Source organism: Schistocerca nitens, chromosome 4, assembly GCF_023898315.1.
Source record: "Schistocerca nitens isolate TAMUIC-IGC-003100 chromosome 4, iqSchNite1.1, whole genome shotgun sequence".
Classification (NCBI taxonomy): Eukaryota; Metazoa; Arthropoda; class Insecta; order Orthoptera; family Acrididae; genus Schistocerca; species Schistocerca nitens.
The window spans coordinates 672,333,013-672,405,101 of record NC_064617.1 but is presented as its reverse complement, the minus strand read 5'-3'; the positions used below and the strand labels follow the sequence as shown (position 1 = coordinate 672,405,101).

General features: G+C 42.2%; 1 protein-coding gene across 1 annotated transcript; it reads left to right on the top strand.

Moving 5' to 3' along the window:
• Window positions 1–30,922: 30,922 nt before the first annotated feature.
• LOC126252798 (uncharacterized) lies at window positions 30,923–61,133 on the top strand. Its single transcript, XM_049953734.1, has 4 exons — window positions 30,923–30,933; window positions 58,096–58,213; window positions 59,578–59,734; window positions 60,385–61,133. The coding sequence occupies exons 3-4, from the start codon at window positions 59,700–59,702 to the stop codon at window positions 60,725–60,727; spliced, it is 378 nt and encodes a 125-aa protein (XP_049809691.1). The 5' UTR covers window positions 30,923–30,933; window positions 58,096–58,213; window positions 59,578–59,699; the 3' UTR covers window positions 60,728–61,133.
• The last annotated feature ends 10,956 nt before the right edge of the window (window positions 61,134–72,089 follow it).

Here is a 72,089-nt window from a genome sequence, read left to right as displayed (position 1 = left end):
ATCGACCGAGCCCTTTTACAAAGGAACCATCCAGGCATTTTCCAGAAGCAATTTAGGGAAATCATGGAAAATCTAAATTAGGATAGCCGGACGCGGGTTCAAACCGTCGTCCTCCCGAATGCCAGTCCAGTGTGCTAACCACTGCACCACGTCACTCAGCGGGAGAACTAAAGGAGGAAACAGTCCACACAGCAGTCAGCCAAATAAAACATGAAGATATTAAATGGAAGATAGTGTGATCTAACTTTTAGAATGCGACTTCAACGCTGGGCTCGCCGGCTTACGGTTTCTTACCGCTTCTATGTTCTTAAGCAACCTGTTTCCGACAGCATCGCGGCGACACCGCCTGTGATTCACGGGAAACCCTTACTGCGAACACTGAGGCTTGACTGACACAGTGCTGCACCGAACAGTCGGCAGTTCATGAACCGTAGGCCTATGGAAGTGGATTACATTTACATGTGCAATTCTATTAACGACAACAACGGCTGAAATTAACACCAAGAAGATAATGTAAACGGATTTAAAAACGGCCGGCCGGGGTAGCCGAGAGGTTCTAGGCGCTACAGTCTGGAACCGTGGTGCTGCTACGGTCGCAGGTTCGAATCCTGCCTCAGGCATGGATGTGTGTGATGTCCTTAGGTTAGTTAGGTTTAAGTAGTTCTAAGTTCTAGGGGACTGATGACGTCAGAAGTTAAGTCCCATAGTGTTCAGAGCCATTTGAACCATTTTTTTTAAACGTTTCCGGCTTCAAAGATGAGAACAATCACGTGGCCTATAGATTACCACATACACTGCGTCATCAACAAAGGAGGTGAATCTGTGAAAGTATTCAAACTATAGTTGCACCAAGAAATGCACAAAATTCTCAGAAGCAACTGAAAAAGGAAAAGTATGGCCCATTCATACACTTATTATAAAAACAAGAATGTTTAAAAGAAAGCACCAAACAATTACTTTTCAAACGAAGTTTCGAATTTATGTAGAATTATAGGTACGTTCTCGTACTTCAGACACAGCAGAACATAATTTAAGTTCTTAAAAAAGTCACGAATTTAATAATAACGTATCTTTAAGAAGAATAAGTTTTGTTTTAAAAGGGAAATTGAAGTATTTAGTTAACTTTACAGGCGAAAAAAATTACGGCTGATATTACTTCGTGCTAAAATGTATCTGAATTACATCGAAAACTTTGACCATCGTTTTCTCCTAAACGGTCGAGTATCTACGGATAAGCCGTGGCACGTGTTCGCTAATTTTGACTCCTCTGCCACCGAGCGAAGTTTCTGGGAAATCGGATTATGGCACTCACCGTGTTTCCCTCGTCAGAGCAAGCCAGGTAATACTGTATCGAGCGGCAACTGTTCGGCACTATCAAACTTGCACGGGACCAGGCCTTCCGCTCTACTGGTCAACTGGGCACGTGTTACGCCAGTTTCCGAAGGTTTCACTAATCCGTTTGTATCGTGGCGAACATACGAGGTGGGGGATGCACGATACATTATTTTTAAGGACGCGACGAACTGCACAGTTTAATGCCACATTTATATTTGTACCAAAGAAATTAATTAAAATTCGCTAGGAAAGATAAAACACCAACAGACAAATCTTGTAAAATTAATAACTGTTAACAAATGACGATTCAGTAATTATCTAGTGTCTTTAAAGATCTTGACGAGACGAATCGATTGGCGTACCGATTTCTGTCAGCAACATCACATTTCGCTAATAAAACGAACTTTTACATAAATTAGATCAAATACTTGTTTAATTCATCAATACATAGTAGCAATAGGGTATTTTATGGGATATGTTTTTTACAGTTTATTACGTTACTTGCAGTTGATTAATGTTTCCGTAATTGTAAACACCTATCATTTAAATCCTATTTTAGCTATGAGAATACTGATTGCACCAACAAAAAGGAGCTGTAAATTCCCTTAAGAAAGACATGTCACTTGGTTTGTTAATAATAAATTTTAACCGCAATTAATAATTTTGTAAAATTCAGTGATTAAATTTTCCATTACATAAGTTGCTGTAACATCTGAAATGAATCAGCACAAAAACATGTATTTTACAATGTAATTAGATTTTAGCTAGCATGAAGAAGATATAAATTGTAAATTTGTGCTGGTGCAGGATTCTGCATTTATATCTGCGCCTACATACATACTCTGCAAACCGTTGTGAAGTGAATGACAGAGTGTACTTTGCAAGGTGCCACATGTTAAGGTTCCTTCCCGTTTCAGTTGAGAATAGAATGCGGAAAGAATGGTGCTTAAATGACTCTGTGCGTGATGTAAATTAGTGCTTGATTTCGGCCGGAACGCTTCGGAATGGCGATCCAGCATCTCCCAGGGAATTTTTTTTCTAACTCACTGGAACAAATCGGCACCTAAGATTGAAAATAGTACACATGTATTAAATCGTAAATTAATTACAGGGTGAGGCGAAAGTCTGGATACATTCCTATAATAGTCAATTGCGTGAAGAATCATAATGGTGTCTGGTATGAGGTGTCTGTAGGACAGGGCGCAACTTATAGGCGATAAGGAGACAGCGGCAGATATCTTGAAATCCGCCATCTTGGATTTGGGCTACGCGTTTCAGACGGGAAGGTAGTCATGGCACATCATTCTGAACTGCCTCTCTCTCAGGAGTACACATGTGAAATGTGTTTTAAGTTATCTTTATTTGTGTAGGAGTTAAGACCTATTGAAGTTCAGGACACTTGCCAGAGTCGGCATTACAACATATGCTCAATATGACCTCCATTGCGCCGGACACACTCAGAGTCGTTTTTGTCTGTCCTGCTGCACACGTCACAGGATATGGGCCAATAGAGGCACACGGCTCCTCAATACGCTGGCAAAGATGGGCTACATTGTTGATTTTTACTTCATACACAATTGATTTCAGATGTCCCCACAGATAAAAGCCAGGACGTGTAAGATTAAGGGATCGTGGTGGTTATTAGATAGGATGCCTCCAACCTATCCAGTGACTGCCGGACTGTTTATTCAGAAAGTATTTGATTTCTGTAGCATAATGGAGAGGTGTACTGTCTTGTTGGAAGAAGGTTGGGAAATCACACTGTAGATTCAACTGCGTTGGAAAGACATATCACACACCATGTTAATATACCTCTTCTCATTGAAGGATACATCAATAAACACGAGACCCACGACTATTGAGCTCCAAATCCCACACCAAACCATCACTTTTTACCACCAACACCTTTACAGGTACCCACCTATGAGGGGTTTGCATCTGACCACTAAAGATGGCCGGCCGGAGTGGCCGAGCGGTTCGAAGCGCTACAGTCTTGAACCACGTGACCGCTACGGTCGCAGGTTCGAATCCTGCTTCGGGCATGGATGAGTGTTATGTCCTTAGGTTAGTTAGGTTTATGTAGTTCTAAGTTCTAGGGGACTGATGACCTCAGAAGTGAAGTCCCATAGTGTACAGAGCCATTTGAACCATTTGAGCCACTAAAGATGGTTCTGTTTGTTTACTTCTCCTTGCAATAAAAATTATCTTAGTCATTGAACAACACCTGTAGTATGAAGTTAGGATTTCTGTTACACTAATCTAGAGCCCATTCTGCAAACTGCACCTGGCGATAAGGGTCATCCTCTAAGAGATGATGTTGCACCTGTAACATGTACAGGTGTCATTGGTGTGTGTGTAACACATTCAGGATTGAACACTGACTGACACCGAAGATTGCTGCTAACGGGCATGAGCTGTGATGTGGACTTTTCACAAATGATGCTACAACTGCTGTTGCAGTCTCCTCGTCAGTGGGTGTTCTTGGATGTCCATTGCGCGGTGCGTCCACCACAGAACATGTTGCACGAAATTTGTCGAATAACTTGGACAGTGTCATATGTGATATGTCATTTCTCTCCGGATGCTGCCATTGAAGTCAGCAGCAATAACTCTGGGATGTCGTCCACCACTCATTAACGCAGTTTCAATGCGTTCTCGCTGCGTAAATTCCATTGTGGATCACCTGCAACAATAAACAGAATTGATAACCTCCTTACAATTTCAAACTTTAACAGGTCACAACTCCTACGCAAAAAAGATACCTTAAAACAGATTTCACGTGTGTATTCCTGAGAAAGAGGTAGTTCAAAATGATGTGCCGCATGATCCCCTTCCCATTTGAAACAGGTAACCCAAATCTAAGATGGCGGATTACAAGATGGCCACCATTGTCGCCATAGCTTCCGTAAGTTGCGCCCCCACTTACAGACAACCCATACCAGAGGCCATTATGATTCCTCACACTGTTCGACTTTTATAGGGGCGTCTCCAGACTTTTGCCGCACACTTTATAATAATTTGCCCCAGCACCAGTGAACGCAACAATAGGTGACCAACATGATGCGAAGGGCAGGGCTGTCAGGCGAGGTACTGTGTGTGTGTGTGTGTGTGTGTGTGTGTGTGTAGTACAGTACATTCAAGATAAGCTAGGCTTAGTTCCCAAGCTGTCATGTGTACATATCGGTAATCTTCGTTCCGACTTTTTTTTGTTTATGATTGCTAGCAACCTCACACCCAAATCTCCAGATGTGAAGACAGTTCGATCTGTACCAAACGTTGTATATCGACAGAGCATCAATCAAAATTCCGATACAGCTTGTGCTATATGCTGTCGTTCAAGAGAAAATGCTCAAATGGTAAGTACGTAATAGAAACACATGACCTACAGAGCACAGGAAAAGTATAAATGTGAGCGTTTGTCATGTAGGGCTCTGGTGGTAAAGTTGGTAGAACGTTAGTTTGTCGCACCAAGGTCTCGGATTCGAATCTTGATCTTGTCAGTTCTTGTACTAGAGTACATGTGAAACTGTTATGTGGCACAACATGTTCCTGACATGTGAAACGACTGTTCAGAGTTTATAGCAGTGTTTTAATGGCAATCTGCTTTCGCATCATTTATTTGAAAGTAGAAAATCTGTGCTGTAGATTTGTAGTTTCACAAAATAAACACAAACAATCGGAAGAGAAGAATACACAAACAATCGCATCACATGGGTGAAAGCAATAATAGTAGTAATAATAATAACAATAATAAGATTAACAATTGAATGCTAGGTGGCAGTACCGCCGTACGTCTGTAAACTCCGAACATTCGTTCCACACGTCAGGAACATGTTGTCCCACAGAACAGTTTCACGCTTACTACAGTACACAAACTCACATGGCCGGGGCTTTTAACTGGAATCCTTCATACGGCGAACTAAGGCTCTGCCGACTTCCCCACGGTAGCTCCAATGACATTTGCACACAGCTATCATTTTCCTGTGGTCAGTAGGTTATGTGGTAGTTATTATTTACCCTTTACACACGTTTACACACATAGCGCAAACTGTAGCAGTTGTTTGGTTGATACTCTATCGATGTACAACGTTTGATACGGACTGACTGTCTGACATCTGTAGGCTTGGGTGTCAGAGATCTACAGTATAAACAAGATAAGCTTTGCTCTGATCCGCCGAAGTTGTGATCGGTACATATCGACATTATGGTTTTGAGATTTTATCGTTTTGGTTAAAACAAATAATGTTTTAAATGTTGTGTAAGCTACTGTGGTTCAGGTTTTACAGCATCTCCGTGAAGCTCTCCCATGATTAAAAAATGAAACTGTGAGCAGTCATGCCATACTTCTTTGTACGCGTTCAATATCCCCTGTTAGTCATATCTAGTAAAGGTCCCACACACTTGAGCAATATTATAAGATGGGAAACACAAGTGATTTGTAAGCACTCTGCTTTGTAGACTGATTACATTTTGCCCAGTGTCCTACAAATGAGCCAAAATCTGCCAGTTGCATTAATTGTGACTGAGTTTTTATGATCACTACAAATTCCTGTCACTACAAATTATTGCACCAAAGTAGTTATCTTAGTTGACTGTTCTAATTTTGAATCATAGATGTTGTACTCACATGATACTACATTATTTTCTTTCTTTGTGAAGTACATAATTTTACGATTGTTTCCATTTAAAGTAAGTTGTCAATACCTGTATCTCTTTGAAAACTTATCAATATCTGATTCAGTATTTCTCTATCTCTTTCCAGATAGTATTTCATTTCAGACAACCGCATAATCTGCAAAAAGTCTGAGATTCAACAGTGGAAAATCCAAGATGGAATGTAACAGTATCATGAAAAGGATAGTTGCTACTTAGTATATAGTGGAGATGCTGAGTGACTGACAGGCACAACAAAGAGACTGTCGGAAAATGAGCTTCCAGTCAGTAAGGCCTTCGTCAGAGATAGAACATAAACAAATACACACACACACACAGACAGAGAGAGAGAGAGAGAGAGAGAGGAGGAGGTTGGGGTGGAGAGGTGGAGATATAGCAGGGTAGCGGTGTGGGACGGTAAAGTACTGCTTGTGGGAGCATACAGGGACTGGGTGGTGAGAGGAGAGGGCAGCAAGGTGCATTTGAGAGTTTAGATGGAAGGCAGGGTGGGGAGAGGGATTAGCGGGAAAGGAGAGAGGTAGAAAGACTAGTTGCATTGGTGGAATAGAGGACTGTGTAGAGCTGGAATGGTAACATCGTAGGGTCTAGAGCGTAAGGCTAAAGACTAACGTAGGTTGAGGTCAGGAAGGTTATGGGAATGTAAGATATATTGCACGGAGAGTTCCCACCTGTGCTATTCAGAAAAACTGGTGTTGGTTGGAAGGATTCAGATGGCAGAGGCTATGAAGCAGTCATTGAAATGAAGGATATTGTATTGGGTAGCGTTCTCAGCAATGGGTTGGCTGAGCTGTTACTTGGCCACAGTTCGTCGGTGGCCATTCGTGTGGACAGACAGCTTGTTAGTTGCCATGCCCACGTAGAATGCAGCACAGTGGTTCTAGCTTAGCTTGTAGATAACATGACTAGTTTCACAAGTAGCCTGGCCTTTCATGGGATAGATGATGCTTGTGAGTGAACTGGAGTAGGTGGTAGTGGGAGGATGAATGGGGCAGGTCTTGCATCTAGCTTCATTAGAGGGTTATGAGCCATGAGGCGAGGTATTGGGAGCAGGAGTTGTGTAGAGATAGTTGAGGATATCACTGTGGGAGGGGTGGGAAATATAGAGGGTAGGACATTCCTCCAAGGTACCATACCCACTATCCTACCCACCCCTCCCAAAGTGGCATCCCACCACCCTTTTCCACTAACCCCATCCACCCTGCCCTCCATCTAACTTCCCGATTGCACCTAGGTGCTCTACCCTCTTTCCACCTTGTCCCTGTATGCTCCCACAAGCAGCACTTTACCATCCTACCCTGTTATCCCTCCCCCTCCTCACACCAGGCTCCTCCTTACCCCTACCACCCAGCTGCATCTCCCATCAAGTGCAGCTGATCACAGGGTGGTCTCAGCAGCCAGAGACTGTAGTTATGTGTGTGTGTGAGTTGCGTCTGTTTGAGTATGGGTGTGTATGTTCTATCTTCAATGAAAGCCTTATTGGCCATAAATTCACTTTCTGGCAGTCTTTTTGTTGCGCCTATGTGCCACTCACCATCACCGCTATAGGGTGAGTGGCAACTATCCCTTTCATAAAAGTTTGAAATTGTTATTAACATACAACAGGAAAAACGCGAGTCCCAACACACTTCACTTTGGCACTTTGGAAGTTACTACTAGGTACTTCTGTGGCTGACTCTCCATCTGAAATAACTCGCTGCAGCCTCTCTACCAATAAATCCTCAGTCCAGTCACAAAATTTGTTCGGTTCCCCACACTATCATACTAATGTTAAGTAACAGCGGTACGGTACAGAATCAAAACGCTTTTCAGAAGTCGAGAAATTCAGCAGTTACCTGACTGTCTTCATCCACGACTTTCAACATGACATATAAGAAAAACGCAAGTTCGGTTTGCATGATCGATAACTTCTGAATCTGTGGAGGAGGTCATTCTTTTTGAGATATCGCATTACGTTTGAAATCAGAATATGTTCAATGATTCTACAACAGATGGACATCAATGAGTTTGGATGCTAGTCTGTGGATCACTTTTGCTACCCTTCAGCTACATGGGTGTGACCTGTGCTTCTGTCCAGTCACTGGGCACAGCTATTTTCTTCAGTGGACCTACGTTATATTGCGGTTGAGACAGAAGCTAACTCAGCCGCAAATTCTGTACATAATCTGCCAATTATTCCATCAAGCCCTGGACCCTTGCTTCATTTTAGTGATTTTCGCTGTTTCTCAACGCCGCTAACATTAATGCCTAACTCACTCAGCAGTTGTCTGAGTAGTTTAGTGGGGTAGTACATTTGCATTTTTCATACTAATGGAGCATTTGAAAATAGGGTTAAACAATTTTGCTTTGCTTTGTTACCATTGGTTTCAGTTTCTGTCATCCGTGAGTATCTTGAAACAAAATTTTGGTGTAACTTGAGAGCTAACATCCCAAAGATGTTCGGGTCGACATGCGGTTCCTCTTCGGCGAAATGTCTTGGCTCAAACTCGTCTAGGGGTTGAACCGCACGTGTCGCATTACACGCCCTAAATTAGACACTTGTGACCCTTTGGTTAAATTGTCTGGCTGATGGCAAGTTTGCTAAATGCAAAGTTAACATAACATATAATAACAGTAATAATAATATCGGGAACTAAATTAATGAGCCATAAATGATGTAGGCCACACAGTTGCGACTTGGTTAGAATAACGTTTATTGAGAAAGCAAACTAATAGCGAAAGTGGTCGTATTTAGAGTTACTGTTACACTCGAGCGCATATCCATTTGACACAGTTCGATCATTCACAATCTCATCGCGAATTACAAGTCCACTACTACACTTCATTAACTATGCGAAAAGTTAGAGTTCACACCAGGCACACGGCTACTCGCCGCCCAGAGACTAACAAGGGGAGTGCCAGGGTTGGAAAATGAAGTTCGGAGTGGGACGGCGCGTGTTTGCAGCACTGCCCCATAGAGTTACAATGCCCCAGCCATACGGCCAGATGGCCAGCCATTCACGAGAAAAACGCTCCGAAACTTTCAGTCCTACAGTATATAATACCGATGCGTCCGCTCACTGAACCGAATGGCGCGGTGGCCGGTGCAATATTGGTAACAATTCGTGCTTCGTATTTTCAAAGTATCTATTTGCTTTTCCTTATTGAAAAAAAAATCAATGACACTCAAATTGAAAACTTTTGTTCTTTCAACATTTTCAACTTTTCCAACCAAATTATTTCCTTCAAATATTCGTTCGTATTGTATACTGACAATATTTCATTGCTATTATTACAAAGTCCCATACTCCGTGACGGAGTGTAGGGGAACGATGCGGGAGACCCGCACCGCCGTACTAGGCAAGGTCCTAGTGGAGGTGGTTTGCCATTGCCTTCCTCCGACCGTAATGGGGATGAATGATGATCCAGAATGAGATTTCCACTCTGCAGCGGAGTGTGCGCTGATATAAAAATTCCTGGCAGATTAAAACTGTGTGCCGGACCGAGACTCGAAATCGGGACCTTTGCCTTTCGCGGGCAAGCGCTCTACCAACTGAGCTACCCAAGCACGACTCACGCCCCGTCTTCACAGCTTTACTTCTGCCAATACCTCGTCTCCTACCTTCCAAACTTAACAGAAGCTCTCCTGCGAACCTTGCAGAACTAGCAGTCCTTTCTTTCACGAGTGCGAAGGGATAGCCGCGCATCCGCGCTCCCTGTACTACAAACAGAGAAGAAGAACCTAGTAGTTGCTTTTGCGCGCTTGGAACTAGTACACGCGTGTGAAAGTTTTTCCTGTTGCTAACGTTTTGTGGTTACAATGCTTCGAAGTGAACACATCGCGAGTTCTGAGGGACTTGTAGAAGATGTTACCGACGATTCTTTACACAGTGAGAAATCGAAGTTACTGATTAAAGATGCAGTTACCCATTTCAATGCACTGCTGGTTGAAAACGATTTACTAGCGTCAGAAGGTTCGCCGTCAATTCCACACGAAGCTGATGGCACAGAAGTTGTACAACACTGTGATAGATTTCTTGAGTGAAAACACTATCGTGGTAGATGAAGAGTTACTTCACGAGAATGAAGGAATTGTAACTCTATGGGGTAGTGCTGCAAACACGCGCCGTCCCACTCCCAACTACATTTCCTAACCCTGACACTCCCCATCTAAGTCCCGCGATACCACACCACGCGAAATGTTCGAAGTCGTTTCACTTCCTAGCTGCCTAAGGACCGACCGTCCGCTTTCGCGTCTGCATCCGAACTGTACCCTTTGGTGTCTCCAGCCGAATTGTCCGCTTTCGCGTCTGAACCAGCACTCCCTATGCCCGTCTCCGGCCGCGTTTCCCGCGCCCCGAACATACTCGCTCAACTGACTAGTGCAGTTCCCTTTCTTGAAGCCGTCCATCTGATTGGCTACAGGTTATTCTACATTATTTTACATTTTAACATATTTAAATAATCAAAGCTTGACCACTTTCACGTTCTAAATAAAGTAACAATAATATCCATTACATAATAAACGTTAAATTCTTTTACATAAAAACAATACAATTTCCTTCTTAGCTTTGACTGTCTTGGCCAGTAGCCTTGCACCAATGTGCTTTCTGATAAATAAATAAAGAACAAAAGTAACTATTATGCACTAAACTTTACAAATAATATTCTATTACCTAATGATTCAATAAGGTGTCATGCTGTCATCGTTCAATGTGTTTTGTGTGGAGGAAATGATCATCTGATGCTTAACTGAAAATATATATAATTTAAATTTAGTATAGTTTTTAAACAAATAAAGTTGCAGAGTTGATATTTACAACGTTTGTCATTTTAATGATGCCCTTCTGTATGAAATACGAAAGTTAAGATCGACCAAAGCGTTCAGATTTTAGCATTCAGGACTATCTACATCTACGAGGCCTGTTCAGAAAGTAAGCTCCGATTGATTGCCAAATTGAAACCACAGTGAACATCAGAAATGTTTTACTTGTAACAATTAGCTACACCTTTCAGCTACTTCTCTACGTAGTCGCCGTTCTGACTTAGACTTTTGTCATAGCGTTGTACCAACTTTTCAATAGCCTCATCATAGAAGGCAGCCGCCAGTGCTTTCCGCCAATTCTCCACGCTGGCCTACACCTCGTTGTCTGTGTCAAAATTTTGTCTTCAAAGACAGCGGTTCATGTGACCAGAGATGAAACTCAGGGGGAGACAATTGCGGACTGTATTGTGGGTAATCTCACATTTCCATTTGAAAACGATGCAGGAGCATCTTCATTGCCCCTGCAGAATGCGGCTGAGAATTGTCTTGAAGAAGAAACAGCACGACAGTTATGTAATGTTAGCTGCATAGCTTCAGGCGAAATTTCTCACCGGGCCCTCGTACTTGGCGGCAGACACTATTTTCTAGACATCTTTACGCACTCACTGCGAGCTCAGAAATGAGAAGAGCGACGTGATGCTAACTGGGGTTATACTAGAGACACTACCCAACACATCTGTGCAAAGCTTTATCGGATTTTCATAGTCGTTTCCATTTCGCGACCGATCGGAGCTTACTTTCTGAACGCCCTTCGTACATCTACATGATTACTCTGCAATTCACATTTAAGTGCTTGGCAGGGGTTCATCGAACCACAATCATACTATCTCTCTACCATTCCACTCCCGAAACGCGCGGGAAAAACGAACACCTAAACCTTTCTGTTCGAGCTCTGATTTCTCTTATTTTATTTTGATGATCATTCCTACCTATGTAGGTTGGGCTCAACAAAATATTTTTGCATTCGGAAGAGAAAATTGGTGACTGAAATTTCGTAAATAGATCTCGCCGCGACGAAAAACGTCTTTGCTTTAATGACTTCCATCCCAACTCGCGTATCATATCTGCCACACTCTCTCCCCTATTACGTGATAATACAAAACGAGCTGCCCTTTTTTGCACCCTTTCGATGTCCTCCGTCAACCCCACCTGGTAAGGATCCCACACCGTGCAGCAATATTCTAACAGAGGACGAAGGAGTGTAGTGTAAGCTGTCTCTTTAGTGGACGTGTTGCATCTTCTAAGTGTCTTGCCAATGAAACGCAACCTTTGGCTCACCTTCCCCACAATATTATCTATGTGGTCTTTCCACCTGAAGTTGTTCGTAATTTTAACACCCAGGTACTTAGTTGAATTGACAGCCTTGAGAATTGTACTATTTATCGAGTAATCGAATTCCAACGGATTTCTTTTGGAACTCGTGTGGATCACCTCACACTTTTCGTTATTTAGCGTCAACTGCCACCTGCCACACCATACAGCAATATTTTCTAAATCGCTTTGCAACTGATACTGGTCTTCGGATGACCTTACTAGACGGTAAATTACAGCATCATCTGCGAACAACCTAAGAGAACTGCTCAGGTTGTCACCCAGGTCATTTACATAGATCAGGAACAGCAGAGGTCCCAGGACGCTTCCCTGGGGAACACCTGATATCGCATCAGTTTTACTCGATGATTTGCCGTCTATTACTACGAACTGCGACCTTCCTGACAGGAAATCACGAATCCAGTCATGAATGCAAACAGTTAGGAAACTTGTTACTTTCACTTTAACAGTAAATCCTAAACTATTATGGATATGATCAATATTCAAGTTTTATTGGGCTCACCATAAAAATTTATGAAGAATGGTAGATTAAAATAGCTGTGGCTTGATTCCCTGAACTGCTACAGAATTAAATAGTTTTCATGAATGTTTCCCTTTATGGCCGATCTTAGGTCCGCCATGTGCTTCCCTGGGTTTCCCTATGACGTAGGTTCCCGTCTGTCTCACTCGTACACTGCAGCACAATAGACACCCATCAATTTCCCCATCTCGTGGCGAATCGGCGCTCTTTGTGCCAAAAGGTCTTGGAAGAGAGGGTTCGTTTCACAATTCCTGAAGGCTGACTCTTTCGGCCATATACTTAAATGAGAGCGAAATGCTCGTTAACTCACAGACTGACGGCCTGTACACATGACCAGAATTTATTTGATTTATTTTGGCTATCTTAAACAATACTAGCCACTTGGCTAAATGTTAGAAAAAATAATTCAACCATCTGCCATAAATCTCGAGAGGAGTCTACCAAGCAACTCGCCAACAAGATGCAGTAAAGTTAATTAGGCAGTAAAAAGGGATCTTCAGTGACAACACTTGTGAAACTTTATTTTTGTTGGAGCCCATGGTCTCACAAGGGGAAGGCCTCAGACACGGCCAACCGATTCGGCTCAAATTTGCAGGTCGCTTGTGTACAACCTAAAACGAAGGAATCTAAGATATTTTGGGTCAATACCCCCGCGTTTTTGAGAATATCACCCCTAAAGGTTATGACGAGCAATCGACTCAAAATCGGCGGGATCGATAGATAATTGTAAATAGAGCATTTTTCGTCATCAGGTATGGGGTCCGAAAACGCATACTTTTCCAGAAATCGAGGTAAGAAACTTTTACAACTGCCGCTACTGTATCCACATGGACATCACCGATAGTCGCCGGCGCGGTAGCTCAGCGTGTTCGGTCAGAGGGTTAGCTGCCCTCTCTAATAAAAAACTGAGTTAACGGCTCAACACTGAACTTGAACGGGCGTCCGCACCGAACAAATGAATCGAGCAAAACGAGAACAATAAAAAAAATAGCGCAACGGCCAAGGTAACTGTCTGGGATTCGGAGAACCCGGGTTTGAATCTCGAAGAAACCTAGCGGATGTTCTTCTTTGCGTTTGTATTTTTCCATATCTCAATTGATAGGTATAGGAGGGTTAATAAGGTAAATAAATCAATAAGGAATGATAATATTAAGGTACGCAAATAAATTTCTCAAACGCCGAGAAACAGAACTGCCAGCTTCCGATAGTGCGTTGCTAATGCATCTGTCTTGCAACACTTTTACAAACCAAAACACAGCGTCGGTAACTTCCCGCTTGCCATCGTCTGTGACAGGCTCCCAACTATATATTACAGCGCTAGTCGAAGGATGTACATCCTTCATTATTCAGATTATGCCCCTGAAAGATATGACACAACAAACAATAACTAGTTACTACGGCATAAACAGATGAGCTAATTACTACAAACTGCCTACAGTACTCGTCATATGTTACAAAGGGAAGAACAATGTGTTCATTCAGAAAACGTATTTCATTCGGCACATTAACGATGGAAAAATCATGGTACATGTATCCGCGTGGTTCGCGGCAGCCTAATGACGGAAAACAATTCTTTCCGATTGACTTCTATTAGGCTCGTGCTGGACACCTGCACAACTATGATACACTCCTGGAAATTGAAATAAGAACACCGTGAATTCATTGTCCCAGGAAGGGGAAACTTTATTGACACATTCCTGGGGTCAGGTACATCACATGATCACACTGACAGAACCACAGGCACATAGACACAGGCAACAGAGCATGCACAATGTCGGCACTAGTACAGTGTACCTTTCGCAGCAATGCAGGCTGCTATTCTCCCATGGAGACGATCGTAGAGATGCTGGATGTAGTCCTGTGGAACGGCTTGCCATGCCATTTCCACCTGGCGCCTCAGTTGGACCAGCGTTCGTGCTGGACGTGCAGACCGCGTGAGACGACGCTTCATCCAGTCCCAAACATGCTCAGTGGGGGACAGATCCGGAGATCTTGCTGGCCAGGGTAGTTGACTTACACCTTCTAGAGCACGTTGGGTGGCACGGGATACATGCGGACGTGCATTGTCCTGTTGGAACAGCAAGTTCCCTTGCCGGTCTAGGAATGGTAGAACGATGGGTTCGATGACGGTTTGGATGTACCGTGCACTATTCAGTGTCCCCTCGACGATCACCAGTGGTGTACGGCCAGTGTAGGAGATCGCTCCCCACACCATGATGCCGGGTGTTGGCCATGTGTGCCTCGGTCGTATGCAGTCCTGATTGTGGCGCTCACCTGCACGGCGCCAAACACGCATACGACCATCATTGGCACCAAGGCAGAAGCGACTCTCATCGCTGAAGACGACACGTCTCCATTCGTCCCTCCATTCACGCCTGTCGCGACACCACTGGAGGCGGGCTGCACGATGTTGGGGCGTGAGCGGAAGACGGCCTAACGGTGTGCGGGACCGTAGCTCAGCTTCATGGAGACGGTTGCGAATGGTCCTCGCCGATACCCCAGGAGCAACAGTGTCCCTAATTTGCTGGGAAGTGGCGGTGCGGTCCCCTACGGCACTGCGTAGGATCCTACGGTCTTGGCGTGCATCCGTGCGTCGCTGCGGTCCGGTCCCAGGTCGACGGGCACGTGCACCTTCCGCCGACCACTGGCGACAACATCGATGTACTGTGGAGACCTCACGCCCCACGTGTTGAGCAATTCGGCGGTACGTCCACCCGGCCTCCCGCATGCCCACTATACGCCCTCGCTCAAAGTCCGTCAACTGCACATACGGTTCACGTCCACGCTGTCGCGGCATGCTACCAGTGTTAAAGACTGCGATGGAGCTCCGTATGCCACGGCAAACTGGCTGACACTGACGGCGGCGGTGCACAAATGCTGCGCAGCTAGCGCCATTCGACGGCCAACACCGCGGTTCCTGGTGTGTCCGCTGTGCCGTGCGTGTGATCATTGCTTGTACAGCCCTCTCGCAGTGTCCGGAGCAAGTATGGTGGGTCTGACACACCGGTGTCAATGTGTTCTTTTTTCCATTTCCAGGAGTGTATGACGAAGAGGCAACCGGGACAACATAACTCTCCCCGCGTGCATTCTGTCCCGTGCCTTGCTGTAAACAAGCGTCGAACGGTTGGCTATCTGTGATCCCTCGTGAGGAATTCGTAGCACTCTTACTCGGAGTTGTTTCCATTTGACAAGGCTTAATACTTTACTAACTCGCGGCGTTTGGTAAATTAGTTTGCCTACCTTATTATTATCATTCCTTATTAATTTACTTACCTTATTAAGCCTCCTATCCCTATCAATTGAGATATGGAAAAATATAAACGAAAAGAATAACATCCGCTAGGTTTTTTCGAGATTCCAACCCGGGTTTACCGATTCCCAGCCAGTTACCTTGGCCGCTGCGCTATCGGCACTGTCGACGAAAAACGTTTACCACGTGGATACAGAAGCGGCAGTTGTAAAAGTTTCTTTCCTGGATTTCTGGAAAATTCTGCGTTTGCGGGCCCCAAGCCTGATGATGGAAAATGCTCTACTTACAATTATCTATTGATCCCTTCAATTTTGAGTCGATTGCTCATCATAACCTTTAGGGGCGATTTTCTCAAAATTGCGGGGGTGTTGATCCAAAATATCTTAGAGTCCTTCATTTTAGGCTGTACACAAGCGACCTGCCAAATTTGAGCCGAATCGGTTGGGCGTGTCTGAGGCCTTCCCCTTGTCAGTGTGTTTTGAGAATGAAAATGTTGCTGGCTACTGTGGGAGTTAGTACTGACACAAACAAGGAAGGTGAGAAGTTGCAATGGCTAGCGACGGGAACCCAAAAATGGTCTGTATATTAAACTTTCAAATTATTACAATACTTTATTTCTAAAAATAAAATAAATATAACTCAACTTGAGGCTCTGCTTATGCCTTCTTCAAGCAATTACTGTTCACTATTACTGCTCGCAGAATGCAGGCGAAGTATCTTCTTCCTATACTCTCAAAGTCTACGAGCGAACTGGGGCCGACCAGCGATGGCCGGCTGGTTAAACCAGCGTTGACAGGGGGCCCTGAACTCTGTCTTCCATGAGGGGTGGCGCTGCCCGCTCTTCCCATTGGCGCGCGGGTCAGCGCCTTCTTGATGCCGTTTCACGATCCTGCACTGGTCGGTGTACAGCCAATGCTTTAAGAATGCACAGAAAACCTTATCCAAGTAGTCTGTGATCTGTTTATTGTCCGTGCTAATAGACAATTTCAACCATGGCTTAAAATATGTCCTTGAAAATGACCCACGGTAGAAATCGATTAATTGCACAGAAAATAAATAGATTACAGCCTATCGGGCCATGTTTTCATTCTCGTTTACACTTGCGCCTTATTTAGTTCTTTAATCTGATTAGTTTACTGAAAAGCTTTGCTTTGAATGACACAAGTTTTATATGTTCACATTCATGACAAAAAGTCTACATATACTCTCTACATCTACATCTACATGATTACTCTGCTATTCACAATAAAATGCCTAGCAGAGGGTTCGATGAACCACTTTCATGCTGTCTCTCTACCGTTACACTCTCGAACGGCACGCGAGAAAAACGAGCTCTTAAATTTTTCAGTGCGAGCCCTGATTTCTCTTCTTTTATCGTGATGATCATTTATTTCTCCCTATATAGGTGGGTGCCAACAGAATGTTTTCGCAATCGGAGGAGAAAACTGGTGATTGAAATCTCATGAGAAGATCCCGTCGCAACGAACAACGCCTTTCTTTTAATGATTGCCACTCCAATTCACGTATCATGTCTGTGACACTATCTCCCCTATTTTGCGATAATATAAAACGAGCTGCCCTTCTTTGTACTTTTTCGATGTCATCCGTCAGTCCCATCTGATGCGGATACCACATCGCACAGCAATACTCCAGAGTAGGGCGGACAAGCGTGGTGTAAGCAGTCTCTTTAGTAGACCTATTGCACCTTCTAAGTGTTCTGCCAATGAATCGCACTCTTCGGTTTGCTCTACCCACAATATTATCTATGTGATCGTTCCAGTTTGGGTTATTTGTAATTGTAATCCCTAAGTATTTAGCTGAATTAACAGCCTTCAGATTTGTGTGACTTATCGCGTAATCGAAATTTAGCTGATTTCTTTTAGTACTCATGTGAAGAACATCACACTTTTCTGTGTTCAGGGTCAACTGCCTCTTTTCGCACCATACAGATAGCTTATCTAAATCATTTTGCAATCGGTTTTGATCATCTGATGACTTCACAAGACGGTAAATGACAGCATCATCTGCAAACAATCTAAGACGGCTACTCAGATCGTCTCCTATGTCGTTAATATAGATCAGGAACAATAGAGGGCCTACAACACTTCCTTACGGAACGCCGGATATTACTTCTGTGTTACTTTATGACTTTCCGTCTATTACTACGAATTGTGACCTTTCTGACAGGAAATCACGAATGCAGTCGCCCAGCTGAGGCGATACTCCGTAGGCACGCAGTTTGGTTAGAAGATGCTTGTGAGGAACGGTGTGGAAAGCCTTCTGGAAATCTAAAAATATGGAATCAATTTAACATCCCCTGTCGATAGCACTTATTACTTCATGAATATAAAGAGCTATTTGTGTTTCAAAAGAACGATATTTTCTGAATCTGTGCTGACTGTGTTTCAATAAATTGTTTTCTTCGAGGTACTTCATAATGTACAAATACAGTATATGTTCTAAAACCCTACTGCAAATCGACGTTAGTGATATAGGCCTGTACTCCTACTTCCCTTTTTGGGTATTGGTGTGACTTGAGCAATCTTCCAGTCTTTAGGTACGGATCTTTCTGTGAGCGAGTGGTTGTATATAATTCCTAAACATGGAGCTATTTTATCAGCATACTCTGAGAGGAACCTGACTGGTATACAATCTGGACCGGAGGCCTTGCCTTCATTAAGTGATTTAAGCTGCTTTGTTACACCGAGGGTATCTACTTCTATGTTTCTCATCTTGGCAGTTGTTCTTGATTGGAATTCAGGAATATTTACTTCGTCTTCTTTGGTGAAGGAGTTTCGTAAAACCGCGTTTAATAACTCTGCTTTAGTGGCACTGTCATCAGTGACTTCACCGTTGTTATCGCGCAGTGAAGGTATTGATTGCGTCTTGCCACTGGTGTGCATTATGTATGACCAGAATCTCTTTGGGTTTTCGGCTAGATTTCGGGACAGAATTTCGTTGTGGAAATTATTAAAAGCATATCGCATTGAAGTACGCGTTATATTTCGAACTTTTGTAAAACTTTGCCAATCTTGGGGATTTTGCGTTCTTTTAAATTTGGCATGCTTTTTTCGTTGCTTCTGCAACAACGATCTGACCCGTTATTTGTACCATGGGGGATCAGTACCATCACTTATTAATTTATGGGGTATATATCTCTAAGTTGCTGTTGATACTATGTCTTTGATATACACTCCTGGAAATTGAAATAAGAACACCGTGAATTCATTGTCCCAGGAAGGGGAAACTTTATTGACACATTCCTGGGGTCAGATACATCACATGATCACACTGACAGAACCACAGGCACATAGACACAGGCAACAGAGCATGCACAATGTCGGCACTAGTACAGTGTATATCCACCTTTCGCAGCAATTCAGGCTGCTATTCTCCCATGGAGACGATCGTAGAGATGCTGGATGTAGTCCTGTGGAACGGCTTGCCATGCCATTTCCACCTGGCGCCTTAGTTGGACCAGCGTTCGTGCTGGACGTGCAGACCGCGTGAGACGACGCTTCATCCAGTCCCAAACATGCTCAATGGGGGACAGATCCGGAGATCTTGCTGGCCAGGGTAGTTGACTTACACCTTCTAGAGCACGTTGGGTGGCATGGGATACATGCGGACGTGCATTGTCCTGTTGGAACAGCACGTTCCCTTGCCGGTCTAGGAATGGTAGAACGATGGGTTCGATGACGGTTTGGATGTACCGTGCACTATTCAGTGTCCCCTCGACGATCACCAGTGGTGTACGGCCAGTGTAGGAGATCGCTCCCCACACCATGATGCCGGGTGTTGGCCCTGTGTGCCTCGGTCGTATGCAGTCCTGATTGTGGCGCTCACCTGCACGGCGCCAAACACGCATACGACCATCATTGGCACCAAGGCAGAAGCGACTCTCATCGCTGAAGACGACACGTCTCCATTCGTCCCTCCATTCACGCCTGTCGCGACACCACTGGAGGCGGGCTGCACGATGCTGGGGCGTGAGCGGAAGACGGCCTAACGGTGTGCGGGACCGTAGCTCAGCTTCATGGAGACGGTTGCGAATGGTCCTCGCCGATACCCCAGGAGCAACAGTGTCCCTAATTTGCTGGGAAGTGGCGGTGCGGTCCCCTACGGCACTGCGTAGGATCCTACGGTCTTGGCGTGCATCCGTGCGTCGCTGCGGTCCGGTCCCAGGTCGACGGGCACGTGCACCTTCCGCCGACCACTGGCGACAACATCGATGTACTGTGGAGACCTCACGCCCCACGTGTTGAGCAATTCGGCGGTACGTCCACCCGGCCTCCCGCATGCCCACTATACGCCCTCGCTCAAAGTCCGTCAACTGCACATACGGTTCATGTCCACGCTGTCGCGGCATGCTACCAGTGTTAAAGACTGCGATGGAGCTCCGTATGCCACGGCAAACTGGCTGACACTGACGGCGGCGGTGCACAAATGCTGCGCAGCTAGCGCCATTCAACGGCCAACACCGCGGTTCCTGGTGTGTCCGCTGTGCCGTGCGTGTGATCATTGCTTGTACAGCCCTCTCGCAGTGTCCGGAGCAAGTATGGTGGGTCTGACACACCGGTGTCAATGTGTTCTTTTTTCCATTTCCAGGAGTGTATTCCACAATTTTTCTACACTTGTATGATCAAATCGGAAGGAGTGAAGACTGTCTCTTAAAAAGGCGTTGAGAGCATTTTTATCAGCTTTTTTAAATAGATATACTTTACGTTTCTTTTTGATGGTTGTAGGTGTTACGGTATTACGGTATATTAAAGTTAAAATTTCCATATGTTCATGTCATACATATGAAGCAATTAAAATTTAATCTTGTTTCATGTTTCTGAATTTTTCACCTGACTGAATGGGCCATTTGAAATTTAGAAAAGAATTACAGCAGTTGCGTTGTTGGCTCCAGTTATCGTCTGTCACTAATAGTGATAAATGGGACAAGGACTGAGCAAACGATAACAGCGTTCGAACGGGTTCGAGATTTTCCGATATAGCGCATCAACCGATACAGTACTGAGGTTGTTCTAACAGTCACGTGTCATTTGACTCGCGCGGCGTGAATGTAAGGGATACACTAGAAGCTACGACATAGCCACAGCAAAAGTGGCTCTGCTCAAATTTTGAAAATTTCATGAAACTCTGAAGGAAATAGCATTGAACCCTACCACTGCACATACTCCTATTGTGTTTCAACAGACTTATGATACCAGTTCTCATACACTACCGATATACTGCAGGTGGATATATACACATTTATGTTGATATTTAAGTAAAGGTAACAGACAAAGACGAAAATTTCGTCCAACAAAACTTTTACTTGACCGAGTACGTATAATATTTTATTTGTTTATGAGAGGAGGTAATGATTTACCAAATAGGTTGTAAATGAGAAATGCAATCCCTGTTCATGTATTAGAATAACTGATAAAAACTTTACCAGATATCAATCAGTTTGGAAACAAGACAGCAATATTCAGATGATGCAATCAAGACAATTAATCAAGAATTATATGCCGAGCAAAGGAAATATATCGTATTAAGGTGACTGTAATTTTTATCACGAGAATGAAATACAGCGGCAAGACCCACCTTGGAAAAGTGCCATCGCACGTCACTAGATCGTAAGACGAGAGGAAAGTCGGAAACTAAACAGAATCACGATTGTAATCTTTTATTTATTAGTTACTGTTGTTACGGATAAAGCTGCACTGTAGAGGATATTTCAGTCAGTGTTCCACAGTTACTATAAAAGTTCGTAGTGCATTAAAAACGATAAGTTTGGTCGTTGTGATAGTATCAACAAAAGTCACTAAACTGCATGCCGATCAAAAGATCGAACAGAATCTGAGATTTCCCAAAGTGTGACATAAACTGTTCGAACAATTCGAGTCTTGAAAACTTCCTGGCAGATTAAAGCTGTGTGCCGGACCGAGACTCGAACTCGGGACCTTTGCCTTTCGCGGGCAAGTGCTCTACCAACTGAGCTACCCGATCACGACGCACGCCCCGTCCTCACAGCTTTACTTCTGCCAGTACTTTGTCTCCTACCTTCCAAACTTTACAGAAGCTCTCCTGCGAACCTTGCAGAACTAGCGCTCCTGAAAGAAAGGATATTGCGGAGACATGGCTTAGCCACAGCCTGGGGGATGTTTCCAGAATGAGATTTTCACTCTGCAGCGGAGTTTGCGCTGATATGAAACTTCCTGGCAGATTAAAACTGTTGCCGGACCGAGACTCGAACTCAGGACCTTTGCCTTGCTCTACCAGAAGTAAAACTGTGAGGACGGGGCGTGAGTCGTGCTCGGGTAGCTCAGTTGATAGAGCACTTGCCGACCACCTTTTACTGAGTTCCACCCTCTACCATTTGAATCGTTGATGTCTTGTTATGTACCGTACTACTGATATCAAATGCGACACCATTTGACTGCATTTGCCAGTATATTGAATCCCATAGTATACATATACACTCCTGGAAATGGAAAAAAGAACACATTGACACCGGTGTGTCAGACCCACCATACTTGCTCCGGACACTGCGAGAGGGCTGTACAAGCAATGATCACACGCACGGCACAGCGGACACACCAGGAACCGCGGTGTTGGCCGTCGAATGGCGCTAGCTGCGCAGCATTTGTGCACCGCCGCCGTCAGTGTCAGCCAGTTTGCCGTGGCATACGGAGCTCCATCGCAGTCTTTAACACTGGTAGCATGCCGCGACAGCGTGGACGTGAACCGTATGTGCAGTTGACGGACTTTGAGCGAGGGCGTATAGTGGGCATGCGGGAGGCCGGGTGGACGTACCGCCGAATTGCTCAACACGTGGGGCGTGAGGTCTCCACAGTACATCGATGTTGTCGCCAGTGGTCGGCGGAAGGTGCACGTGCCCGTCGACCTGGGACCGGACCGCAGCGACGCACGGATGCACGCCAAGACCGTAGGATCCTACGCAGTGCCGTAGGGGACCGCACCGCCACTTCCCAGCAAATTAGGGACACTGTTGCTCCTGGGGTATCGGCGAGGACCATTCGCAACCGTCTCCATGAAGCTGAGCTACGGTCCCGCACACCGTTAGGCCGTCTTCCGCTCACGCCCCAACATCGTGCAGCCCGCCTCCAGTGGTGTCGCGACAGGCGTGAATGGAGGGACGAATGGAGACGTGTCGTCTTCAGCGATGAGAGTCGCTTCTGCCTTGGTGCCAATGATGGTCGTATGCGTGTTTGGCGCCGTACAGGTGAGCGCCACAATCAGGACTGCATACGACCGAGGCACACAGGGCCAACACCCGGCATCATGGTGTGGGGAGCGATCTCCTACACTGGCTGTACACCACTGGTGATCGTCGAGGGGACACTGAATAGTGCACGGTACATCCAAACCGTCATCGAACCCATCGTTCTACCATTCCTAGACCGGCAAGGGAACTTGCTGTTCCAACAGGACAATGCACGTCCGCATGTATCCCGTGCCACCCAACGTGCTCTAGAAGGTGTAAGTCAACTACCCTGGCCAGCAAGATCTCCGGATCTGTCCCCCATTGAGCATGTTTGGGACTGGATGAAGCGTCGTCTCACGCGGTCTGCACGTCCAGCACGAACGCTGGTCCAACTGAGGCGCCAGGTGGAAATGGCATGGCAAGCCGTTCCACAGGACTACATCCAGCATCTCTACGATCGTCTCCATGGGAGAATAGCAGCCTGCATTGCTGCGAAAGGTGGATATACACTGTACTAGTGCCGACATTGTGCATGCTCTGTTGCGTGTGTCTATGTGCCTGTGGTTCTGTCAGTGTGATCATGTGATGTATCTGACCCCAGGAATGTGTCAATAAAGTTTCCCCTTCCTGGGACAATGAATTCACGGTGTTCTTATTTCAATTTCCAGGAGTGTATAATGAGCATAACTAGTCCAACCGACAATATTTATTTTCCTATAAATATCCATGTTTTTATACCAATTTCCACTTCTGTGCTATGGTGATTACTGCTGCTACCTGAAGCCGGAGAGCGATCTGACAATGATGCACAATGATGCTATGGTAGTTGTGCTGCAAACACTTAGCTAACAGCCACTTTGTTATTCTGATCCCAGTGTAGCTATTTCGCAGAATATTATTTCTTGCTAAACTCCGAGTCAACCTAAAACACTGAATACTCGTGGCTAATTTCAGGAGACAGCAATTACTTTCTTCTTTTAAAACTGTTTACAGTAATTTTGATGTGGTGAAGTCTAATAATTTGCACCTCCGGATTTCTAGATGATGACTGTGTTGAAAATATAGTACATTTTTCTCTTACTTGCACATTCTTTCGCTTTTAGACCAAACAATATTCATTGTTGTATTATATTTGACGTATTCCACGGATCCTGAGATGATGCCTCTCTGGATATGGAAAGAAGCCAAAGATGTACATTTAATATAATTTAAATGTTATACAATGAATGGTCTTAGGCTTACGATAGCTTATTGTATTATAGTGATTAGGCTCACTAGAAAGTAATCGAAAATATTTTTCAATTTTGTGTTAAGGCATTCGTCAGTAGAGTAGAAGGAGTTGCGCAACAGAAAGTTCTTCAATTCAGTCTTAAAGCCCACCAGATTATCTACACGACATATAACATGACATATAATATTCTTCTGACAGGTTGTTGAATACATGTATATCCATGTATTTGACACAGTCTGTACTAAACTCATAGAAGTCTTTGTAGAGCTCATGTTCGGTGCTAGTCCTATATTCATACTTCTCGCAGTTCTTGATAAAAAAGAAATATTGTTAATCACAAAGGAAATTAATGAATATACATACTTTGTATTGGCTATGATTAGCAGCTGTGAAAATAATATTAGAGGCTAAATCTAATAATGTTTTCTCTATTTTTCTAGTAACATTTGTTTATAATATTATACAATATATTATCATATTTTGTGTACTACGTTACGCTTCGTGTATGTTTTATGGCTGTGAGATGCTGGACTGTTTTGTTCGTGTCGGTGTGTGTTCGCTTATTCGGAATGTATTCAGAGAGAGAGAGAGCTTACAATTAGGAATCGATAACAATGTGGGTTCAGAATCAGAGAAACACAATTGTTGGCTAGTAAAGGAGGAAATGATGTTTCAAATAACTTCCGGGAATTCAGCCAGGTAACACTTTCAGCGACCGCCGATATTTCGGCGGAAGAACACCCCGCCATTTTCAAGGCAAACTGCAACGGACAGGCGGCGTACATCCAAATTTAAAACCTCGGTTCTCCGAAAACCTCGGTTCTCCGAAAACCGAGGTTTTAAATTTGCATGTACGCCGCCTGTCCGTTGCAGTTTGCCTTGAAAATGGCGGGGTGTTCTCCCGCCGAAATATCGGCGGTCGCTGGAAGTGTTACCTGGCTGAATTCCCGGAAGTTATTTGAAAGTTGTATACTCCAGGAAAAACTCAGGTCTCAGGAAATGATGTGTGTATAAAAGCAGGTATGTAGATTGTTTTCTGTGTAAAGTGGGGACTATGAGCAAAAGTATATACGTTTCAAACTGCTTCTTGTCAAAAGATCTTATCCGACGAAATAATTTGAAAGCTTTGATGTTCGTGCTTTGGAGCGAAAGGTTTACTCACTGGACTATTTTTGACACTGGGAAAGTGCTGTGAATTAGTATAAATTCATAGAGGTGCTTCTCGACATGGCTTCTAAAATAATACAAAAACTATAACGTTTCGACAATGATGAAATATTTATTTATTATATCAAACGCAGTGAAGATGGCAGTTGTTTCCCGTGCGAAATACTTTCGTCGACTACAGTTACTTCAGTCAACAATGAGACTGTAAACAGCGTACGTTGTACTGTATCCTGATATAAGAGGTCATTTTAAGAGGGCAGTCACGGTTGTAGCTGGATGTGTGTGATGTCCTTAGGTTAGTTAGGTTCAAGTAGTTCTAAGTTCTACGGGACTGATGACCTCAGAAGTTAAGTCCCATAGTGCTCAGAGCCATGTGAACGGTTGTAGCTCCGAACACGGACTATGCTTTTGCAATAGGAGTTACTGGCCGCCAATGTAGGATAGTCATACTGTTTGCGACAGCTATATCTTTTCCGTCGAACTTTCTGATTGTTAGGAAATTATTCTCCAAAATCTATTTGAAAAGTAGGGTCTGAATAATGAAGATGTAATTATTTTCTCGAGTGTACATATAGGCTACAACTTTTTGTAGCTGTTACATATCTCGTGTAACTTTGTTCCCAGCTCCTTCAATTCCTAAAAGCACTATATGCACTGAAACTAACCTTGCTGCTAAATATTTTCCATAGTAATATAAACGCTGTGTGGGAACGCTTTATTTTTTTGTTTTCGCTTTCATTCTGTGTTATTTGCGGAAGTTACATACTCGAGGCGGTGGTGTTATAATGTGGTCGTGTTTTTCGTGGAGGGGCTTGCACCCCTTGTTGTTTTACATGGAACTATCACGGCACAGACCAACAGTTGAAAAGAAATTCGGGGATGGCGATTGCAGATTTCAACACGATCGAGCACCTGTTCAAAATGCACGGCCTGTGGCGGAGTGGTTATACGACAATAACATCCCTGTAATAGAGTGGCCTGCACAGAGTCCTGACCTGAATTCTATAGAACACCTTTGGGATGTTTTGGAACGCCGACTTCGTGGCAGGCCTCGCCGACCGACATCGATACCTCTCCTCAGTGCAGCACTCCGTGAAGAATGGGCTCCCATTCCCCAAGAAGCCTTCCAGCACCTGATTGAACGTATGCCTGCGAGAGTGGAAGCTATCAGCAAGGCTAAGGGTGGGCCAATATCATATTGAATTCCAGCATTACCGATGGAGGGCGCCACGAACTTGTAAGTCATTTTCAGCCAGGTCTCCGGGCACTTTTGATCACATAATGTATCTTTTTGGCTAATGTCAGTAACGGCTACAGTCCAAGTGGGCGCAGTATTCAGGGAACATTTTACATTTTTTGTCCGATTCTGCCTTATTTTGAAAGATTATTTATTTTGTATTATTGCAATTTCACGTGTGACGGTCAATTTGCTCTTCTCTATTTCTTTGTTCGCCCCTGTGTGACCTTTGCCATTACTTTCAGTCTTGAGAATCTGTCGTCGTCCTGTAGCGTGCTGAAGCCCGTTTTACACGAACGACTTTCTGGTCAAAATTGGCTACTGGAAGTGTGTGGACTTACGTGCCTGCGTGTAAATTAGCAGCCAACGACGTCACGAGTGTGTCTGTGACGTCAATGACACACAGACAGTGCTGAACATGGAGGTAAAACACGAAGGGAGGTGGCACTACAGACTTATGCTGTACGTTGTTTTGAAGCCAGTGGACGAGGCCTGCCCCCATCTTAAATAGACCAAAACATTAGGAGACTACTGTTTGCGATTGCTTCTTGTTCGTTACTTTTGTCGTGTGCACGCAACAGCTGTTTTAAATATTAAAATTTACAGTGCTTACATGAATAACAAAGTGTCAGGAAGGCAATTTCGAACGTTTTCCTGGCTTTGTTAAATGTAACTCGTTTATGTTGACATATTTGGTAATAAGCAAGAAGAGAAGCATGATTTCGAAATCCATTTAATTCCACTTCTACTGTATTTGTATCGATAACAAATGAAGCTGGAACTCCGAAACCAATGCTTGTTTGCTTACTCTTGCTGCTTCTTGTTCGTTCGTTTTCAGCTTTCAACTCTATGCGCAACATTTTTAATGTTCACGTTCGCAAAAACTTACCTGAGGGTTCTTTGCTAGACATAAACGTGTGCAATGAGGAAAGAAGCAAGGCATGCTATCGATCGTGCCCATGTCAACAAAGTGAACGATTATTGAAATGTCAGAGACAGAACTGCATAGAGGCATATTTCCATGCAGACTATAGTTCTTGTTTTATTAGATTTTCAGTGCATTAGTTTCACTGTAGTTTTAGACATCTTCTCACTTTGAAAGCTTACCTATGATGCGTCTTACAGCGTGTGGCCAATAATACCAATTTACATGATAAAAAAGATTTAATTTTTTAAACATCCTCCAGCATTGTGAAATCCTATAAATGTGCTTAAAGTAATGGTCTCAAACGTTTAAGACACTGTAGAATGGATATTTCGATTTAACGTGTATGTAAGGAATTTATTGGTAATGATAGCCTAACCTGTGTAAGATGAACGCCTACCTTTCCAAAGCCGGCCTCTGTGGCCGAGCGGTTCTAGTCTCTTCAATCCGGAACCACACTGCTGCTACGGGCCGGCCGCTGTGGCCGAGCGGTTCTAGGCGCTTCAGTCTGGAACCGCGCTGCTGCTACGGTCGCAGGTTCGAAACCTGCCTGTGTGTGATGTCTTTAGTTTAATTAGGTTTAAGTAGTTCTAAGTCCAGGGGATTGATGACTTCAGATCTTAAGTTCCATAGTGCTTAGAGCCATTTGATTTTACCTTTCCAATAGTAACCTATTTGCTTCTCTTCCCGGGATATTTCTCCTCAGTAACTCTGTCAGTTTTTCAGGAATAACCAAATATAGCTCAACTGGAATGTAGATTACGTTTACTTTAATCATCTGCTTGATTTTATTTTTGAATTTCATTTTGAGGTTTTCAAGGTGCATAAGCCTATACCATGCTTTCTGATATTCCAACTGTTAGTTAGTTACTTAGTCAGTTCCATGTTCCACGTATGATTTGCACGATAAATCGTAATGATGTGGAACGAGTCATTATATACTGACATCGTTTTTTTTTTTTGTAAATATGCCTCCATGCCGATTATCTTTTAGTTTTTTTCGTCTTTTCAGTTAAAGGCAGATGTTAGTAATATTTACCCATCACCATTTACAGATTACGGTAATAAATAATCTTCTGAGTAATAGGAGGAGATTTTACTTTGCTGTTAGGCATTTTATATCAGTGGGTAAGTAATCGAAACTTTTGTGGCGTAATGAACGCCATTTTCTCTCCTGGTATTACAATTACGTAGATCATTGTTTCCGCTGAAGTGCAGCGGATTATTTGCAACAAATTTCATGAGGGAATAACTATACTATGAAACGGATAAATTTTCTACTCACGTGACAAGCAGAAGGCAGACACGACGCCGGCCGCGGTGGTCTAGCGGTTCTAGGCGCTCAGTCAGGAACCGCGCGACTGCTACGGTCGCAGATTCGAATCCTGCCTCGGGCATGGATGTGTGTGATGTCCTTAGGTTAGTTAGGTTTAAGTAGTTCTAAGTTCTAGGGGACTGATGACCAGAGATGTTAAGTCCCATAGTGCTCAGAGCCATTTGAACCATTTGAACCATGTGACCGCTGTCTCTGGCTGTTCTAGCAAGAATCTTTTGTAAAGGGGGAGGAAATGTGAATTCAGAATTATTTGACCAAAAGAATGGTTGTCGATGTTATTTTCGTGGAGATAAAAATATGGGAAGATGCCGTTGCAGACATACGCAGTACGTTCTTTTGAAGCCCGCGCCGCCATATTAGATGCCCCAAAACATCTATTGTTTACGTGGAGACTGTTTACGATTGCTTTTGAAAATAATTTCTGTCGTTTGAACGCAATGGTTTTTTTTTACCGCTAATAATATAGTGTCAGGACGGGGTTCTTAAAAGTTTTTCTGGTCTAAAGTGGATGTTTGATCCACTACCGCAATACGACGCATTTGCCCTCATAAAAATAACTTTCTTTTTGTTTATACATTTTAGATAACCGTGATGAAAAGTAATAACGTGACAATATGCTTTCGTAATCCATTTATATCCTCTTTTGCTGTATTTGCATCGATAGCTGATGAAGCTATATTCCAAAAACAGTGCTTGTTTGCTTACTACTACTGATTCTTACTCGTTACATTTTCAACTTTTAAATCGTATGCACGACATGGTCAACGTTCATGTTAGCAAAAGCTTGCCTACATTATATTTGTTGCCTCATAAATGTGTGGAACGAAGAAACAGTAAGACTTTGGCGACGTAGCTACAAAAGAAGCTTTGGGTACTCCAGAAGTGGCACATATTCACTGTGTGACAAATTTAGAGCCGATTGTTCTAAACTTGATTTATAGACAAGCAACGAGAAAGATGAAATTTTGATACAAACTTTGAAGAAGGAGAAACAACTTCTAATGATTTAAAATGAACTACTAAGAGGAATGGAGCAGAACCAGCCACTGTGTGCCCAACTTCACCTGTGTAGCGTGTGCGGGACACGGTGGGCTCTCGACCTGTCGCTCGGCTTTGCTCGGTCCGTCTCGGAAATACCCGGTACAGCATGCCATTTCATTTAGCACTGCGCTGCGGCACAACTGTCTTCAGCTCGGCAGAACTGTGCTGTCAGCACTGTTTAACCTTCGCTATTTGTTCGTGGTATGAAATACCTTCATTGATCCAGTGGCTATTTGTACAAAGGAAGCAGTCTAACGATCTGGCGTCGGAACCATTTAAAACGAATGGGAATGACAGAAGTGTACGGGTCTACGGGTTGCACGCAGCCATACGGTACGTAACACGCGCTCGCCAGCTGGCCTATATGGAATGCTGACAACTTGCTTGGTCAGTACACGTGTGTCTGGCCACACTGCGATGCAGTAGTTAGCCACTGGCCGCCGTCCGCAGCGCGCCGTATTAACTAGCGCGGCCTCGGGCGCGAATATGTCTCTTTTCTTAGCTCACCATGGAGCCTTTCGATACGACCGTAATTAGGATGTCAGACGCAGTGATGATGGGTACGCGTAGCGTGCGTGTTTTATAATCCGCCTTTGTTAATAAAACTGTTTAAACTTACTTCTCGTGTTCGCCTATTGCCGTGCCTCAAGGACCCACCGCTTACAAATCCTGACAAATGTTTCGTATAATCATCATCCGGGGCAACAACACAAACAAACCCCCTTACAGAAGTGGTGTCAGCATGGGGATAGTTATGGAAAATCTACAGTTCTGAAGAGGTGCAGCACAATGTGAACTTCGAGCAGCAGCAGCAGCAGCATGAACATCTTCTGACTATGCAGGGACATCCATTGCTGGAATTCAGGTTGGTCTACTCCAGTTTGACTAGAATACGAAACGCACTGATGGATTTTTATTTTACATTTGAATGACTCATTGGCGTTAAATTACACAAAATGTTGCAATCCAGTCAGAGAAACGTTGTCGATCTACAAACCGTTATTAATGAATTCAACAAGAGATATGGCAGTTAAAAGCAGAAAGAAGCTAACATTCCGAAATACTTGTCAAATTACAAAAAAATGGTTCAAATGGCTCTGAGCACTATGGGACTCAACTGCTGAGGTCATTAGTCCCCTAGAACTTAGAACTAGTTAAACCTAACTAACCTAAGGACATCACAAACATCCATGCCCGAGGCAGGATTCGAACCTGCGACCGTAGCGGTCTTGCGGTTCCAGACTGCAGCGCCTTTAACCGCACGGCCACTTCGGCCGGCATCAAATTACAGTTCATGCAGTACAGGTACAACTACACTAAAGAATTTTTCATTACTGCCATCAGTACCAGTGTTTAGCGGAAAACATGAAGATGATGTGAAGGTGTTTTTTCGTGATCTTGAAGGTGCCACCCTGTTAGGATCATGGACAGATTCCAATAAGCTAGTGGTTGCCGAATTAAGAATTCACGGAGCAGCACAACATTTCATTAGCGCAGAGCCTACCTGCATGAAAACACAAGATTACAATGAATTTAGAACGATTGTTGTTCAGAGATTTAAACTCAAAAACGCGATCAGATTTTACAGAGAGCAGCTTTGCAGTTTGCGAATGCGACGAGACGAATCTATCGAGCAGTTTGCCGACAGAATCCGAAACATCAACGCTCAAGCGTACGAGTTAGTAGAAGATAAAAATGAAAATCACATTCAGTTGTTCAAAGCCCACCAGAGAGCCCTGGACCCATTCACGGAGAGGAAGTAAGCAAAGCTGTTAGATTGGCACGATGTAAAACATTTCAAGAAACATAGAATCAGCTGTTGGTTTCGCTGAAGCACTAAGACGACCAAATGAGATGCAGAAACAAGAACGCAGAATTTTCAACACAACAGTACAACGCTACAGATGCAATAAGCTGGGTCACAAGCGTAAGGATTGTAATGAGAAACGAATCTGCTATCATTGTGGGATGCAGGGTCATGTTTCGAGAGATTGTCGCAACAAGAAGAAAGATAATGCGAACAACAGACAATCTGCCAGATCTTTAAACGAGTACAGGGATGTACGGGCCACCACTCCGTCCGACCCTTGCCGGAGACAGTGATTCATGTTAGTTCCAGCGAAAATCAGACCGAAAATGACTTCGTGAAAGATGCTGTATATCGTGGGAGAAACATCAAACTACTTATTGACACAGTAAAACAGACCTCATTAATGTGGTGTGGCATAGATAAACGGGATAAATTGAAACCACTGTGCGAGGGTTAAATGGAGGAAAGCTACGTAACTATGGAGAAGTTGATGTAGAATTAATTTTTGGCCAAGGCCAAGATGGAGGTGAAAATAAAGATAAAGGTAAATACACACCAAGGGTGCAAGTGGTTTCAAATAATGATACGCGTTATGACGGTGCACTTGAATTTGATTTCTTGTCCGCTAATGAGGCAGAGATATTTGTTGCAGAAAGAAAGATCAGACTAGGCCATAGCAACTACAACCTAGATCGTACTCAAAGGACGTCGTGGGAATGGACCGCCCAAACGATGCATCAGTGCAAACCGTCCGAGTCGATGTTCAAATTGATCAGCGTCAGCAAATGCCCAAGGGAGCAGGAAAAACTATCTACGTTGAAGTTAAGTCACCCCGATGCAAGGAAGGAACTTCGTTATTAATTGAGCGATCCGAGAAAAGTGAGTTACTGGATACAATGCATTGTTATGTTGCTGGAAGTTTAGGTGTCACTACAATGGTGAGACAGAATGTCTCAAAAGTCCCGGTTACAGTAACGAATATGAGCAATGAGGAAGTTGTTCTGCCGCGAGGAACGAAAGTTGCTGAAGTGTTGAGCGTAAGTAAAAGTGGCGTAATTTTTTGTAACAGTACCGCAAAATTACAATGAGGAGACGAAGTTAATAATGAACTGAAGCGCAAGATTTGGAAAAAGGTAGAACATTTGACAGCTGATGAACAGAAGATTTTAGTGGGTGTTTTGTTGGAGTATGCAGATTCCGAGAACGTGCAAATTTACCTGTCACTCATTTAGTTCAGCATCGAATTCTTACAGGGAATGCAGCCCCAATCACACAGAAACCTTACAGAATACCATTTAGTCAAAGAGAGTTGGTAGAAGACATGTTTAAAGAACAATTAGAAGCCAGAATTATAAAACCAAGAGATCCCTCAGACCCACTGTGGTGTTCGCTTGTTGTAATTGTAAAGAAGCAATCAATTTCTGGAGAACCGCAGTTCCGTTTTTGTGTTGATTACCGATCTTTGAATGCTATGACCACACCTGACATTTACCCCTTACCAAATTTAGTGGAAACCTTGGGTTACTTGGGCAGATGTCGAATTTTTTCAGTATGTGATTTAACAAGTGGTTATCACCAGTTAACGGTGCATCCAGATGATCAAGCAAAAACTTCATTTGTGACAGTAACAGGAGTATACATGTATCTTCGAATGCCGTTTGGACTTCGTAATGCTCCAGCTACATTTCAACTCCTGATTGATTCAGTTTTACGAGAGCTCACCCCAACAGAAGCACCTGTTTACCTTGATGATGTAATAATTTTTGGTGAAAATATGAAGCGGCATACTGAGACACTACAAGCTGTTTTTGAGCATATAAGAAATGCAAACCTATCTTTATCAATAGATAAATGTCATTTTCACAAAGTAAAGTTAACTATCTTGGTCATCTTATAATCAGTGAAGGTGTTCGACCTGATCCAAAATTAATGGAAGATGTAAAGAATTTTCCTGAACTACAGAATTTGAAAGAGTTACAATCAATTTTGGGATTGTCAAATTTCTACAGACGATTTATAGCCGGTTATGCGAATATAACACATCCAGTGACACAGCTACTGAAGAAAGGAGACACATTTAATTGGTCAACAGAATGCAAAAAGGCAATGGAAGAACTTAAGACTGCTCTAACCACAATCCCAGTGTTAGCCTATCTGGATTTCAGTAAACCTTTTATTCTTTCAACAGATGTATCCAATTTTGCCATAGATGCAATCTTGTCTCAAGAAGTTGATGGTCATGAACATCCAATCTCATTTGCTCCCAGACAATTAAACAAAGCAGAATGTAATTATGCTGCTACTGAGGAGGAGCTCTGTGCTTTGGTTTTTGATATAACACATAACAGATGTTTCTTAACAGGAAGAGAATTTACAGTTATTACAGATAATGCCACACTTAAATGGTTATTGATCTTAAAGGATCCAAGTTCCAGACTAACAAGATGAGTGTAAGAATGAGTGAATACCAATTTAAGGTTATTCACCGACCTGGTAAACAACATGTGAATGCTGATGCAATAAGTCGAAAAGTCAATGTTTGTGTTATGATAAGTCGAGAAGAAGAGTTGAAGGAAGCTCAAGAAAAAGATCCACAATGCAAACTATGGAAAAATGATCAATGTTTTGTTGAAATAGATGGATTATTGTACAAAATCACTAGTAAAGGAAACAGCCTAGTTATTCCAGAAAGCATGAAAGAGCAAATCATGAGAAGCAATACGATTCTTTATTATCAGGACATTGCAGTAAAAAGCAACGAACATTAAAATAGCTCAAATGTTTTTGTGGCCGAGCCGCAAAGTTGACGTTTTCAAATTTGTTTCACAATGTGATTCCTGTAACAGAAGGAATAATGTAGGAAAGAGTAGAGCACCATTGCCAGAACTGCCAGAGACAAGTGAACCATTTGAACGAGTAGGACTAGATGTCATAGGACCGTTGCCTAAGACTAAAGATGGAAACAAATACATATTGACAATGTTAGATCATTTCTCTAGATTCCTTCTCATGATACCGATACCTGACCTGAGTGCTGAGACTATAGCTAAAGTTTTTGTAAAAGAATGTATTCTTAAGTTTGGATCACCATTAAATATAATTAGTGATCAAGGAACGAATTTTATGAGTGAATTACTTAAACAGACTTGTAAGCTCATGCAAATAACTCAGTTAAGTACTACACCAGCACACACTGAAGGAAATGGAAGAGTCGAGTGAGTCCACAGTACAATTGTTAAAATGGTTAGCCATTATTTGAGCAGCAAACACGACAGTTGGGATGTCTGTTTACTGTACTTGGTAAGTTGTTACAATGACAATATGCACAACTCAACTGGCCTCAGTGCATATGAGATCGTCTACGGAAGAAGAATGCATTCACCCTTGGACTTTGCACGATCACCTGCTAGAATCAGCAATGAACACGTAAGGGATCTAGCATGCAAGCTAAAGGAAGCATGGAGGGGAGTGAAACAGCGAAATCATCAATATTTTCTTCATCAAGCAAGACAACACGACCGCCAAGAGGCAGTGCCACAGTATCAAGTTGGAGATCTTGTGTATCTGAGCAATGTGGTGTTAAAGAAGAGTTAAGTCAAAAAGTTTAAGAAGTTTTGGAAAGGACCATACCCAATCTTGGAGGTGTTGTCACTAGTCACTCTAAGCTCCAATTGTCCTTTCGTTCGATTGTCGTTCATGTCAATCGTGTAAAGCCATTTCTGGGTAGATCTCCTGTAGTATCGCAAGACGACGAGGACCGACCGAGAGGCAGACCTGCTGTTCTCAAACCCAGGAAGCGAGAATCACGAGGTCGCAGTCCAGACTTCGAGGCCTAGGCATCGCCACATTCCAAGCGATCCTGTTAGAGACACCGCTACAATCTGCGTAAACGTGTGTAGTGTGTGAGAGTGCAATGTGTGTGTTTATTTCAGCCATGTGCTTATGTGAATGTGTTGTGAAAATTTAGTATTGAAGCTACTGCACGAGTGCACAGTGAAACTAAACCTTTTATTCCACAGGTTACCACAAGAAACTCATTAATTTTATGTTTATCGTTAACTCTAGTGTTTAGAACTAATTAACCATGTTCATTTTCATTCTAATGTTTGCCATGACCGCGTATTCTACTAATGCTGTAGTAATAGTACCACAGAGTACAGGTATTTTGTTCGAACCACTATCAGACATGGTAGTTTCAACAACTAATGCAAAACTTTTCCTCAAGTACAATTTGAGTGAAATCCAGCAATAGTTCAGTTCTTCAAAGAAGCAAATTGATCTAATTCGTTCTGTTAAGGATAATGATACAATTCTGGAAATGGGTACGTCTTGGTATAATAACTGGATCACAGCCAAAATGCAGCTAGTGTCTACATTTGATAGTTATGAACAAGAGATTTACTGTTTTTTAAAGCTTTTACCACACACAACTTGAATTAGGCATAAATGTGCCTGGTTTGATTTTGGAAGGAGTATCCTTCGTACTGTATTTGGTACTTTAACTAATTGAGATCTACTGGAAGTTAAAGGCAAAATATTAGCTCTTGAGCAACAGTCCAGTACAGATTCAACTAACCTCTCTAATGAAATTATTGTATTAAAGAATATGCAAAGAACCATTACTAACCACACAGTTTTCATTGAACAGATTTTAAAGCAATTTATCTCACATTTCCACGTAATTCGTAATGAAACGAACGCAAATATCCAAGAACTATTCCAAGGATTAAACGCTGTGAATGCACACTTAGATTTAAACACTCTTTTGTTAAGGATTACTGATAGTTTATCAAATGTTAGAATTGATGCCCTTAACTTAAGAACAGCCTTAGAAAGTACTTCAAATGATTGTTTGAGCAGTGTACTACTGCCGCCTGTCTTTGCTCGGTGTTAGGACGGCGCACCAGGGCACGGGCGCTGCTAGTAATACTACAGCACGCGTACGGGATAATTCCTGCCGGCTGGTGCCTACAGAGTCTAAGTCCGTTATCAGCTACTACATCCAGAACAATTTTAATGGATCCTACTATCAATTGAACGAAAGCTAGTGCAACCTATACAATGATTTACCCTGTTAACTCTGACAGTTTATATGCTTACCATAAGTTAACCACCACACACTCTTTAATGATTGAAGATGAATTAACTGTTATTGTTTCTATTCCCATTGCTAGATCAAAGCGTAATTTTGAAATGTATAGGATTTATACTTACCCTGTGAAATGGAGACAGGCAGGTATTCATGTAAAGTATGATGATTATCTACTGATCAGCAAGGATCGAAGATATTTTGTGTCCCTAAAAGAAAATGATTTGAATATGTGTAATCGTAGTCATAAGTTAATTTGCCCTAAATCGGCAGTATTCTTAGACAGTTTAGAGTACAGCTGTGAGAAAGAATTGTTTATGCATCATCCCCCAAGAGATGACTGCCCTAGAATTTTAACGCATCTTTATCATCCATTTCTTAAACGATCTTTTGAAGGTATAATTTTCTCATTTAACTCCACCCTTCATGTCACATTGACATGTAAAAATTATAATACACATGAGCTACCCTTTACACTCAAACTGAATAATAGTGGATTAATCTTGAATTCCACACATTGTGATTTATCATGTGAACTATTTGATATGCCTAGTTATTGGCAACTACATTTCATGTAACTGGAAATTTGCCATTAACGAGAATGTTATCAAGTTTTTCTGAAGACAATGATTTAATTAAGGACATCCATGAAAATGTAATCTGTTCCAATAATGAGTTAAACTTCATTGAAGCAGCAAATAGAATTAAGTCATCCGATTCATCCAGTTATGTTAATGCATACTTGATTGACATAATTGTGTTTTTATTGCTTTTATTAATTTATCTTTTGTCAATAGCATTTGCCATGTATGAAATTGCCATCCTGAAGGCAGGTTTCTCTGTACCGAACGTTACTGTGTCTGCAAACAATATACATGTTGCAATGCCTTCTGATGCCACAAATGGCGAAATAGATTCATAACGCCCAGGAGGTCGTTTTGAGCCACGTACGGTTGCTCTTTTTCTCTGGGGAGAGTGATGTAAGGGTCCACGGGTTGCACGCAGCTGTACGGCACATAACACGCGCTCGCCAGCCGGCATATCTGGAATGCTGACAATTTGATTTGTGTCCGGCCGAGGGCGACGCGGCAAGTACGCCACTGGCCGCCGTCCGCAGCGCGCCGTTTAGCTATCGCGGCCTCGAGCGCGAATATGTCTCTTTTCTTAGCTCACCATGGAGCCTTTCGATACGACCGTAATTGGGATGTCAGACACGGTGATGATGGGTACGTGTAGCATGCGTGTTTTATAATCCGCCTTTGTTAATAAAACTGTTTAAACTTACTTCTCGTGTTCGTGTATTGCCATACCTCAAGGACCCACCGCTTACAAATCCTTACAAAAATTTTGTATAATCATCATCTGGGGCAACAACACAAACAAACCCCCTTATAGAGGAGAGGCGTGAACATTTTCAGTTCGCATAAGTGACAGATAGTGCGTATTCCAAGAAACGACGTTACAGTACCATGCAAAAAGGATTTAAATAATTAGTTGACAATGAAAGAAAAAACATTACGAAGATCGACAGACGGGATTCATTGTTTTGTACATTAAAAAGCACTTTGTGCTAAATTTGCAGGCCTGGAGCACAGGAAGAAATTGGTGATACGAATGGTAAAATTTCTGAAATCACAAGCATTATTCCAATTGTCGGCTGCGACAGTTTTCAGTGGAAGTGAACAAAGTGTATGGAGATTTCGTATGTTATTGCAAACTACGTAGGTGAAGCCCAGGGGCATGCCTAGAACAATTTTTCGCTTTAAAACTCGCTACTGTTCAATTTCGGAAGGAAAAAAGGAGTGCAGAAACGAAAATTAGAACATCCGGAATGGAGTGTAGGTTTCGCATTTTAAGTGAACGTGACTGCACACCGCCAACAGTAAAACATTTTTTTCTTTCTTATTGGATGCATTTAAAAAGAAAATCGTGTTGTAGAAGGGACACATTCTGAAAAAGTCAGTCCAGTGCCCTGAGCTCAGTAGTGTTAAAGAAAACGTCAGGTTTGAAGAATTCATTGTGGCCTTGAAAGAGTTACAAGGATAGGTTTTTCAACATTTTGAGGATGATGATGTTTGGTTTGTGGGGCGCTCAACTGCGCGGCCATCAGCGGCCGTGCAAAGTCCCAATTCTTACACACTCCAAAATCATTTTGAGGACACTGACAATCTTAACATCGGTATTTGAGCTGTTTTCGTGACCGTTTGCGATGTCAGTTGAAAGCGCCTCCGTGCATTTGCAGCTTTTAAAGACAAATCCTTTACCTTAAAACACTCCAGGACTTCTCCATTATTTTATTCACGTGAAGTTTCCACGTCGCCATGATGAGGCTGCAAAAGAGCTACAATATTTCGATCAATGTATGCATGTGAAAGACCTTTTTTCGATTATGAAACTAAACAAGTCACGATTATGTGGTAAGTTGAGAGAAAAAAATCTGTTAAATTGTCTGCGGCTGCCCGTATGCCGACAGTGTTTACCAGATAAAAAATTAGATTATGTTTTCAGCGCTCCAAAAATAGTTAAAAAATACTGAAAATTTATTTTGTGACCTACATTGCTGAGCAATGTGAAATATAAAACCAAGTCGTATGCAGTGCGACCGCACTACCGTTTAAATAAGGCGCTGTGGTATACGGGCTCCGTCATGGCCCGCGAGCCGAAATCGCTTCCTAATATTTCAACCAATCAAACATTTTACTGCAGGCAGCTATCATTTTAATAATTCTATACTGATTTACTTTCTTCTGGGAAATATGTATTTTGTACGTATGCTGAAACGCTTTCCAACAAAGGACCTGACGAAATATCGCTTGGACGACTCCATTTATGAATGAAATGCAATTCTTTTACACTGTAGACTACAAACAGACAGTGTAGTACACCCATAACGATACAAGATGGCATGTTTGATCGGACAACTTTCATGACTCGAAACAAACAAAACACCTGGGGCAGCTAAGCTGACAGACACTAGCTTCACGTATTTGAAGGTAGGACAACTACTTGGCATTTAACAAGAAAATGAACAAAACGATAAAGTAAAAAGGCGCTTATTACTGCAGTCTGGGTATTGTTTGATGTGTTTACAAGTATATACAACGACGGAAAAAAATGCTACACCAAAAAATAATTAGTGTAGAATCATGAAATGTCCGTATGGCATTTATTGGCCGGCATATCCCCTTCGGGGTTTGGCTGCCGTATTGCAAGTCTTTTTAGTTGACGCCACTTCGGCGACTTGCGTGTCAATGATGATGAAAATGATGACGGACACACAATACCCAGTCCCCTGCCGGGAATCGAGCCCGGGCCCCCCTTGCGTGGTAGGCGGTAACCCTACCGCTGCGCTACGGAGGCGGACATGTAGAGTAATCAAATACATTTGTGTAGGCAACGTATTTAAACGATTAACATTGCGAGATCAGCCATTGAAAATGTGAAATGCTGGTAAATTAATAACCGGTGCAACCGCCAGAATGTTGAACGCAGGCATGCAAAAGGTGCATGCATTGTTTTGTACAAGTGTCAGATGTCAGTTTGTGGGATTGAGTTCCACGTGTGTTGCAATTGGTCGGTATATACAGAGATGGTAAATGCTGATTGTGTACGGCGCTGGAGTTGTCGTCTGATGATGTCCAATATGTGCTGGAGTGGAGAGAAATCTGTTGATCGAGGGGGCCAAAACAACATTTCGACACATTGTAGAGCATGTTGGGTTACAAAGGTGGTGTGTGATAGAGCGTTATCCTACTGCAAAACATTCCTTGGAAAGCTGTTCATGAATGGCAGCACAACAGGTCGAATCACCAGACTGACGTGTAAATTCATATACTTATATGCATATGGTGTCTGTTCTTTCGGACATGTCCGAAAGAACAGACATCATTAATGACCAGTAGCCGTCTAGAACGAAATTAGAATTATATTAATACCGTCAGCTGCGCACGGGCTTTGATATAGATCAACTGGGACAGGTGAAAATGTGTGCCCCGACCGCGACTCAAACCCGGGATCTCCTGCTTACATGGCAGACGATCTATCCATCTGAGCAACCGAGAGAACAGATGATAATGCGATATAGTTCTGGCGATACCGGGCATGACCTTCTTCTTCTGTGCGGATGCACACATATTTCCCGAACTCTTACGGGACTTGAAAGAATGTCTTCCACGAGTAATGAGTGTGTCGGGGTGGGACACTACGAATGTAGTGTGTGTACATACAAGGTGAGAATGTGAGTCTCGCGGGAGGCGTGCGCGAGATAGTCCCGGCAGACACACTATCATCTGTGCCCTCGGCGGCTCACATGGATAGAGTGTCTGCCATGTAAGCAGGAGATCCCGGGTTCGAGTCCTAGTCGGGGTACACATTTTCACCTGTCACTGTTGATCTATATCAACGCCCGTGCGCAGCTGACGGTATTAATATAATTCTAATTTCGTTATAAATTTATAGTCAGGGCGATTGGGATAACTACGAAAGTGTTCCTGCTGTCCTATGAAACTGCACCCCAGACCATAACTCCAGGTGTAGGTCCACAGTGTCTGACATGGAAGCAGGTTTGTTGCAGGCGCTCAGCTGGCCTCCATCTACCCAACACATGACCATCACTGGCACCAAGCCGGAACCAGATTTTATCTGGAAGCAGAACAGACTTCCACCCTACCCTCTAATGAGCACTCGCTTGATACCATTGAAGCCGCAAATGGCGATAATTTGAGGCCAGCCGAATGCACGTTACGGGGCATCTGGACTGGAGCTGCTCTTGAAGTAACCGATTTGTTACATTGTGTCACTATGGTGCCAACTGCTATGTCCGCGGACCTAACCGAATCACGCGCTCCCTGCCGTCGCTCAGCCCGGCCGCACATGTGCGGTGGACGGCCTTAGCTACAAGTCGCAGCCGCCGGAGTTTCATGGCGTTATCTCCGGCTGAAGACGTCGCGCCATTCAATAGTTCTTGCCTGCAGCTCCCTCTATGGCCACAAGATATAACGGGAGCACAGACCTGAAACCACGGCCACTCGCTCTTGCTCGCTAACTGTGTTAATATCGAAGTGTTATTGTATAGATCTTATATGACAACCTTGGGCTTGGAACTTAGCTACGATCTGGATTGCACTGTGGAATTGTGAACTTAATTACGTAGCTACTTGCTATGAGAGCATTAGACGGTGCCTGTTTCAGGGTGGAGAATAAAGATAACTAATCTTCCTGATCGCTGGTGCCGTACTTCGAGACTAATCTTTTCTCGGCCCCCAGATCTTGCGTCACACCCAGGTCACGTCCTTTTACCAATTACAACTTATGTTTGCCACTCCAGGCAGACATAAAACCAACTATTCCTCCAATTTCTGCTGCAGATGCAGTGTGATGCACCGCAGCCATACGCCAAACATGATGGTCTTCCCTCTTGGTAGTGCCACGCGGCCATCTGGATCTGGTCTTCTTGCGGCCGTACATTCTCGTGAAAACCGCTGCCGGCAGTCATGTACAGTGCCTACATTCGTGCCAAGTCTTCCTGAAATATCACAGAACCAGGATCCAGTTTCTCGTAGCCTTATTATATTGCCTCGTTCAAACTCAGTGAGATGTTGATAATGGCATCATTGTCGGCTTAAAGACGTTCTTGACTAACTTCATTGCACCATGTGGAGTCTCAAAGGCTCACGACCGTTACAGCGCTTATTGAATTGCATCCTCGTAGAGGGCTACTAGTCCTGCTCTTGTCCGATTGGCGCGAAATTCGAATAGACGTCATCTTTCAGATGTAGGAACACGCCTGCCCACTTTCGTTTATGTCACACAATTCCTTCTTGGTGCTGAGATTTTTTTTCCGTCAGAGTATTTGTCCAGCAAATAAATATATGTGTTTGGATGACACTTTTCCTACTCTTTCAGTTCTCAGAAGAATATAGAATTTACCATACGATCTTGACAAGAAGATCCACTGTGAGTTTTGCCTAGGTTATTAATAAAATCTGCCGTCATTGCTTGTTGCTACATTTTTTACTATATTTCGATTTTTTCTTAAAAAGGCGAATGCCTTGTGAGCGTGGGATTGATCTGAGATGTACCCTTTACCCTGTGGCTCCTGCAAGATGCAATGTTCACCCCCACACTACTGCAGAAGTCAGACAAACGCTCCTAACGTTCTAAAGAGAAATGCCTGGAAAACTTTCAGCAATAAATATCTTCTGGAGTCGTCTGCTGTAAGGAAATGACACAAAAATTCACAAAATTTCTTACGTAGCTAGTGGGATACTTGGGTACTGGAGTAGTGCTAGTAAGAAAAACATTAAACTAACGAAAATTATTATTTATTTTTGCTAAAATTCTGAAAAATCACAATGTCACTTTTAGTTAAGAACTTAACACATTATTTCCGGGTTCTTTTCGGAATATGAAGTTACCTCTCAAGGATAGGATTCGCTAATGAAATTTCTATACAGTGTTTAAGATTGTTATTGACTTGGCAGAATGGCTGAGAGCAGCGCCTACTCAACTTCAATAATTATCCGTTAGAATGTTGCTAGGTACGGTCGAGGCTGTCGTGTGTGAAATGCAGTTGCAGTGAAGTGCGGAGGAAATATGGGGCTTCCAAGAGCTGTAGCGCACAATACCGTAAGCTGCGGTGACTGCTGTCTGCGCCGCTCGCTGCTGACAAATAAGATAACTCTCGTTCTATCTGGATTGACCTTCGCCAATCAAACTCTCCCTACGCCTTGATGAAGTCAAGGACTCCTATTCGCCCCTAGTCTAACTATTGGCGTGGTACACCGGTCAGATAACCAGTCCACCGCGATGCCACTCAAAATTCGCTCGCAGGCGTTTAACTATAACTCTGTCCATTCACACCGCACAGCAAGTGTGTCGGCCAACACAGTGAACAACGCTTAATCGCAACGACTCAATATAGAGCAGCACTTCGATTCGCTCTCGACAGAGGTGCTCTCCCAGTGAAGTACTGAGGAGAGACTTGTTCCTCGCTCTTTCGAGTACACGTACGAGCACGCACGCTCTCGTTACGTGTTCTCGCTCCAAGAGCGACAATGGAACCGCGCCTCTCTACGCCAGACGTGAAGGGGTATATCTTTCGATCTCTTCCATTACTCCTTCAGCTCAAGGCGTCAGAAATATCGTCTGCCAATCAGCATTGCTCTTCTAAAATGGGAGAATGACGTTTCGTTTAAGGCGACCAATCCGGAAATCTGTAGTATCGGCGTTTGGCATTTGCTGTCTCCCTGTGAAAATCTCTGAAACTGCATGCTATGTGTAAAGAATGCGTAGGCTGGCTGCTCCCACACAATGCAGCGGTATTTGTTTTCACACGGGGTCGTCCTTTCACTCGGGCAAACTCTGTCTGCTCTACGGGCGGTCACCGGCCGCCGTAGATGGGTTGGGACCGGCCTCCTGGCGTGCGGTTGCTCTCCCTCGAACTAAAAGCTCCTGTGACTGTCGTGTCTGGAATATATGTGTGTACGCCAGCCTCGAGTATTTCAACCACGGTGCACTTACTTGTTATTTATTAGTTATTTGCATATCGTTTACATGAATTTATACAACATTGACTTTATCTTATCGAGTTTGGGTTCGAATGAAGCGTCTTGATGTGCTGAATATGATTATGAGGGCGGAATATGTAAGCAATGAAGGTCAGGAGACCACGACGTCTTACACACTCATAATCACACCTTCACCGTTCAGGTGGCAAAACTGCACAGCAGGCAGCTCTCACAACACATGCAGTTTTGGCGTTGATGAGGAAATAAAAATGACCACTCAAAACAGACGAGACTCGGGACAGGAATGAAACGCCAGGGGCGCTGCAGTCGACGCAGTTGTCTCAAGTAGTGAAGTGATACTAGAGTTACGCTCTACCAGAGCTACAGTTCGGTAGTTTTGGCTCGCTACATAAATGGTGTATTAAATGGTAGGATTACCAGTAGCATTGGTAGGGAAAGAAACATACGTAAATTCGTGAGAGAGAAACTGGGAGTCAACGATTTCTCTTCATTTTTTTCGTTTGTTTGGTAGTTTGTTTCGCACATAATCATAACTATAAATCATTCAGCGTTAGTTCGCTGTATATGTTATACCCTTACAGAATATAAATTGCACTTTATCAGTAATGAAAATTAGTTGATAGCATAATTTCTGCTCTTTTAAGTAACCAAAGCAATTAATTTTGATGCAAATACGATTATGATGCACGAACATAAAAATAATTATATATAATTATTATCGCTATTTTGTACACGACAGAACATTCTTTGTCATAATGAAAGGCAAGAGTTTTCTGTTATTACTGGTAAATGTGAAAGTTATTTATGAATTATAACAGAAACATATTTTATATAAGTTCAACGAAGAACTGAAGCGATGTTTGATATATTTTGGTTTTTTATTTTCTTTTTAGTTTGCCTTTTTGTTGAGGCAATTGCGTTTTCTAGCACTATATGATAAATCTGTACTGTTTTCTACCTTTACTACAGCATCCCTCTGTGTCACTTTACAAATGAAAAATTTTCGAACAAATCCTGAATCAAAAATTGAAAAGTTCGGTTTTGCTGTCAAATCTGTCTATTTTTAAGTAATATATATGAGGGTAACTATGCAAAACAAAAATGTCCCTTAGGCTGCTCAGCTCTTTGGACATCCTCACTCAGTTTCTAGTTTACTGCTTCCATTTTTTGGGGGGAATCAAGGAAGACACCGATTGCATACATAAAGAAATCGATAGTAAAGAGGTATCGCCCAATAGGTATGCAATACATCTAACGAACAGGTAACGTGGGTACTGCCTTCAGTGACCAAAACTACTAGGAAATCTACCATAGTCTACAGTTACTTGTGATGGTCTACGGTAGCCTACAGTAGTTTTACGACTCTAATTGAGACAAGAGAGACGATCGTGTAAAATCATTTTGACGTCACGCGCAATATTGACAACCATATGATCGGCTACCGACTTTCGTTAGCATCGATACGGACTTGTCACTAGACGTCATGCACGCATATCGGAAATTTGTATAAATACGTCATTCTTGGAATGATTTATTGTAATTATTGCTGTAATTAAACGTAACATGATTTATCGACGGTTAATGCCATCATATCAGTGTGCGATTTGTGCTTTTACCAGTGGGGGGGGGGGGGGGGGCGATGTCTTAGGGGGTTAGTAGAATTATATATGTTACTAGCTTGGACCGTGGCGTTACCCATGGTTAAACAGTTATTTATAAATAGATGTTAATGCCGAAACTCACTATTCACGCATATGCACTATCAGAAAAGCCATCTCTTGTTATATCTTTAAAAGTACATTATAGGTAAAGCTTATTTACAAAATCATCTACATACAGGTATACGACGGGAATTCAAAAAGTAAAGGCACATTTGTGAAAAGCTGTGCTTATTCTGATGATAGAAAACTGAAACGCGTTATTTTTCTACGTAACCTCCCTGGACTTCAATGCAGTTTTCCCGACGTTTTGTGAGGTTTTTTTTTTTCATCAGAAAATACGTTTTTCGGTTGCATCTGTAACCAATTTTGCACCGCAGTAATGTCGTCTTCATAACTTTCAAATCTTCTTCCCTGTAGTGCTTCCGTTAAGGGTCCAAACATGTGAAAATCACTTGGAGCCTGGTCTGTACTGAAATGAAACGAAGGTGGATGTTCCAGCACCTCGAATCTCAACTCCTTTATTGCGTCGGCTGTCCATTTGGCAGAATGGGGGCGAGCGTTATCTTGCTGCAGGATGACACCTCTTCACAGTTTTCCACGACGTTTGGATCTGAATGCAGGTTTTAGTTTCGTACGCAACACATCACATCCACCATACAATACAGACCTGGCTCTAAAGCCTCGTTTACGCTGGGGCGACGTCTTGCAACATTGTGGCATGCTACGGAAGTGTGGCGTGCGTCGTCTTGTAGCATGCTACAACAGGCAACATCTTAAGGCGTATGTTACATGCGGCAGGTTAATTTATACCAAAGCAACATAATTTGTGCCACACGTGTGTCGGTCTTGCAGTATAAAGGATGATAAAGTGTCGCAGCGACGGCCTACCTTATACTTGCACATGCAGCTAACAACGGAAATGAAAACCAAAGGAAAAGAAAACGATGGTGGAAGAGAAGAGTACTTAAGGAAGGTCCACGAAATAGTATCCTAGGAACTAGAAGCAGACGATGGTGCATTATTTAGTAATGCGTGCTTTCGTCGCAGGCGAGTTAGTCCGTGCCATACCGTTGCCAAAAGGTGGCCTAACGGTAAATGTTCGCACAGGTACCGGTCCGGTCACCACCCTGTGTCAGGGCCCCCAGCTCACCCAACTCTGCAGTACGACTGCTGCGGTATGACTGCCACACTACTTCCCTCGCAAGCTCGCAAGTAAACGGATGACGCACCTTAGACGAAAGCAACAATGACAACATGAGAATGATGATTTAGTTCTAAATGTTTTGAAATGCTTAACTACTACATAACACTTTTTCAAAATTAATAAGCAAACATATTAATAGTATGAATAGTAAGACTGTATTAAAAACTTTCAGTGTTCGTCTCCACAAATTTAAATTTTATGTAAAGTTTTACTCCAGTGCGTGGGAAATAAACATCCCAGGTTGGGATGCATAAACTAAAACCAGAGGAGGGGATGGTCTGATGGAGAGGGGGGGGGGGGAATCCCCTCCATCCCCCCCTGCAAATCGCACACTGCATCATATAAAAGTTCTTTCTCAGGAGTGAGCTGTGATCGTCAATAATTTACAAATTAAGCGTGAAACACACTTATATTATAATCTGCAGTATACCATTCCAAGGTAACGGGGCGTTGAAAATCTATCATAAACACGCAACCATTATCATTAAATACGCCAATGATAAGCAAGCTGGACCACAACCATCACATGTTGAAGTGCTAGGGTAATGCATGACGTCATGGTTTCTAACGTCGAAAGATATGGGCTTGCACCCTGCCATATATAAATATTTTTTTCATATTGGCGTCGTTAGCAAATTCTAGGACTTTCTCATGAATGCAATACAAGTATGTTCTGCAACATTCGATGTTATTCATTTTCTCTCTTACTTGAGAACGAAGGATGAAATAAATATTTAGCGATTTCCGAGTGTGTTCTTAGGCAGGAACCAAGATGACAGCTTCAATTGCTGTTAGTGAAACGAGTAACAATAACATTCATATTTTTCCTTGTCACGAATATTTCGCTGTTTTTTTTATGAATGTGTGGTGATTTGTGAGTGTGTAGTTAGGTGGGACCCAAAGAGTACAACAATAAAAGCTGCGACTAAAACTAGCTGCAATAAAATTCGTATTCTTATTTCTCACAAATATATGGCTCTTTTATTTCCGAATATGTGGCGACTCCCGAGTGTGTGGTTAAGCAGGAACCTAAGAGGACAGCTTAAACTGCTGCAAGTGAATCGAGGAGGAATAACACTCATATTCTTCCTTGTCACAAAGTCGATAGCCGATCATTTGGTCGTCGATATCGAGCGTGACGTCACTTTTGCAGGGAGTAGTGTGATACGAACATTGCCCAGCACCAGTGTGCGATTTGCAGGGGGGGATGGGGGGGATTTCCCCCCGTCTGCATCAGACCATCCCCTCCTCTGGTTTTAGTTTATGCATCCCAATATGGGATGTTTATTTCCCACGCACTCGAGTAAAACTTTAAATACAATTTAAATTTGTGGAGCCGAACACTGAAAGCTAAGTCTTACTATTAATGCTAGTAATATGTTTCAGTTTTCTATCATCAGAAAAAGTACAGCTTTTCACAAATGTGCCACTACTTTTTGAATTACCCTCGTATACCTGTAGATGATTTTGTAAATAAGCTTTACCTATAATGTACTTTTAAAGATATAACAAGGGATGGCTTTTCTGATAGCGAATATGCGTGAATAGTGAGTTTCGGCATTAACATCTATTTATAAATAGTTGTTTAACCATGCGTAACGCCACGGTCCAAGCTAGTAACATGTATAGTTCTACTAACCCCCTAAGACATCCCCCCCCCACTGGTAAAAGCACAAATCGCACCCTGCCCAACACAGGACTAGCGGCTGCCCTGCGCCTGACCTGCAGCAGGGGCGGCGGAGGTGCGCCATCAGCTGAGCCGGGCCAGCTCTGGAGGACCAGCTGATTGCAGCGCCGCGCCGCGCCGCCACCATCGATCCGGCCCTCAAGGTCAAGGCAGCCTGGCCCGGCCGGCGCTGCGGAACTGGCGCGCGCGTGTTGCCGCAGCGCAGACCCACCGGCCGTTTGTCTCTGTCCGGCGCCGACGGCCCGGAGCACCGATACTCGCTGTCCACGGCCAGCCACCGAGCCCCTCTTCGCTGCACGAACAACTTGGAGTAACGACGGACGCTTCTACTGAAATGTATCTGGGAACTGTAGTCTACCTTATCGTCATCCTATTTTGTGTTATACAAACACGGAAAATAGTTATTTATTATGTTTCTAAGTTAACATGTGAAAAACTGCTGCCACATGATGTTACACCTGACCAACATACACTGAGGTGGCAGGAGTCATGGACTAGCGATATGCACACATAATGCCGGCAGCATCGCTTACACAAGGTATAAAAAGGCAGTGCATTGTAGAGATGGGTAGTTCGCGAACGAACGGGTGCAAAGGAACGGTTCACCAAGATGAACGTGAGGACCGAGGAACGAATTCCAAGGAACGATCGGTCGCGGCGGTCTACTTATAGTTCGGTTCATAGTTCACTAGTTCACTTCGGTCGCGGCGGTCACTTCGGCAGTTCTCGTTCCAGCGTCGGTCGCGTGCTCCTCTCAGTCTCGGTCTCCCTCGGCCGCACCCGTCGTTCTTCGCATGACCACCTGTCTCAGTTCCACTGCCGACTGCTCATATTTAGTTCAGTATCCAGTTGTTCGTTTCGTTCACTGCGCTCGCCCATTTTACATGTGTTCCAAACTGTTCTTGCACTTACTTGGTTCTGGCTATTCAGCGTCCACGACCGGTAATCAAAAAGTATTTTATAGTTACGTGAATTACATAAAAATTACGTTGTATGTAATAGGTACGTCTTTTCAGGTAACAAAAGGGCGTATCAGCTCACTTCATTATATCGATGAACAGCAGAAGACATACTTATAACAAGGCAAGTTTTTTTTTGTTATTCATATATTTTTTGGTTTCATCGACTTGATTTAGCAGCTAACTTCCAATAACTTGCTTAATTTTTAGTGTAACAAAATTCATATAAAACGATTTTCGTGTATCTTTCAGAAACAAAACACTACATTTTAGAAGGCTCTAATTATTTGTAAGTTTGGTTGTTTCTAATTTGTATTACCTGCTAGTTTGGTTTCTTTGAAAAAAAAAAGAAAAAGTGGATTGTGGGTCATTTTGGCTCAGCAGGAAAAGCGGTGCCTCTCCATCTGAAAAGACATAGACTGCCATAAAATCGTATTTACTTATTATCTCAAAAACATTTGTTCAGAAGGAGATTGCAAACCAAATCTTTACTACTGCAAACTTCATTATTATTATTATTATTGCTGCATTAACTTTAATAATGCAACATAAAAACCTAATTTTTACTAAGCGTGTGACGCAAGTATGAGAAAACCACGTTTTATTTTATGCTTCCATAAAGTCTCTACTTCTCCTACGAACTCAGAGACAACGTAAAGTATATATAGGGTGTAAACGATTATTGTTTACAACGTAGCATAGCTATGTAGTGGAAGTCGAAAAGAAGAATTTTATACAAGGCACTTGTGGTCTATTCAGTTGGGAAACAGCCGCCAACAGGTTTACAAGACTACATGAGCTATATAGCCCATGCGCGTCGCGTGAGATTTTCATGTTCTCTTCTCCAGCTCTCTACACATCGTCATCGAGTGTTCCGCAATTGTTGCTTGCATTAGCTTGTTATTTCTTCACTGCCTAATTATTACATGTTTGTCTGTTTGTTGCATCTGTTCGTAATGAGCAACAAATCATCCGTAATTGGCGAGCCGTCTGTACTCGGGCCGGTTTTCCGTGCGCCACCCTATAATATTTCCCTGCGATCAGCCACACAAGGCTACAGTTGGCTAAACGAGAGGTTCTGCAGAATCACAGAAATTACTCCTAAAAGTGTGTAAGAATTATGTAATGAATAAAAACTCTATACTCCAGGGGGGAGGCAGGTTTTCATAAGAACCACATACCAAGCACAAATGAACATTGAACGAATAAAAATGAACGGTTCCCAAAAAAGAACGATCAGCAGTGAACTAGTTCCCAAGGATGAACGAGTTTGCCCATCTCTAGTGCCGAGGTGTCATTTGTACTCAGGTGACTCATGTGAAAAGGTATCCGATGTGATTATGGCCGCACGATCGCGGAATGGTAGTTTGAGTTGACGCATGGGACATTCCCGTTCGTAAATCGTTAGTAAATTCAATCTTCCGAGATCCACAGTCTCAAGAGTGTTCCGAGAATATCAAATTTCAGGCATTACCTCTCACCGACGGCCTTCACTTAACGGCCGAGAGCAGCGACGTTTGCGTCGAGCTGGAAGTGCCAACAGACAAGCAACACTTCGTGAAATAATGTGAGATGTTCGACGAACATATCGGTTAGGACAGTGCAGCGAAATTTGTTGTTAATGGTCTTAGAATCAGACGACCGAAGCGAGTTTCTTTGCTAACAGCACATCGCCACAGCGACTCTCCTGGGTTCGGGGTCATATCTGTTGAACCCTAGACGACTGGAAAACTGTGGCCTGGTCAGATGGTCCCGATTTTAGTTGGTAAGAGCTGACGGTAGAGTTCGACTGTGGCGCAGACCCCAAGAGGCACATGGACCCAAGCTGTCAACAAGGCGATTCGCAAACTGGTGGTAGCTCTATAATGCTGTGACCTGTTATTTACATGGAACTGAATCAATATAATTGGTTCATCCGGATACGGAAGAAGAAGAAGAAAAAAAAATCGAGTGGAAATGGTTATGTTCGGCCACATGGAGATCATCTGCAGCCATTCACGACTTCATGTTCTCAAAGAACGATGGCATTTTTATGGAGGACAATACGCCATGTTACCGGGCCACAATTTTTCAAGACTGATTTGAAGAGCATTCTGGACGTTTTCAGCGAATGATTTGGCCACGCAGATCGCCCAACATAATCCCTTCGAACATTTATGGGACATAATCGAGAGGTCAGTTATGGGCGTCTATATAGGGACTTTCAACGAGTTTTTGAGTGCATGCGAGGTCGAGTTGCTGCAACTACGACGGGCAAAAGGAATCCCAACACGATATTAGAAGGTATCTCATGATTTTTCTCACCTCAGTGTCTTGTCTACATTGTACAAACAAGGAAAATATTTATTTGTTATGAATCTTAGTTATCATGTTAAACACCGTTTGCACCTGTTGGTACCCTTAAACACTAAATAGTCTGCTTGTCTACTGTCTGGCAGTGTGCCGTCAGCTGTCAACACGGACTCTGTAATAAATATCCTATGAGCCAAATGTATTTGATCAGAAACTTTTGTGCATATTTGGCACAGTTATGGTTTCATTGTATAATTTATAACGTTACACTGAAGCGGCTTCTTCAATGAGCTACGTTGACTGTGGGCATGTAATATTTTATATTTTTAACTTTTGATTTTCTTTAACTGATTTTTTTATATAACGGTGATTCGCAGATATGTCCATAACTAAATGACAGTGTGCTATAACAGAGTGCACAATGGTCTGTAATGTAGATGGTATGTAATATGTGAATATTCTTTTTATCATACAACTATCATCAGAGTGTGAAAACGTTTTGTAATACATTTAAAAATGTTTTGTAATCCATTTTCAGATCAGAAGATGGAAATTTAACTTGTCCAAACCAGTTTTGTGTGTGTGTTTATTGCGTTCTGAGCAAATAAACTTATCTACTAAGAAGATCACATTGTTCAATAACAACTGAATGAAATTCACTGAAACTCGTTCAGAATATAACAGGAAGCTACTGATAAACTGATTTTCACCAAAAATACTATACTGCGAGTTAACTTGTTGCCATTTGATACCCAGTGGAGTGGACTTCTACCGCCAGGGAGCCAGGTATTTTCGGCTCCCACGGGTGTTTTATCTGTGTCAACTCTGCAAAACGCTGAGCCAGATAGTTCTCAAGTAACACAGTTTTCCTGACGTGAAAATTTTGCTACGGCTGATAAAACCATAACTCTGGTACTAACTAAAATTAAGTTTTTTTTTTTTTTTTTTTTTTTTACATTCTGATGTACAGTACTATACATTAATTTCAGAATTTTTACATAATATTTTTACGAGATAGTGACTTTTTTGCTTCATCTCTGTTACGAATCAAATACTGGCAATATTTGAAAATATACGCTATTCTTCCAAGCATGTACACAATAAACGCAGTATAGTATGAAACTTAAAAATATCTGAGGCTGTGTGAGGTATTCAGTAATGAACTGTTGTGCTTGGTTGGCAGCATTGGCGCAGATCGCACACGCTTGGTTATTAAGCTCGTCAAGATAAGTAATTAATTCTATAATAACTGTCAATTAAGTTAATATTACACCGTAACGAAGTTAATTAGAGTGTGTTTTATATTATCTATTGAAGGTTTCACTCGTTTCAAAGTATTTCACGAAAAAAAAGGGACGGTGCAGCTTACTTTAGACGTAGGTTTACATACAAATTTAAGACAGTTCTTTTAAGTATTAAGTGAAGAATTTTGGTTGTTTTCCTTACACATATATTTAGTAGTACCATATGTACTCGAGGAATTAAAGGTTTTAAGTTCTATCATTTATTTCCTTTCAAAACGCCTAAAGTACGTATCGCGTATACACTATCTTAGGCCTAATTTTTCGGGTATACAAGTTTTGATTTTTAACGTTAGTTTAACTGCATTACGTTACTATATTAATAGTATACACTTATATTAGTGTTCCACATAACTTCAGTGGCTTTTGTGATCTGTAATTAATAGAATATGATTGTCATTGCCTAGGTAAATTTTGTAAAAAATATTGTAAGCAACCATGAGCGAGAAGTGTTTGAACTGCCGTAGGAAAGTCAGTTCTGGGGTTCTGTGCAGCTGTTGTGACAGATGGTTACATTGGGGTGAATGTAGTGCCATGGGAATCGGGGAAGTAAATGGGTCTCTTCCATGGTAGTGCAGATGAAGGAATAGGAAAATAGCGGAACAGGAAGGGAAGATTAGAGCCCTTCAGGCTGAACTGTATAGTGCTAGGGAGGAACTGATGAGGTTAAGGGGGGAGGAGGGTGAAGACAGGTGGGAAGCGGTAGCAAGAAACAGGGGCCACAGAAAGAGAACAGTATCAGACAGTTTCTTCATTGGCACAAACAACAGATTTGCCTTGCTACGTCAGTCAGATAAGGAAGAAGCTCAAGTATATGTAATTGTAGTCAGCACTCAACAGACTTTCAGTAGGAAACCAACTGTTGCAAAACAAAAAGTAGAAAGTAGGAGGAAAGTTCTGTTGTTAAAAAAAATGGCTCTGAGCACTATGGGACTTAACATCTATGGTCATCAGTCCCCTAGAACTTAGAACTACTTAAACCTAACTAACCTAAGGACAGCACACAACACCCAGCCATCACGAGGCAGAGAAAATCCCTGACCCCGCCGGGAATCGAACCCGGGAACCCGGGCGTGGGAAGCGAGAACGCTACCGCACGACCACGAGATGCGGGCTGTTCTGTTGTTAGATAGTAGCCATGGAAGAGGTGTGGGCCAGATTTTGCACGAAAAAATTAGGTGACAGGTACCAGTTCACAAGTATTTTCAGGCCCAGTGCATGTCTTAGCCAAGTGATAGAGTATGTAGGATCATTGTGCAAAGATTTTACAAAGCAGGTTCATGCTGTGGTAGTGGGTGGAGCGGGAAACAATATTGATAGGGATTAGGGCTACAATATTGAGTGTGACCTGGTAAAAATAGCATCTGCAACGAACCATACAAATGTTGGCTTGATTCCTGTTTTCATGCGGTATGACCGGCCCCAATTGAACAGCTCTGTCAGGAGGGTCAATATGGAGCTGGATCAGCTGCTTCGGGTGGCTACTTTGTCAAGCATAGGTTTGGTTCCTGTTGATGGTATTGGTAGGTGGGACTTCACAAGACATGGCCTGCATCTCAATAGGAAAGGGAAGGGTAAACTGGCTCGGATGATAGCAAAACCTTTAAAGGGGGGGGGGGGCACTGAAACTCATGGGAGTACTTTTTAGGCTAAGATCAGTATCCAATCATCCTACATTGATTGAAATTAATCTTAATGAAAAGTTCAGACAGGCAGGTATTAGTGATGTGAAAACATCACAAGATTCTCATAACAGTACAGTGAAAAATAATGTTAGTATGTCACAAGATTCACATGAAAGTACAGTAAAAAATTATGTTAATATATTGCATCAGAATATCAGGGTATTAGAAAACAAAGTAGATGAGCTTCTTGTTTGTATAGAAGATTTAGAAACTGAGAGTGGAATAGATGTACTATGCCTGTCTGAACATCATATAGTCACATGTATGGAAATGGTAAATGTAGGTGGATATAAGCTTTCAGCACATGTAAGTAGAGACACTATGGAGAGAGGAGGAGTTGCCATACATGTTAAAATCAGTCATAGTGTGAAAAATTTGGAAACAAAAAAAATTGCGTAAAGCAACACAAGGAAGCATGTGCATATGAGCTTAAACTAAATAAAGGCGCTTTTATAATTGTAGCCATGTATAGGTCCCCATTGGGATATTTTCAACTATTTTTGAAAAACTTGGATTCTTTGTTGTGCTACCTCTCAGACAAAGGAAAGCAAATTATTGTTTGTGGGGATTTCAATGTAGATTTTCTGAAAGAGTCAGATAGAAAGCTTGACCGTGAAGTATTACTTGGTTCTTTCAATTTGACATCAGTTATTGATTTTCCAACCTGGGTGGTACAGGAAAGCAGCACATTGACAGATAACGTTTTCATAGAACAAGATAAATTCAATCAAATAAAAATTTTTCCTGTTATGAATGGTCTGTCTGATCACGATGCACAGCTAGTTACAGTATATCATATAGCTCCATACAGTAATGCAAAACAGTCCTCCAAAATAGTGTGTTCCATTAACAATTTAACACTTCAAAATTTTAGGGAAAGCTTGCAACAGTTAGACTGGGATGAGGTGTACAGGGAACATGATGCTAATTTAAAATTTAACCTATTTCATGATACCTTTGTGAATATATTTGAAAACAGTTTCCCTAAGAAAACAGTGAAATATAATTGTAAGAAACCATGTAAAAAGCCATGGCTTACTAAAGGGATAAAAATGTCTTGTAAACAGAAAAGGGAAATGTATCTTATAGCTAGGAGGAGTAATGATCCTGAAACAATGAAGCATTATAAAAACTACTGCACTGTATTAAGAAAAGTTATTAAAAAGTCCAGAAGTATGTGCATTATGTCGGAGATTAGCACATCTGATAATAAAATTAAAACAATTTGGAATATTTTGAAAAGGGAAACAGGGCAACCTAGAGCACAGGAAGAGTGTATTTCTACCAAACACAATGAAAAGTTTGTTAACAAGAAGTCAGAAGTAGAAAAAATTTTTACTAATCATTTTTAAGTGTTGTAGAGGAAATAGGTTCCAGCTATTCATTAGAAAATGCAAGGCGGTATATGGAACTGGCAATGCCTACGCAATTTGATAAAATTTAAATTCAACCCACCTCTCCTACTGAAATTAGGAAGATAATACATTCACTCAAAAGTAAAAGCTCACATGGAATTAATGACATTTCCAACAGAGTACTAAAACCTTGTTCCCAACAAATGAGTAGGATTCTCAGCCACATATGTAGTAGCTCACTGAAACAGGGAATTTTTCCAGATAGACTGAAATATGCTATTGTTAAACCATTGCATAAAAAAGGGGATAGATCTGATGCTAACAACTACCACCCAATCTCACTTCTGACAGCTTTAACCAAAATTCTTGAAAAAGTAATGTATTCAAGAGTAGCGTTACATATTTGTAAAATTGAAGTACTAACAAAATGTCAATTTGGTTTTCAGAAAAGCTTTTCAACAGAAAATGCTATACAGGGTGGTCAGGAAATGTGTGAAATGCTTGTAGGGATGTTACAGGGCAGGTTGTACTGAGACATAAATATTAAGAAAGCAGTTCCATACATTGCGCCGTTTCCGAGTTATTTAGCATTGAAGTTAGCCAATCAGATCGTCGCGCGCGTAAATTCAAGTTTCAGCTAACGAGTTACAGCAGTCGTTGGGCAACACCTTCCCTGGCAGGCCGCTTGAATGCGAGCGCGCGACGCCCCGATTGGCTAAATTCCATGCTAAATAACTCGGAAAAGGAGCAACGTATCGAATTTCTTTCTTAACATTTATGTCTCAGCATAACCTGCCCTGTAACATCCCTACAAGCATTTCACACATTTTCTGAGCACCCTGTGTATGCTTTCACTGATCAAATACTAAATGCAATGAATAACTGAACATCACCCATTGAGATATTTTGTGATCTCTCAAAGGCTTTTGATTGTGTGAATCATAAAATTCTTCTAGATAAGCTTAAGTATTGTGGTATGAGTGGGACGGGGCACAAATGGTTTAATTCATACTTAACTGGAAGAATGCAGAAGGTTTAAATTAACAGTTCAGATAGTCTACAAAAACCAGTAGAGTTCTCTAACTTGCGAGGTATCAAGAATGGTATCCCACAGGCTTCAGTCTTGGGTCCCTTAAGGCCGTTTCACACTGTGGCCACACTATGTCAAGTTATGTAACGTGACAGATTTTTCAAAGGATCTGTTTCCATAGTTTTAAATGGTGTAATTCACACCGACCTCGCAGAGCCTCACAGACGCCCCAGACATCGACAGACGAATCTGCTGGATCACTCCGAGAGCGATCTTTTCAAACCATCTGTCGACGTCTGTGGCCTCGCGCATGCGCAGTGGCCCATACTACACTGCCACGTGCATGACCGCACCTGTCGCGCAGTTTCGTGCTGAACTCGTCACAAGAAACTGTATTGCTGTTTTTGTTATTTGTTGTGGAACAGGTAATTGAAGCTGTCAGAACGCGTCCACTGCTCTGGAATACGGATTTGGAGGAGTATAGAGACAGTAATTTAAAAGACACAGCATGGGGCGAAATAGCAGAGCAACTGGGACAAAATAGTAAGTAGTTCTGAATTGTACTAATTCAAGCTTATAACCCTTCATAATTGAGTATAATCTAATAATATTAACAACATAAATGTGTTGTGTTGATATTTATTACACTGGCTTTAATATTAGCATAAATTTGTATTATTTATACTCTTTAATGAACAGCCCAAAGTAAATTTAGTACAAAATCTCGCAAGGGTAACAAAAAGAAAAACACATGCATGTTAAATACAAATTGGCATTATGTCTGTACGAAAATGACTCAACAAAAAATTACATATCAAATAATGTTCATATACAGACACTAGAATAAACATTTCTACTACATGCCACAAACTGTTAGCATCACAATTTTTTTGTTAATATTAATCATACACAACAGCAGAATACATACAAACTGTTAGGACAAAGGTTGTTTTGGTTATCATTAAATGTGGTTCCACTGCCATGGCACACTTCCTTCTTTGGACATGAAGTATTTAACAAAGTGATTTCGTACCTCGGTAGCTTCTTTAGATGCCTGAGCACCATAACGAGGAATAGGTTTCCATCCTTTGTGATAAGCTTCTAAAATTTCATCAGGCATCATTACTGGAGATAATGATCCCTTTGAGCAAAGATAATTGTGGAGGACGGCTGTTGCTTTGACTATCTTGTTTACTATGTGCAGCTTACAGTTTAATGGTCTGAAATAGATACACCATCTTTGTGCAAGAATGCCAAAAGCATTTTCAACCACTCTTCTACATCTACAAAGTCTGTACTTGAAAATTCTTCTTTCATCGTTAAGATGTCGGTCCTTTGGGAATGGACGAAGCAAGAAACGTTTAAGGGGAAAACCTTCATCACCCACAATCACATAAGGAACATTGAAGTTTTCCTCAAATAATGGTTCATCAGGAGGTACTGCCATAGCATAGTTGCTTAGTCTTTTCCCTAATACACTCTCAACAAAAATACTACTGTCAGATTCTTTACCATAGGCACCACAATCTATAGCGATGAACTTGTATTCTGAATCAACCAGTCCCAAAAGGACAGAAGAGTAGTATTTTTTGTAATAAAAAAAGTTTGATCCAGAGTTCGGGGGAGCTTGTACTTGTATGTGTTTGCCATCAATGGTTCCTATGCAATGGGGAAAATCCCATCTGAAACGGAAGCCCTCTTCAATGTTTCGCCACATGTTTTCGTCTGGAGTTGGCATGTATAGAGGTTGTAGGCTCTTCCATAAAGCATGACCCACCTCTTCAATTATTTTTGACACGGTACTAACTCCAATTCTGTAGCTGAAGCTGATTGTTGTAAGTGTATGTACTGTAGACAAGAATCTGAAAAAAACATAGCCAACACTTTAATTGTGTTTATTTTTACAGAAGCGAATTTGAAAGAGGAATGGAGGAAATTACGTGACCGCCACCGCCAAGCTTTCTTCCAGAAGAAGACCAAGTCAGGCCAATCAGCTACAAAATGCAAGCCATGGAAATATGAACAACAAATGGAGTTCCTCGTTACAACAGTGAAACATAGGAAGTAAAGATCTTTATACATTGTCAAGTACATATGCAAATATTTTTCAATCTAAAAGTGATGGGGATGAGGGAAGACTGTGGTTGTCGTTTTTAAGGGACAATGTTCCAGTAACATGAGAAGTGTTGTTGACGTTACAACGTATGTAACGCTTTGCGTCTTATAGCAATTAAAATATATTTACAGTTATACTGCACGTACATACAAGACAGTAAACATACATAAAAGGCATTCGATTTCGACCAATCACATCGGTCATCATGAGGCATATGAATGGCGGAATCAATATGGCAACACTGATTAAATACTAACAACAAGAAACAACAAAATTGACACCAGTGGCACCTATCGTAATATGTATCCGGGACTTCTGTTTGCCACTAGTATTTAAGCAGTGACGCCGTTTTATTTCTGCCATTCTTAGGCCTGATGATGACCAGTGATATCGATCAAACACGATTGTCTTGTATATATATTTACCATCCTGTAAATACGAGTCGTAAGACATAAATTATTACATGCATTGTAATTATTAATTAAAATGTATACACATCAAGTTTTGAAATTTAGCTCTCCTTGTCATTATTGATATTAAATATGTTTCTGCGTGTGATATCACCATTTTACTACGTCTTTGTTTTTGTGTGTTGCAGATGTGACACTAATATCCCTCTAATGGACCAAAGTGTTGATGGGGGAACGGTCCCTGATTGCGACTGTCCTCACACTCCAGGAGATGAAAGCATTACTGATATAGAGGAGAATGAAGAGACTAGTCCTCTTCCCTCTACTAATGCGTCAACACCAGGTGAATCCCGTAATCGTCACCCCAGAAATGTGGACAAATTAATTATTTATTTGCAAGAAAAACAGAAAGCCAAAAGAAGTGCACCAAAAACTGATGACTTGGACTTATTTTTCGCCAGTGCTTGCAAGTACACTCGTTTGCTCCCTCGTTTTTTGCAAACACGGATAAAACTAGAACTGATGCAGTAAATCGCAAAAGCAGAGGAAGAGCATTCACGCTCTTCGGGTTTTAGCGTCGCAAGCTGTTCAAGAACCATCAAGAGTACCACATCATTCTTTTTCTCCATCCAGCCTCTCTCCTTCATCCAGCTCTTCGAACATGCATTGTATCTCTTATTTGAGTGATAACACCACCAGTTTTGAAACTCTCTAATTTCTCAGTAACTTTGCACATTATGCTAATTACAATAATGTAATGTATGTTTCCTTCGACCAAATATTGTACTCTTTAATTATATAAAAACGATTTCAGTTGAACAGTGAATAGTTTTCATTGTTCTGGTTACGAGTGAGTGGTAGAGGCGGTCGTATCGGATTTGGCCCCAATCAAACAATGTGAATCGTTGGAACCGATTCCTTCTCGATTATTAAGTTGTAAGGTGCGTAATTAAAGTACAGATTCAGCTAAATGTACATAATTTTTAAATAGAATAAATGCTAACTAATTTTCAAAAGTAATACATTTTTGTTTATATGTTTCAAATAAATTTTACCAAAATTATAAACCACCTACAATAAAATCTTTCTCTCTTGGAATTACGTCTCCTGTAGTTGGTGTCTTTTTTACTAATATCGTTACTTATCAATGTTAAGATCTCTTCAAACTCAGGTTTAGATAGCCGAAAGTATGTTCTGAGTCTGTCTCATCTAGCTCAAAATCCTCATTCAGATGATGATACTCGCCGCACTGTTCACCTCTTAGGTTGATGGGGTGCACCCAGTGCTTTCGGTTTGTAACCCATTATAACAGCATGAGTTCCTCTTCACTACTCGAATAACTATCGCCGTCATGCAACCAAGGCACATTCTTAGTAAACGCGCTATCGCACTACGAACCACTTGCCATGCTACCTGCTTCAACTGAACTGACTGACAGAGCAGAAACAATGTCCCAGTGTCTGACAGACCTCTGTATTAATGAAGATTCAAAGTTAGTTCTTTTTGCTGATGATACAAGTATAGTAATCACATCCAAGAAGCAAGAATCAGCTGAGGAAATTGCAAATAATGTCTTTCAGAAAATTATTAAGTGGTTCTCTGCAAATGGACTCTCACTAAATTTTGAGAAAACACAGGTTATACAATTCTGTACAATAAATGACATAACACTATTGATAAATATAGACTATGAACAGAAGTCTGTTGCTAAGGTAGTATACTCAAAATTTCTGGGTGTGTGTATTGATGAGAAATTGAATTGGAAGAAACACATCGATGATCTGCTGAAACGGTTAGGTTCAGCTACTTACACTATTAGGGTTATTGCAAAGTTTGGTAGTAAACATATCAGTAAATTAGCCTACTATGCCTATTTTCATTCACTGCTTTCATATGGGATCATATTTTGGGGCAATTCGTCATAAGAGAAAAAGTATTCATTGCACAAAAGCGTGTAATGAGAATAAAAGGTGGAGCCCGCCCAAGGTCACCTTGCAGACATTTGTTTAAGGAACTCGGGATATTCACAGTACCTTTGCAATACATATATTCACTTATGAAATTTGTCATTAATAACCCACCCCAATTCAAAAATAATAGCGAAGTGCATAGTTACAACACTTGAAGAAAGGATGATATTCACTATTCTGGATTAAATCTCACTTTGGCACAGAAAGGGGTGAATTATGCAGCCACAAAAATCTTTGGTCATTTGCCAAATAGTATTAAAAGTCTGACAGATAGCCAACCAACGTTTAAAAGCAAATTAAAAGAATTTCTGAATGACAACTCCTTCTACTCAATAGATGAATTCTTAGATATGAAGTAGTAACTGTAAAAAAAATAATAATTAATTAAATATTTTGTGTAAAGAAAACTTATGTTAAAGTGACACTTTCCACATCATTACGAAATGTATTCATGATCTATGGAACAAGGATTAATGTATGAATGTATGTATGCATTTAAAAGAAAACCGGTTTTAGTGTGTTCCATAGTTGCCACGATATGACGGTTAAGGCTATAAGTTTGAACCTGTAAGGTAATATTTTGGGTTGGTGCTTACTTCAAAGTGTTTTGCCGTAAGATTAATAAACACAATAGATGCACGTAACAGAAACTTTAGTTATCAATAATATATTCTCTTTTGCTATTTACAACAGTTTGGCAACACTGTGGCAACTTTTCGATCCCGCGACTGTAGAAATCACGTGGTTTTGAGGCGAAGAACTCGTCGTGCCATATTGGGAGCGCATTTTCATCAGGAAAGGAAGTACCTTGAAGGTTGTTCGACAGAGAGCGGAAAAGGCGAAAATCTGAGAACGGAAGAAAAGGTGAACAGCGTGGGTGCGGAATGATTTCCCAGCGAACTACTCTGTAGTGTTTTTTGTCAGTCTAGCAGAATGCACGCGGGCGTTATCGTTGAGTAGCATCACATCACGCAGTCTTATTGGTCATTGTTTCTGGATTGCATCTGCAGGACGCCTCAGTTGTTGACAATAAATGGCAGCAGTGATGGGTACATTTCGGGCAAGCAGTTCATAGAACACCACACTGTCGCTGTTCCACCAGATGTGTAACATTATCTTTTGTGGGTGCACGCAAATTTTTGTACGGAGAGTTGCTGCTTTGTTTGGGCTCAACCATTCCTTTATTTTCCTTATGTTAGCATAAAGACACTATTTCTCGTCACCAGTAATGATATAGGATAGGAATAATCGGTGTTGTTCACGAGCCAAGTGATGACAGGCACGCAGAGATGAAGATACGGCTACCCGCTGATTTTTGCGATTTTGGCTTAGAGCGTACAATACCTTACACCCGATTTTTGAACCTCCCCCACTGCAGGCAGTTGTCTCGCTGAGGTGGGACGATCACAGTTAATCACATTTGTCAGTTCTCGAGTACACCTACGTGGATCATTGTGGATTAATGCGTTTAAACAATATTCATTAAACCTCGAAGGTCTTCCTGAACGTGGAGAGTCACTAACATCAAAACGATCCTCCTTAAAACGAGGTGGACGTGCTCTGTCCAAGGCATTATCCCCACACGCGGCGAAAATGTTTCTGGCTGCTTCCGCTGCTGTCATCCCTCTATTCAACTAAAACAGCAGAATATGACAGAATGTTCCGATTCCTCCATTTGGCACTCCGTTTTCTAGCGTCGACAGCCCCACTCACTATCTCCAAATGACAAAAGGACCAAATGTAATGTCAGACAGCAACAGTGAACAATGACAATTGACAAAGAAACCCATGTCATATGGAATACCAACTTGCAAAACAAAAACGCTCCATGCACTAACCTAATAAAATTTCACGTCTCAATCAGACTCTCCCGTGGTTTTTGTAGGCGACAAAAAATGATTTGCACAGCCGCGGAGAGCGACGGACTGGTGTGGTGGCTAACTGAAGACAGCACTTGGCGTGACAACGTCACAACTTCTATCTTAAAACGTTAGATGTCAACTAATTGAAGTCACACTAACACTTTATAATAACTACCTACTGTCTCCAATACAGTTGAGTGGAAGAGTTTAGTTTATATGAGATTTGCACGTATTGTTTTTCTGCCATCCAGCTAACTTCAGATACACACGAGTACTTTCTATATTATCCTTTTGGTAGTTCTTGACATTGACTGATAATGTGTGAAAAACATCACGAACTGAAGATACAACTTTACTGGAAGCTTTTGGACGCTAGAGCCATTTGGTATTTTCAGTTGCAGTGAGAATAACAGCGAATGGGGAAACAATTCTGAGATTTTATGAGGAATAGCTCTGGGAACACTTGTTACTATTCTGTATCCATTACATGTTCTCTCTTACTTCAATTAATATAGAACTGAAATGTCTGTGAGCAGACAAATTCAAGAGATGGGATGTGTAATCCCTCGTTTCATATCTGGTCTTTTTTTAAACTAAAATTTATTCGAACTGACCATGAACAATTCCCATATTTCATATAAAATCACGAATTCCCATTTTAAGGAAATCAAATAAAAGAATAATAAGAGCCAACGGAATAGAGTATTATATGCGAAGTAACAAGGGACTTTATGCAAAGAGTTTGTAACGAACGAACCTTTTGTCTCATAACTATAACACACATAAAAAAAAGTTTCACATCACCTCGGTTCCGAGAGTTCCGGAACCTGTTCAGAAAATTGGAATAGAGGTCAACATAAACATCGTTTCCTACCTTTCTATTGCTCATGAAAACCACACATTGCATGTTGTACCACCACACAGCGAGACCTTGAGAGGTGGTGGTCCAGATTGCTGTACACACCGGTACCTCTAATACCCAGTAGCACGTTCTCTTGCATTGATGGGCCGCACGGGGTAGCCGTGAGGACCAAAGGCGCCTTGCCACGGTTCGCGCAGCTCTCCCCTTGGACATGGGTATGTGTTGACCTTAGAGTAAGTTGTTTAAGTTAGATTAAGTAGTGTGTAAGCCTAGGGACCGATACCTCAGCAGTTTGATCCCATAGAACTTACCACGAATTTCCAAAAATGTTTCTTGCATTGATGCATGGCTTTATTTGTCGTGGTATACTATCCACAAGTTCATCAAGATACTGTTGGTCCAGATTGTCCCATTCCTCAACGGCGATTCGGCGTAGATCCCTCAGATTGGTTCGTGGGTCACGTCGTCCATAAACAGCCCTTTTCAATCTATCCCAGGCATGTTCGATAGGTTGCAGTATCGGTCGGAGGATGGCATTCACGTATCGCACAGCCGTTACGGCGCCTTCCATAACCACCAGCGGCGTACGTCGGCCCACATAATGCCACCCCAAAACAGCAGGGAACCTCCACCTCGCTGCACTCGCTGGCCTGTGTGTCTAAGGATTTCAACATGACCGGGTTGCCACGACACACGTCTCCGACGATTGTCTGGTTGAAGGCATATGCGACACTCATCGGTGAAGAGAATGTGATGCCAGTCCTGAGCGGTCCATTCTGCAGTTGTTGAGCCCATCTGTACCGCGCTGCATGGTGTCGTGGTTGCAAAGATGGACCTCGCCATGGACGTCAGGAGTGAAGTTGTGCATCATGCAGCCTCTTGCGCACAGTTTTAGTCGTAACACGACATCCTGTGGCTGCACGAAAAGCACTATTCAACATGGTGGCGTTGCTGTCAGGTTTCCTCCGAGGCATAATCCGTAGGTAGCGGTCATCCACTGCAGTAGTAGCCCTTGGGCGGCCTGAGCGAGGCATGTCATCGACAGATCTTGTCTCTCTGTATCTCCTCCATGTCCGAATAACATCGCTTTGGTACACTCCGAGACTCCTGGACACTTCCCTTGTTGAAAGCCCTTCCTGGCACAAAGTAACAATTCGGACGCGATCGAACCGCGGTATTGACCGTCTAGGCATGGTTGAACTACAGACAACGAGCCGTGTACCTCCTTCACGGTGGAATGACTGGAACTGATCGGCTGACGGACCCCCTTCGTCTAATAGGCGCTGCTCATGTGTGGTTGTTTACATCTTTGGGCGGGTTTAGTGGCATCTCTAAACAGTCAAAGGGACTGTGTCAACGTCTATCTTCAGGAGTTCTGGCAACTGGGGTGATGCAAAACTTTTTTTGATGTGTGTATAAACTCAACACATGTATTGTTAACGTATTTCGCGTCTATTAGTCTCTAACGTTTGTGAGTCTTTAGTGCCTGGGAGTCTTCGTTTTTGAGATTTTAGTGTCCGAGCTTTTAGCATTGTACACTGGAGAGCCAAAGAAACTAGTACACCTGCCTAATACCGTGTAGGGCGTTCGGAGCTCGCAGAAGTCCCCCCACACGACGTGGCAAGGACTCGACTAATATCTGAAGTAGTGCTGGAGGGAACTGACACCATGAATCTTGCGGGCTGTCCGTAAATCAGTAAGAGTACGAGGGAGTGGAGATCTCTTCTGAACTCACGTTGCAAGTCATCCCAGATATGCTCAGTAATGTTCATGTCTGGGGAGTTTAGTCACCAGCGGAAGTGTTTAAACTCAGCCACTCTGTAGCTATTCTGGACGCGTGGAATGTCGCATAGTCCTGCTGGAATTGCCCAAGTCTATCGGAATGCACAATGGTCATGAATAGATGCAGGTGATCAGGCAGGATGCTTACGTACGTGTTACCAGTCAGAGTCGTGTTTAGACCAATCAGGGGTCCCATATCACTCCAAATGCACAGTCCCCACACGATTACCGAACTTCCACCAGCTTGAATAGTCCCCTACTGACATGTACGGTACAAGGATTCATGGCGTTGTCTCCATACCTGCACACGTCCATCCGCTCGACACAATTTGAAACGAGACTCGTCTGATCAGTCAACAAGATTCCAGTCATTACCAGTCCAATGTCGGGACGGGCCCAGGTGAGGCGTAAGGCTTTGTGTCGTGAAGTCATCAAGGGTACACGAGTGGGCATTCGGCTCCGAAAGCCCATATCGATGATGTTTCGCTGAATGGTTCGCACGCTGACACTTGTTGATGACCCAGCATTGAAATTTGCAACAATTTGAGGAAGGGTTGCACTTCCGTCACATTGAACGATTCCCTTCAGTCGTTGTTGGTCCCGTTCTCGCAGGATCTTTTTCTGGCCCCCAGCTAAGTCGGAGATTTGATGTTTTACCGGCTTCCTGGTATTCACGGTTGTACGGGAAAATTCCCTGTTCATCGCTACCCCGGAGATGCTGTGTCCCATCGCACGTGCGCCGACTATAACACCACGTTCTCACTTAAATCTTGATAACCTGCCAATGTATCAGCAGTAACCTTTGAGGTGATTGTATACGAACGAAATAACCATTCGTGTAAACTTGCTAGTATCTTCGAGAAACTACGCCCGGAGTGACAGGAAGGGAGTACTACAACGAACGGAAAGCGATAGACGTCGTGGCTAAGGGAGGCACATATGTAGGTGTTATAAAAAACACACAACCCAAGTACTTATTGAAATAAGAGCATGCTGTAATAATCGATATTTAAAGTTTGAGTCGTAGCCCACTGTGCTTCAAGTAAATATAATGTAACAACTGGGGGATGACTAAGGCAAGTTTGTCGCTTTGTCGAATTGATATTGTTGCCTAGACAGAATTTGTGTATTGTGTATCTGTACTTGTGTTACTGTTGATTGGTAGTAACTTGTAGTATGTAACCATATAGGTCCTATAGGTTGAGAACTAATGTAGAGGATGTGAAGGAAGATATGGCTAAGGAGGAGGGAACAGACATGGACAATAATACGATAAAAATGTATTCCCTGAACAGGTGAATAGAGCAGGAGAATTAGAATCATCGAATGCGACCAGAATAGACTCGTTGTTTACGACGGAAACGACTGAATGTAACTATGTTGGAATGTCGATACTCAATAGGGATTCCACTGCACGACCTAGCAGAATACGTAAACCTACAAATGAAGTGGGGGTGGATGTTTTGTTTGACTTTTTAATTATATTCAAGAGGGAGGATCGAGAATTTAAGGAGATATTAAAAACTAACCGGCTACTGGAGGTACAAGAATGAAAACACAGAGAAGAACGGGATCAGAAAGACTGAGAATTTAAGGAGAAAATCAAACGTGATTAAATCGTCGGAGGCTCAAAATAAGGAAAGAGACTGTAGGTTGGCTAAGGAACTCGAGAATCTGAGACTGGACTTAAATTCAGAAAGAAGTAAACATGATACCTTACAGGGATCGGTAATTACTTTAGACGGATTTGAAAGAGATACGTAAAGAGCGGTCTGCCGTGTCGGATAGAATAGATGATCTATCCATCAAAGTAAAAGACCTACAGTTGACAAGCCAAAAGTGTATCGACGACTATTTAATGGGTCAGACGGGAAATACTGACGAAGAAATGTCCGAGTGGATAGAAACAAAATCAGAGGAGGTACGATCTCAAGTACAGAGCGCTGTAGAGTCAGTTAGTAAATCGATCAAGCAGGGCCGAGTTTCAGAATATTAAGGAAAAGATAATCTCAGAAATTCCCACTTGGCAGAGTCAACAATCGATTATTGCGTATGGAAGGGGAGTCAACCGAGCTAACATCGATGGGTAGATTGTCCGATCAACGTTCATCGATCAATCCAGAGATAAACAAAAGAAGGTGAAACGACTGCCTGGAGAAATCGGTTAGCTGTAGCGAAGATTCAGATACGGGAATCGACATTTTGACCGTCGAAATGTTACTTCGGCGGCAAAGAGAGAAAAATTCTAGTCACCTATGGCGTTCATAAAAACTGTTCGAAGTGTGTTTCCTAAATCCTGGAATGAACAGGACAAAATTCAGTTTATAGTGTCGAAAACCAGTGGCGAAGTCTCGCTATGGGCATCTGAGGTAGCTGGGACTTGTACGTCGTACTATGAGTTTGAAAAACTATATTTTGTGAACTACTGGTCGAAGAGTAAATAAAATAGACATAGAAACGAGATTTATAGTCCAGAATTTTACAATCCGAAGAAGGGCACACTTCGAAAGTATTTCAAAAGATGCATAAATAAGACCCGATATTGGGATGAACCCATCAACCATAGGGAGGTTTTAAGAGTTCTAAAAGGGAAATTACCAATTCACCAACGAGAGAAACTGATTAATGTGCCCGATGATGACTTAGATCAATTCCTGTCAATAACAGACTCGCTAGATGCAATCCAAAAGGACTTTAGGCAGTTCAGAAATCAGATGAATAATGCGAATCCACACAATGTAAACCACAGTAGTTGCTGCAATGAAAAACATCGCAACGGGAAATCGCAATACAGTAACGGTAATACGAATAATCGAAACTACCATAATTATAATCAGTGTAACGGCGATCATTCGCGGAACATAAAGTCCAATTCACATGATCATTAGCCGGGTAGCGGCAATAATAATAATGGTGCTATGCACAAGAGTAATAATAGGCATTATGGGCAGAGACCGAACGACAGTAATAGCGGTTCGTTCAGCTACACACGGAAGCGAAAATATAATATGCCACCGGAGAATAATAACATGAGACACATCTAATGAAGTTACCAATCGGCCGTTCCATGGACACCGTCTGCAAACGTAATAGAGACGTCAGGGCAATACATGCCATCTCAAATGATAAATAAAACTGAAAATAGGCCGTGTAATCAAAACCGTGAAAGGGCAGCTCAGAACCATAAAATACTAGTCTAGTGGTAGTTGTAGAGGAAGGGAATAATGACTGGACAACTGAATCAACAAACTAGAACCAGCCTCTTTACGCCTTCCAGAAGTGGCTGGTCGTAAGGAGGAAGGCGAAACATCATTAGAAGTAAGAGTGCGAAAATACAACGATGGGATGGACATTCGAGAAGAATTACTAGAAAATCCGAGTGGTTGTAGAATAAAACCTACTGAAATGTTACAGGAAATGGTCGAAGTTTTAATAAATAACGAACCTGTAAACATCCTGCTCGATACTGCAGCGACTTTTAGTGTGATGAGCGTTTGTCTGTTTAAGCAATTGAATAGTAAGTAAAAATTGCCTTTGCTGCCAGTTTTAAACTGTATGGTGTCAGGTGCATTGAGTGCTCATTCCGTTCCTGTGAAGTCTCAGATGAAGGTAGAAGTGGTTGTACAAGGGGAAAGACGATTAAGCACCTTCTTGTTAGCTCCTACACTATCTTATCCGTGAATCTGGGGCTGGGATTTTCTGAGGAACAAATATGCAGTAACTGACCTCTAAAAAGGGATATGCACCCCCAGCCAATGACGAGCGAATTATTGTTTTGAATCTGGGGAGGAAACTGGAATTGCACAGCAGAATATGCCACACAATAAAGATTAATTACTTAGGTACTAATATATTGTATTTAATTGACAATTGTGGACTAAGTAGACAGCAGACAACTCATCGAACGTTGAAAACGTTATCCAGAATAAAGTAGTCAAATCTAAATCCTTAACTGAAGTACAGCGGAATGAATAAGCTAGCTTGTTAAAGGAATATTTGGAAGTCTTCAATCAGAAAGAATTATGTTTATGAGGTGGATGTCTACCCACATCAAACTTATTGTAAAGCATCTTACTCCATTCCGGGGGCCAAGAAGGAAAGGGTGACAAAGGAGATTAGGAAAATGTTAGAATGGGGCATTATCGAACCATCTAATTCACCATATAGTAGTCCCTTATTAGCAGTAACCAAATTTGACGGGAGTATTCGCCTCTTGTTGGATGCGAGGGATATAAATAAAATTATTAAACCAGTGTGAACAAGACCCGAAAATCTCGAAAAATTAGTGTAAGGCTTTCATGGTATGAATTATTTAACCTGGATCGATTTACTCTCTTCATACTTGCAGATCCAGTTATCTGAAGAATCTAGGAAATACACAGCCTTTATCTTTGCAGGTAGGAGTAACTACTTTAAGGTATTACCTTTTGGATTAAACATAAGTAGTATTGTTTTTATCGTAGCCTTTGATACCATACTAGGACCAGATCTGTTACAGAAGGTGACTGCATAAGTTGAGTATTTATTAATTGCCACCTCCACGTGGGAAGAGCATATTGAGTTATTAAGAAGAGTACTCGCTAAAGCTAAGGAATACGGCGTCACAGTGAACTTGACGAAATCTAAGTTTGGAAGGGTTAGATTAAAATTTTTAAGGCATATAATTTCACCCAAGAGGATAGTACTGAAGCCAAAAAAGTTGGACCCAATTAGAAATTTCCCATATCCAAGTGATAAGAGACAATTGAATTCATTTATGGGACTCTCATCGTACTTTCGAAAATTTCTACTGAATCGATTACTGAACAACGATGCTTTATTAAATTTGCTAAAAAAGAACGGAGCCTGGCAATGGAATGCTAAGTGCCATGTGGTTTTGGGAAGCATCGGCTACAGGGATCAGTGCGATGCTATTTGAAATAAAGAAAATGATCTCATCGTACTTTCGAAAATTTCTACTGAATCGATTACTGAACAACGATGCCTTATTAAATTTGCTAAAAGGGAACGGAGCCTGGCAATGGAATGCTAAGTGCCATTTGGTTATGGGAAGCATCGGCTACAGGGATCAGTGCAGGGATCAGTGCGATGCTAGAGCTCATACGCCCACCGAGAGGGAAATTTTAGCAGTTGTGTGGGCGTTGCATAAATTCAGATATTTTGTACATGGGAAACGGATCATTATATATTGTGACCATAAGGCTGTCAAAATTTTTAATGACATGTAAACTGTTACATGCAAGGCTAATGAGGTGGGCATTGCTTTTGCAGGAATATCAGATCATATTAGATGTATTAAGGGGAAGGATAATGTAGTAGCCGACGAGCAAGGGCTAACCAATGAAGACAATATAATTGAAACTAACCAGAGTTTTAGGGTAAAGCTATTGAAAAATGTGCCGTTCCAAAAGAACGAC

Coding starts and splice junctions, on each gene's coding strand:
- LOC126252798 (XM_049953734.1), top strand. CDS start 59,700: ATGGAGTTCCTCGTTACAACAGTGAAACATAGGAA. Junction 59,735..60,384: donor ACAACAGTGAAACATAGGAA/GTAAAGATCTTT, acceptor TGTGTGTTGCAG/ATGTGACACTAATATCCCTC.